The 58,490-nt window shown below is 42.5% G+C and overlaps 1 protein-coding gene across 1 annotated transcript; it reads left to right on the top strand.

Moving 5' to 3' along the window:
- Positions 1–10,879: 10,879 nt before the first annotated feature.
- On the top strand, positions 10,880–58,229 carry tmem37 (transmembrane protein 37). Its single transcript, XM_078552388.1, has 2 exons — positions 10,880–11,366; positions 55,330–58,229. Exons 1-2 carry the CDS (start codon positions 11,343–11,345, stop codon positions 55,897–55,899), a joined length of 594 nt encoding a protein of 197 aa, XP_078408514.1. The 5' UTR covers positions 10,880–11,342; the 3' UTR covers positions 55,900–58,229.
- Positions 58,230–58,490: the final 261 nt, after the last annotated feature.

Raw genomic sequence — 58,490 nt, 5'->3', positions numbered from 1 at the left:
TAGGTTATGGGGTGAAAGAGAGTCTAGTAATTTTGATGATGAGTCAAGTCCCACTCTGAGCTTTGATATAACAAAGAATCTTTGCCTCATGCCTAAATTCACTGAGGATGGAGTTGAGAGATATTTTATCTCATTTAAAAAGATGGTTGCAAGGCCAAAGTGGCCAAAGGACACATGAAATCTCATTTTGCAGAGAATTTTGGTCAGGAAAGCTATGGATGTGTATTCTAGCCTTTCAGCAGAACAATCCTCAGATTATGAGACAGTTAAAACTATGGTATTTAATGCTTACAAGCTTGTCCCCAAAGTATATCAGTTAAAATTTCAGACTTTAAAGAAAAGACCAAATGAAACATTTCTAGAGTTTGCTAAAAAGAAAGAAGTGTTGTGGGACCAGCGCTGAAACTTGAACAGAATTTTGAGAATGTGTGAGAGCTAATGATAATAACACCTGGAAGACCATAAGGTTTCGAATGTAAGGAAAGCGGCAGTTCTGGCAAATGGGGATGATATATCACATATGCAGCTAGGGGGCAGTAGATCTTCATTAGTTCCATTTCTAAACCCACAGGGAAGCTGGAGGAATAGAAGATTTTGGCTTTAGGGGGAAGGCAAATCTTTTCCACTCAATGAAAATGATAGTATAGAGGATAAAAGTGATGTAAAGAAACCCGTTCCACCCCCTCCATCCACACCCCCACAACCACCATATCCCCCTCCCCTACCCCAGCTCCCCTAATCCCTCACCACTTACCTTACACCTTTACCTTCTCCCTGGCTTCTCAAAGTGGCTGGAAACATTAAGTTTATCTGGTTTACGGCAGCTAATGCCATAAAAAGGGAGTGTGGTTTCACTTCCCCCGACACTGCTGTCCTGCACAGAAAGGACGTCAGAACTGCTGCACTGCACGTTTCTCAGCAGGCCTGGGCTGGAAGTTTAGGTGAGAAATGTGCAGCTCCAGACTAAGGTAAGTAAAAAGGAGTGGCAAGCCGATTGCCACCCTACAGAAGCTCTGACCCATTGTTTTTATTGATAGCTGCTCTGCAGTGATTGGACATGTTCAGCATCAAACCTACTAATAAATTGATATCAGTTTCACTAGATGGAAAAAGTGTTACCCTTTTTTGATTCTTCAGATATTATCTTCTCTTGTCTATAGATCTACTGAATACCGACAGTTTTCATTTAAACTTGTCTCTTGTGTACAACTTTGTCAATTGCCTTTTGGAAGATTAAGCGTAACATTATAACTTTCATAGCAAAGCTGTTTGAAAAACTGTTCTAAGACATTCTGGACAATCACTTTTTTTTCTCTTTCTCTCTCGTGATGAATTATGCATGTTCTTGGTTGAATCTTCTTGAACGTGCAGAATGCCAATTGTGCAGGCCACGCATGGACAATTATGTTTTGGAGATCCATTTTATATTTATTCCTCACTATATTTTGCACATTACAGTCCATAAATCATTGTTACATCTTGCAGAGGATTGTTAATTCTTTGGGGAGGCTGGATGGATAGGTGTTGTGATAGATCATGCATATACAGTGCTAAATGCTATTGTGATCCTTGGAGATGTGCACTTCTCCTTCATTTTCACACTTCAGTAATGTTTGCAGCAATATAATGTCTAACTCATTGTGAGCAATGCCACAGAAGCTCTGCTAGTAGTTGTAAAATATGATGGTTAACTCCCTGAAACTAAAATAAAAGCAAAATACTGTGGCTACTAGGAATCTGAAATAAAAACAGAAGTGATGGAAAAACTCTGCAGGTTTGGCAGTATCTGTGGACAGAGAAACAAGACTTAATGTTTCGAGTCTAATATGACTCTTCACCAGAATTGGAGACAGGTAGAAAAGTGATGGGTTTTATGCTGTTAAAAAAGAGGGGAGGGGCAGAGGGAGCAAAATAGAAAATCAGGGATAGGTTGGAGGTCAGGAGAGATTAAATGGCAAAGATATCATGGAACACAAGGCAAAGGGTGTGGTAATGATAGTATTAAAGACTAAACCAGGTGTTAATAGGGGAATAAAGGCAGTGCTGACTTTTATTCCACTATTAACACCCGCTTTAATCTTTAATACTATCATTACCACTCCCTTTGTCTCATGTTCCATGACATCTTTGTTATTTAATCCCTCCTGACCTCCAACCTATCCTTGATCTTCGATCTTATTTCACTTTCCCCTCCCACCTTTTACAGCAGCATAACACCCATCATATTTCTATCTCTCTCCAGTTCCAATGAAGAGTCATATTAGACTCGAAACATCAACTCTGTTTCTCTCTGCACAGATGCTGCCAGACCAGCATTTTTTATTTTTATCCTTGAAACTAAAACTGATTGAACTAAAGGAGATCACATAGCAAAGATCATAAACAATGTGCACAGTTAAAGTTATCAGACGGAGCGACTGCATAACAATGCAACATGTTTCATTGATACTTGTGCCTTTCATATAACAAAATGTCCCAGAGTGCTTCACTGAGGCATAATTTATAAAATACATACTGAGTCAAAGAATCAGTTGCTCGGAGTGGTGACCAAACATTTTGTGAAAGAGATGAGGTATAAAAGGATCTTAAAGGCAGAGAACCAGATGGAGAGCTGGAATTCAGAAATTAAAACAGAAAATGCTGGAAATACTCAGCAGGTCTGGCAGCATTTGTGGGGAGGAAAAACAGATAACAATGCAGGTCGATAATCTTACAATAACTCAGGAATATCATAAAACCAGAGAAGAGTACAGCACCACGGGGGCTGCTCAGCCCTTGTGTCTGTGCCAAGGCTTTGGTGAGAGTAATCCCAAACAATTCCATTACTTTCTTCACTCCCCTGTATCTTTCTGTTGCTCCTAAGAACACTCACATTATAGTAAGAGATGATTATATTAAACAATTCCACACACAATCACTAGATGGAGTCAGTGTACTTCTTCAATAAGTGAAATTTCACAAAGCTACATTCACTCAGTACGTAATTGCACGTGATTTATCGTTCACAAACTGTATAAACAACCCATAAACGGAACTTGTGGACCTCTAACTCACTTAGGTAGGATTTTGAACTTTGGTGCAAAATTGGCACAAAGTTGGCAATACATCGTGACATTTTCCCAAGTCGTTAACCAGATGGCCTGAAAAATGGGCAGGATTTTTCTGCCCTGCAACCATTTAACATTCCATGGAGCATTAATTATCTGCAGATGACACATCCGCCCCCTCACTCGGCTGGAGGCCCTGCCTCAGCGAGCTGCTGGCCAGAGGCTCTGTCGTCCCAGCAATGCCAGTGGCAGCAGAGGCTGGGGCTGGGACTACAAGGGGAGGTGATAGCATAGTGGTATTGTCTCTGGGCTAGTAATCCAGAGGAGTAATGCACTGGGGAACTGGGTTTGAATCCTGACATGGCAGGTGGTGGAATTTGAATTCAATAAAAAACTGGAACTTGAAACCATTGCTGATTAGGGAATGGTTAGGGAAGAAAATCTGCTGTCCTTATCTGGCCTGCATGTGATTCCAGATCCACAGCTATATGGTTAACTCTCAACTACCCTCTGAAATGGCTGATTGCTGTTACTCAGTTGTATCAAATCGCTGCAAAGCCTCAAAAAAGGAATGAAACCTGAAACTGTGCAGATGACCTGGGCACCAGAAATGACAACAGCAATCAGCCCTGTTGACCCTGCAAAGCCCCTCTTACTAACATCTGGGGGTGGGTGGGTGTCAGTGCCAAAATTGGGAGAGCTGCCTCATGGACTAGTCAAGCAACAGCCTGACAAGGTCATCCTTGTGGATTCATATCTTACAGATAATGTTCCCAGAGACCAACACCATCCCTGGATATGTCCTGTCCCACAGGCAGGACAAACCCAGCAAAGGTGGTGGCACAGTGGTATACAGTCAGGAGGGAGTTTACCTGGGAATTCTCAAAATCGACTCAGGACCCCATGAAGTCTCATGGCATCAGGTCAAACATGGGCAAAGAAACCTCCTGCTGATTACCATGTACTGCCCTCCCTCAGCTGATGAATCAGTGCTTCTTCATGTTGAATACCACTTGGAGGAGCACTGAGGGTGGCAAGTGTGCAGAATGTACTCTAACTTTAATGTCCATCACCAAGAGTGGCTTGGTAGCACCACTGCTGGCTGAGTACTGGATGACATAGCTGCTAGACTGGGTCTGCGGCAGGTGGTGAGGGAAAAAGATACTTGACCTCGTGCTCACCAACCTGCATATTGCAGATGCATCTGTCCATGACAATATCAGTAGGAGTGACAACTGCACAGTCATTGTGGAGATGAAGTCCCGCCTTCATATTGAGGATACCCTTCATTATGTTGTGTGGCGCTACCACCATGCTAAATGGGCTAGATTTTGAACAGATCTAGCAACTCAACACCAGGCATCCATAGGGTACTGTGGGCCATCAGCAGCAGCAGAATTGTCCTCGAACACAATCTGTAACCTCATGGCCTGGCATATCCCCCACTCTACCATTACCATCAAGCCAGGGGGTCAATCCTGGTTGAATGAAGAGTGCAGGAGAGCATGCCAGGATCAACACCAGGCATACCTAAAAATGAGGTGTCAACCTGGTGAAGCTATAACACAGGACTACTTGCTTGCCAAACAACATAAGCAGCTAGTCATAGACAGAGTGAAATGATCCAACAATCAACGGATCAGACCTAAGTTCTGCAGTCCCACCACATCCAGTTGTGAATGGTGGTGAACAATTAAACAACTCACTGCAGAAGGATGCTCTGCAAGTAGCTCTATCCTCAATGATGGAAGATGCCAGCACATCAGTGCAAAAGATAAGGCTGAAGTATTTGCTACAATCTTCAGCAAGAAGTGTCAAGTGGATGACCCATCTTGGCCTCCTCTGGAGGTCCCAAGCATCACAGATGTCAGTCTTTAGCCAATTTGATACAGTCCACATGATATCAAGAAACAGCTGAAAGTACTGGCTAGTGCAAAGGCTATGGGCCCTGACAATATTCTGGCAATAGTACTGAAAACTTGTGCTCCAGAACTTGCTGCACCCCTAGCCGAGTTGTTCCAGTATAGCTATGCACAAAAGACAGAACAAACCCAACCCAACCAATTACCGCCCCACCAGTCGACTCTCGATCATCAGTAAAGTAATGGAAGGGGTCATCAACAGTGCTATCAAGTGGCATTAGCTTAGCAATAACCTGCTCACTGATGCCCAGTTTGGGTTCTGGCAGGACCACTCAGCTCCTGACCTCATTACAGCCTTGGTTCAAACATGGACAAAAGAACTGAACTCCCGAGGTGAGGTGAGAGTGACTGCCCTTGAAATCAAGGCAGCATTTGACTGACTGTGGCATCAAGGGGCCCTAGCAAAACTGGAGTCAATGGGAATCAGGGGGGAAAACTCCCCGCTGGTTGGAGTCATATCTAGCACAAAAGAAGATGGTTGTTGGAGGTCAGCCATCTCAGCTCAAGGACATCACTGCAGGAGTTCCTCAGGGTAGTGTCCTTGGCCCAACCATCTTCAGCTGCTTCATCAATTACTTTCCTTCCATCATAAGGTCAGAAGTGGGGATGTTTGCTGATGATTGCATGATGTTCAGCACCATTCATGAATCCTCAGGTACTGAAGCAGTCCATGTCCAAATGCAGCAAGACCTGGACAACATCCAGGCTTGGGCAGACAAGTGGCAAGTAACATTCACACCACACAAGTGTCAGGCAATAACCATCTCCAACAAGAGAGAATCCAACCATCGCCCCTTGATGTTCAATGGCATTACCTCACTGAATCCCCCACTACCAACATCCTGGGGGTTACCACTGACCAGAAACTGAACTGGACTAGCCATATAAATACTGTGGCCACAAGAACAGGTCAGAGGCTAGGAATCTTGCGACAAATAACTCACCCCCTGACTCCCCAAAGCCTGTCCATCATCTACAAGGCACAAGTCAGGAATGTGATGGAATACTTCCCACTTGCCTGGATGAGAGGAGCTCCCACAACATGCAAGAAGCTTGACACCATCCAGGAAAAAGCAGCCTGCTTGATTGGCACCACATCCAAAAACATTCACTCCCTCTACCATCAATGCACGGTAGCAGCAGTGTGTACCAACTACAAGATGCACTGTAGGAATTCATCAAGGCTTCTTCGACAGCACCTTCCAAACCCACGACCACTACCATCTAGAAGGACAAGGGTGGCAGATAGATGGGAACACCACCACCTGGAAGTTCCCCTCCAAGTCACTCACCATCCTGACTTGGAAATATATCGCTGTTCCTTCACTGTCGCTGAATCAAAATCCTGGAACTCCCTTCCCTAACAGCACTGTGTTACATGGACTGCAGCAGTTCAAGAAGACAGCTCATCACCACCTTCTCATGGGCAACTAGGGATAGGCAATAAATGCTGGCCCAGCCAACGAAGCCCATATCCCGTGAATGAATTTTTAAAAAAGCAGTCCCCAGATTCTAAGTCCCGGAGTCCAGAGCCAGGTAAGTGCGGGAGCGTCTCACAGTGGGGAGGGGAGGTGAGACTGGAGGAAGATAGGGAGAGGGTGGTCGAGGTCTTGATGGAAAATACCAGGGCCGGGGAGAGAGTATCCTTGGGGACAGACCTTGGGTGGGGCACCCGATGTGGAAAGGGTGCCCTTGAGGGAGGCATCCACACCCCATACCCAAGGCCTGAGCAGGGTGACCTGGCAGCTTCCCCCCACATCCAGTGCCTGAACTCCTCCCGCCAGCCTCAAAATTGAGGCCGGGTGGGAAGCAGTCTTTATTGGCCACTTAAAGGCCTCAATTGAGGTGAGCGGATGGGTGGTGGGAGGGTCACCTGGGGAATTTTACTGGCCCCCCCCCCCCCCACCCACCTCCCCCGGCCTGCAAGCCCACCGGTAGGGGACTGTAAAATTCTCCCCTATTTTCCAGTTCAGGCCTCATGTGAGTTTTCATGGTGAGCTTCAGGCACCAAAAGAACACCCTAGAAGGAATTTCAGCACCTTAGAAGCTTTTTAGATGCAGATCCATATGTGTGACACTCTAATTGTGTCCAAGTCCACGTGGAGACAGCCAACTAAGAGGCTGCCTTGAGGAGCCCTGCCCAGCTAAGGATGGCAAATAGACTCTGCAGATGGAGGGCTAAATGGAGCAATTGAGGCTCCAGTTGGCCAGCATTCCCAGTGGAAAAGGTAGGTACTGCTAATGTTGGATGAAAACAATGAGGACACCTTAAGATAAGACAGGTTTTTATTTGTTTTTAGAGCTCTGTGGTGACAGGAAGTGCATTAATTCTACATCTAGCTCCATAAAGAATCTTCTGGTTTGTTGCTGGTCCATTCATGCCCCCAGTCCCCAGAATCTTCACCGTTCCCCCCCAGGTTTCTCTATACAAGAACTAGACGATTTTCCACTGTTAGTAATTGTCAAGCTATAGGGCCAAATCCTAACAGCTGCGGGGGAGCATTGTTAGAGGCAGGAGAATTTATGAAAGCTGTGTGTTGGGTCACCACCTGAAGCATTTTTGCCTCCGAGCCATCTAGCGAAAAGCTTGTCCAGAATGGCAGTATGAGCAATTAAGTGCCCAGTTAGAAGCAGAGTGGTCACGCTGCCAAAATCTCCCATCTCCAACCTTCAGGCTTCAGCCTCAGTCGGGGGCCTGTCCAGTAGATCTTGTCAGCATGACCATTCCACCCCCAATTGAACGCTTAATGCCAATAATTGTTACCTGGATAGCCATTGCCATTCTGAACCCACCTGTGGCAAGATTGTCGAGAGACTGGAACCCATCAGGTAAATGACCCGACATACAACTTTCACAAGTTTTCCCTCCGTCCCATCTCCAAAGTCAGCTCTGCATGGCTGATAAGATTCTGCCTATGATGCAGCTTGTCCACAGGGGGCCGGTTAGCTCAGTTGACTAGATGATTAACGTGAGATTCAGAATAATGCCAACAGCACGGGTTTGATTCCTGCGCTGCCTGAGGTGGATTTGGAACCTGCCTTGTTACCCTGCCCTGAGAGTGGAAGGCAATGGCAAACTACCACTAATGAAAAGGCTCAGGATGAAGCATCAATAGACAATGAAACTAAGGACCCTCTTTTGGGCAGAGCACTCATGACATGACACATGCTACAAGCTGCCAGTTACTGACAATGGAAAATCACCTCATATCTGCATGGAGAATGTGGTGGGGAATGGTGAAGATTCTGGGGGCGTGTATGAACTGGGGACATGCCTGAAGATTTTTTTTTATGGAGCTAGATGTAGCAATAACACACCTCCTCTCACCAAAAAGTTCCAAAAAGAAAAGAAAAACTTACCTTTTCCTAAGCACACTCCAGGAGTTCCTTAAGAACTGTTAGTTAGGCTGCTAAATACCTGGTACATCTGGGTTTATAATGCACAGCATGTGGAGTGCCTATTTGTTAATTAAAATTACAATTGAAATCGTACAGCCTAGGGTCCCAATTTACATATTTAAACAGCCTCCCACTTGTCTTGCGCAGAAAGGCTGGGCCCCAATTGGAAGTTGTTGGGAAAATGGGTGTCCAAGATGTCCTCCAGATATTCCTTTACCAGTCATTCCTTTGTCAAGTGAAAAATGAGCAATTAGCAATCAAATCCCCCACTGGCACCACTTATGTTAATCTTGGTGCTGTCCAATGTGCATTTTTTCTTCAGCATCACCATCCAGAATAAAGTCCTCATCATGAATACATGATAATATCAGCAGGAGAGGTGTCTACTTTTAGTGGTGGCGCCATCCTTTAACACTTTAAGGAAGTGCTCAAGTAGCATGTTCAATGGTACCAAGTTACAGCCAATTATAGGTGCTAATAAATGTTACATCATTTACAGCACAAATAATTAACAGGACCTCTGGTTAAAGGTGACAGATTCTATTATTATTACATGATATTATGGAATTTGTAGGTGCGTTGGAAAAATCAAATTCCTTAATTTTATCATCTATTCTATAAAAATAGTAAATCATTGGCCTCGATTATTATTAAATATTTTTTATATAACTTTAAAAATAAGTTTTGCTTCGAGTTTTTTGAAAATACAGGATTCACAGCAAGATCATGGGCATATTAGAGGTAGATATTTGGAAGTTGGTACTTATCGATAATCACTCCTGTGGAGCATCTTGGTGCGTTTTACGATGTTATATGCATTCTATAAATGCAAGCTGTTATTACTATTGTTGACAGTAATAGGCAGTGAGGAGAATATTGTGGGATTTAGCAACAGTTATGGAAAGTGTTAGGCGTTGGTAGTGTTGGAGTTTGTTTTGGGGTGTAGCAGCACTGCAGAGGGGAAGCCTGGGGTGTAGTAACACCAAGGGGAGGAATCTAGGATTTGGCTTACTGATTAATTGTGGTGTATAACATGGAAAGATTGGGAAGTTTTTGGACTTTACTTCATATTCTCCCCAAGTTAAATTCCAAAGGCTACTTGGATAGATGATCTTCACATTGTGCGGAGCAGAGTGTGCTTTTATCTGCTCATTATCTAGGGAACTGTAATGATTAAACATTCTCTCAGGCCAAGCTTTAGGCTAAAATGTACAAAATAAATGTATTATTAGCAAGTAAGTAACAACTATTGTTACAACTCAGGCTGCCAGGCAGTGAAGGGTATAACTGGAACCTAGTCTTTATGTGCATGAAAGCTTTTATTTACAGAGCTATACATTATATATCATGCACCATAAGATCCAACAACCCTAGCTACTTCCTTTGGAGTATGGGCTGAAAGTCCATGGGATGGCAGGGAATGCACTGCTAAGTGCAGAGGGTGGAAATAGTGTAGACAGAGATCAGGGTCCAGAATTGAACTTGTTCTGAGCTTTTGGATGTGCATGCATTAGTGAACCAGATGGGTTTTTATGACAATCTGGCAGATTTATGGTCACCATTACAGATACTATTTTTTTCACCCCAAATGGAAATCGAGTAGAGATCACTGATTTGTGATAAACTTCAATTTTTTATGTTATTAATTTCATTGTAAAAATCTTTGGAAAAGTTATAACTTGGTGATTGAGGTGTAACAGGGATTTTAACTGTGTAATAAGTTACAATTACTCCAGAAAAACTCTCAGATCCTTAAAACCTCATATAGTTGTGGAATGTTAAATGTCTGTATTCCACACTAAAAGAGCCCATAGATTTTTAAATTAATAAAATTTAAGTTGTTTTTGATATTTCAGCTTCACTTTCTAAAAAGTTATAAAATGTAAACGTTTAAAACCGCTGTTAATTCCTGATTTGCTCTTTCTGAGAATTCTTCAATATGATTGGGCTGGTTAGTCTGCTTGATTGCATCACTGTTGCTCGAGGTCAAGAGATTCCCTGATGCTGGCACTAGACTAAAATTAGCAACTGAAAAGGTGAAGCCTCCACCAGAAAGCTCACTGGATCTCTGTAGATAGCTTTCTTTGAGATCAGTTGTCAGCAGTGTCACTTTGCCCTCTGACCACAGAATCTGGCTGTCATCTCCCATGGTAACTAGGTGTAGGAATTGTGACAATCATTTAATAACTGTAGGCACTGCACAATCAACAGTTTAATATCTTACAGGCCAGTGGGTCTCCCCAAATGTCGTACACAACCCCTCAGTTCCAAATTACAAAGTGCATTAGTTCAAAAGGGCTCATCAGTGTGCGTCATCCCCGTCTTGAACATGTGATATCCTCCCTGCAATAGAGAGTCTTATTCCAGTTCACTGAAGTCAGTTGCAACCACACCAATTTGACAGTGTAATACAACACTGTCAGAAAATTAAGCTGGAGTTGCTGAGGATTTCTAGGCATAAGTGGTGTAGCTGGCCCATGAAGTTCGTCAACACATTTTTGCTCGCTGATGTTTACACTACACATATAGATTAGGGATTCTTTTTACATGGGTTGCAACCTTACAGCCGTCATCTAATGTGTTTCAACCTGGTAACTGGTGATTAAGTCACCGTCTCAAACTTCAACCGTGCGACAAGCACGCAGCTTTTACAAAACACCAGTAAACAGATGTTTCTGCACCACCAAAATCAAGCATAGCCCTGTATGAATTGACAGTTTTCCATGTCAGCTCCGCCCTGAAGCCACTGCCATTCTGTTTACCATTGAACCGTGCAGCGCCTGACGTTCCAGCCAAGTCAGCAAAATAGTAGCTTTTCCGGACCGCCCGTCTTCTATGTAGCGCATTCGTTAATCATAAACCCCCCCTGCAATGTTGGACTCTTGACTCCAGAAATGATCGCGAAATCTTCAATGTTTGCAAAGAAACAGCTTCGCCTTTCTTAACCATCGCCGCCGGCCGTGCTCCAAACACCATGAAGCCTACTTTCCTCTTAAAGGTACATTCAGTCTCAAAATGTTTTGTTTTACAATCCTGCAATAAGGAAAAAAAAAGGGAACTTTGCAGTTATTTACCCGAAGAGCGACAAATATGATTTTAAAAAATATATATATCGTATCTGTCAATTTAAACTCAGTATTTTGTGAGATTAACAATCCAATGGTTCGAATTTAGATATAGGTCTGCGAGGGAGGGAGAGGAAAGTCTGGAGAATGGATTAGAGTGATTGCTATTAAACCATTTCAACAATCTTTTAAAAGTTTTGATTGTCCTTTAATAGTCTCAAGAAAATCTGATCGACTTTCTAGCTTCTCCTCTTCCGCCCTCCAGTAAATGACAATAAGAAAAATGAATTGCGAACAGCCCTTTAAAGGGGACCTGGTAATATGAGGCACAAAGACTCAACAGGCTGGTCAACGTCTGAAAATAAATTAAAGGACTCCAGCCCCGATTGTTATTTGCTGACCTGATGGCAACTCCTAATTTTATGTTATTGCTTTGATTTGAAACATTACTTCTCAGCTTAGTATGGAACAAATTGTTTAAACAAATTGTGGTGTTCCAGAAAAAGTGCTGCAGGTGAATAAATGCTATACATTTGCAAACAAGGCAGTTTCCTCCTAGATTTATCCCTTAGCAATCTCTGTCACATGGTTATATGTCACAATGTAACCCTCATAATATGACCGTCGGCTGCAGCTTGAGCACTTCACATTGCCCCCCATTTTGGTTTTAACTTTGGATGAGCACAACAATCACCCACCCCATCTGAGGTATAGGTCTGAAAGCATTTGGAATAGTTTACATATTAACAGTTTGTGAAAACAACAATGCAACTTTAAAGCCCCTCTCCCTCCTCAATTTATAGACTGGTAAATGCAAATTGGCAATTGTTTATGGTCCTTTATCAGAATTTGCTGGAGGAACGCTAACTGGAATAAAAATAGAAAATGCTGGAAAAACTCGGCAGGTCTGGCAGCATCTGTGAAGAGAAAAATTGGACTAACTTGACATTTCAATGAATCTCAATGACTGGCTTTAAAAAGTGACTGTAGAACAGAAATCTTCAATGTGTACTAGAGTCACTGACAACTTATTTAAGTTCCATTTCACAGCAATTACAGTTGTGATACTTGTAAAATAAAACCTGAAACCTCAAATGAAAAGAAAAGAAAAATTATGCTTCAATGATAGCATAAAAATGCTCTGTTTAAAACACCGATCATGTTTTTAGTACTCCATGTTATGCATACTTTCAAATTGTATGTTTAAGTGAGGAAGAAATGTTATGAGTTTTTTGTTTCAGTTTCAGATTTATCATGCATTCATTGGATTGCAGAAACATGGAAAATAGCCCTCAGATATAGTTTTGAGAATTAAAAAAGATCCTTGTTCTAATTTGTAAGATGCATGTTCTCAGAGCTTGGTGTAATCTTAAAGTAGGAGCAATGAAGTGTCTGATCACTTCTCAAGGAGGTATACAGTAGTTATTGTTGTTGAAATGCCAGCTATTATTTAAAATTCATTACTTGCACAGAACATCTTACATGAAAAACTGAAATAAATAAGCAATTCCTTCTGAGTAGAATTCCTGTTTACCGTTACCAATAATACCTAATCTTGTCTGTTGATTTAGGATTTGTTTCTTCTGTTTCTTCCTATGTGGCCTGATGGCAGGTTTGATTTGCTAATGCTGTATGAACCTACTTGGGACACTTTACCAGCCAAAATTTTCTGGCTCCGCCTGCCAACAGGATCCTCCAGTCCTGCCAAAGCCAATGAACTTTTGGCTGGTTTGCCGCATCAGTCATGGAGGAACCCGCTGTGGCAGGGCCAGAAAATTCCAGCCACCATGTTAAAGCAACTATTTAAAAGCAAGTTCTTGCCCTTTGTATTTCTGACTCTTAACCTTACAACTTATAATTTTATGTTTTTGGCAATACAGCTTATGTTTTCCGTCTAAAGGTGCGTAAATTGGGAAAGTACATAGAATCACTGAAAAAGCTTCTGCTTATATGTGCTCAATAACATTTAAACAGCACAAATCAGTGGATAGAATCTTACGACCCTCAGGGGTGGGATGGCAGCCATTGAAGGGTGTGTAAAATTGGATGCCATAGCAACGATGCTATTCCCAACGCCTACCCACCCCTCTGCCATTTTACCAGCGTTAGGGGAGGCATGGGTGGCTCTTTCACCGACGAGTCAATTGAGGCCCTTAAGTCGCCAATTAATGGCCACTTAAGGGCCTCCTGTTGGCGCTGGGATTTTGCCTGTGACAGGGGATGCAGGCACCAAGGGCTGAATTTAATGGTCTCAGTGGTAGGCCCATCCAATTGCTGGAGAGCTGGTGGCAGCTCCGCGCAACCATTCCAGGACACCACCCCCCCTCCCCCCCAACCTGATTGGCCAGCTTGATTGGCACCACATCCACAAACATTCACGCCCTCTACCACCAACGTTTAGTAGCAGCGGTGTGTACCATCTACAAGGTGCACTGCAGGAATTCACCATGGCTCCTTAGACAGCGCCTTCCAAACCCACGGCCTCTACCATCTAGAAGGTCAAGGGCAGCAGATAGATGGGAACACCACCACCTGGAAGCCCCCCTCCAAGTCACTCACCATCCTGACTTGGAAATATATCGCCGTTCCTTCACTGTCACTGGGTCAAAATCCTGGAACTCCCTTCCTAACAGTACTGTGGGTGAACCTACACCACATGAACTGCAGCGATTCAAGAAGGCAGCTCACCACCACCTTCTCAATGGCAACTAGGGATGGGCAATAAATGCTGGCCCAACCAGTGAAGCCCACTTCCCGTGAATGAATTTTTAAAAAAATTAATACCAATCAGGCACTAACTTCATTGGCAATGAGGTCCTCAAGATGTTCAGGATGGATATTCTGCCACTGAAAGCTGCCAGCCTACCAGAAGTGGTTTTGCTGGGACCAGAGAGCTGCCAGCCAATCAAATGGCTAGCAGCTGTCTGAGGAGGGACTCCCCGATGGGGACAGAAATCTCTCCTCAAGCTAATGGCTGTTAAATGGCTGCAGGGTGGGTTAGCCAAGTGGGGGCTGGCCCACCCCTGGTTTTTACAGAGGGGAGCTCGGGTGGGGAGGTGGGGCTGCGGGTGACCCTGCCCCCAGCCTAAAATTTGGCCTAGTGTTGCTGAATTGTATTGCCAGTTGACATTACGTTTTCTCCATGTACTTTTAAAGACCACAAGATTTCCCTCGGCATTCTTCATAGTGAATGGAGGAGGATGAGTTGGCTGATTTATAACATAAGGGTTGTTATGCCATGTAATGTATGCTATGTTATCAGCACCACTGATTTACAATACATAAAATATTCTTTTTTATTCCATGGTTTTTCACAGCAGCATGTGGTTGGAAATAGGTTTTGGTTCCTTGGTGAACTACTGTGGTTTCTCAATTGTGAAAAGAGGATAAAATAAGGGTCAGATTTCAATTATGCTTACATTATCTCTTCCCCTAGATAATCAGAGAAAATACCAACTATTTCTAAAGATCTTAAAGCCTACTCGATATTCACAATAATCAAATTCTATATAGATAAGCAGTGATTGTTTATTTTTAACAAGGTGTAGGTATACATTTTTCAGTATTATTTTAAAAATACATAGAATTACATACTCCAATATCTCCTCAAAAAATTCAAAAGCTTAGTCAAGCAAGATTTTCTCTCTTGAAATCTATGCTGATTATTCATCATTATATTTTTTCATTTCTAGATGTTCTTCTACTGTCTCCTTTAGTACAGATTCCATTATTTTTCCTATCGCTGATGGTCTGTGATTCTGTGGACTTTTCTGTCCTCCTTCTTAAAATAGGAATTGCGTTAGCTTTCCATCAGTCCTCTGGCAATACACCTTTTTCTAATGAATTATTAAATATGAGCAGTAATGCATCTGCTATCTTTTCCCTCGATTTTAAAAAAATACATAGATGCAGTCCATCTGTACCAGGGGTTTTGTCCTCTTTGAGTTTGTTTGAGTTTATTTTATTTGTTCAGTACATCCCTTTTTAATTTTAAATGCACTTATCTTATTACTCATCTCATCATTCAATATCAAGTCTACCTGTTCTATTTCCCTGCTAAATACTGAAGCAAAATAATTATTTAATATTTCTGCCATCTACCTGTTGTTACCTCTGGTATTATCTTTCCTGTCACTTCATGGTCATATTCCTATCACAATCTTCCCTTTTGATTGATGTGCCTGTAAAATATTTTACTTTTTTTAATATGCCAATCACACTCTCCCTTTCCTGAACCTATTCCCCTGGGCTGTGGCTACATTCTGGGTAAAACTGTCCAGAAACTTCTTCCTCTCCCCTATGTGTCAGAGTCTCTCCAACTTGAACTCCAGCTCACTGCCTCGGAGCTGGAGTGATTTGAGATGGAGACATCTCCTGCAGATATGTTTGCTTGAGACAGTCTCACTGCCCACAAACTCCCACATTCTGCAGTCCAGACACACAACCTGCTCTACATATCTTAGACTTGCCTTATGTATTTAATTAATTAAGGTCTTTATTCAACAAATTTGTCATTATATGAAGTAGTTAACTAGTTAAGCTATAATTTTAATAGGGTTCATATACTTTCCTAGTCTTAGAGGTGTCAGCTGTGGCTCAGTTCATAGCACCCTCGCCTTTGAATCAGAAGGTTGTGGGTTCATGTCCCACTCCCGGAAACCAAGAACTGTGAATGTACTCGAAAGAGTTACAATCTGTGACTGTTGATAACTCGAAAGAGTTACTTTCCTAGTCCTAGTTGAAACTATTTCCCTAGTTTAGAGAAGATGAAAGAAACTCACCAACCAATCACCCATCTACTTACCTAATTAATACCTCTGGACTACAGCTCCAAGATACATTGCTCCCTCTCTCAGACCACTCCTTGTTCCATAAAAGACCAGGACAGCACCTCTTCCCTCACTGCGCCAAATTCCCCAAGTTAAATAAATACTCTGTCACAGCAGTACTCCATCAAGCTGGGCTTCATGCTACTTACTGTGTGCATAAGCAGTACCTCCTGTATTTATATTATCTGAAATTCCAAAGACCTGAGTTAGGCCCTGCTGACTAGGGAACCAGTTCAAACTAGCCACCTAATTATTTAACTAACTGTGCGACTGTCACCAGCGGGCTACTTGTTTACCACTGACTAAGACTGAAAGAAACTACATGTTAGAGTTAATGTTAAATTAAATGCTAAATGCAAACTTGACCAGATTTTAGAAAGAGATCTACCCTTAAAATTCTCTTCTTCACCAAATTCCCCAAGTTAAGTGAGTACTCTGCCACAGCAGTACCCTTTCAAGTTAGACTTCATGCTACTTATACAAGATATGTTTTAAAACCTCTGGAAGGCTATGTTTGTTAAATTTTGTTTTATACTGCAGAGAACAGAGACCAACGACCAACAGTCTAACCTTAATCCTTAATCCTTAGCGAATCATGCAGACTTGATGAGGGAAGGAGGCAAATATATTTTGGAACATGTAATATTCATGTTTGTTACTGCTGTGCTAATCATTCATAATTTCCCTGTTTGTTAAGCTCATTAACACAGCTATGGCCTGAAGTCAAATATTTGCTTTTCCATTTGACCCTGATGAAAAATGCTGAAGTTATCTTTGTGCACATACCAAACATCAACTTCTCTGTTATAATAAAAGCAAAAAAAACTGCGGATGCTGGAAATCCAAAACAAAAACAAAAATAAAAATACCTGGAAAAACTCAGCAGGTCTGGCAGCATCTGACAGCATCTGCAGAGAGGAATACAATTAACGTTTCGAGTCCGTATGACTCTTCAACAGAACTGCTGTCAGACCTGCTGAGTTGTTCCAGGTATTTTTATTTTTGTTTTTGTTTTGTTATCAATTTCTCTGTTCTCTTCACGAATGCTGTTTAACTTGCTGGGTGCATCCAGCATATTTTGTTTATGTTTTAGATTTCCACCATGTGCAAAATTTTGCTTTTTATTCTCAAATAATTACCTCCAGTGATAAAATTTATTCTTTTCACTCACAAAATAAACTTGTTCATTTCTTAGGATTAAAATTAACAATAGGAGGAAGTTATGGCCCAGTTTACGAAACAACACTTCCTGAAGTTTATTCTATGGACTGTTGCAGTACAAACTTTCTTAGCAATTAATGTGTCAAGTTGAACATGGTTCAAGCATGTGATCCTGCTTCAAAAAATTTGAGCTCTTTTCAACTGCCACATTATTTAGTGCTTTTTTGTGAGTTTTTTTTTATAATAGAGAACCATGGTGCCTGACAAATCTTATGTTTATAAAACTGAAGACTGTTGAAAATAATTTGGCAACAGTTTGTAGTGAGAAGTCTCTTTATAGGCATAACATTGAAAGACCTATGACCCATATGAAATAGCAGCTAGTACAATTCAAAGAGGCATGGGTGTGTTTTGAGCCAGATTTAAATTGAATCATTGAATTTTACAAAACAGAGGGAGCCCATTGTACAAGCTCTGTGAAAGAGCTATCCACATAATCCTTTCCTTGCCCTTTTTTCATTCCTTTCTAATCTTACCCTTTTCAAATATTTATCCACATCCCTTTGAAAAGGCAATTTAGGTTCTGTATGATGATTGTGTTTTTCAAAGCCATGACTGTTCAGGACATCTAGGTGGACTCTTGGACTCAAAGTTACAGACCTTCAGAAACAGTTGGAGACAGGCTTCATTGTATGGGAGAGGAGAGTTTCTATAGTATACATTGCATGACAGGCACCCTATAGCTAAACAGGAATAAAGAGACATCGGGTGGAATTTTACGCCAACAGGATTATACGGTCCCGCGGAAGTCAATGGGCAGAATTTTGCCCTTGGTGGGTGGGCGGGCCCCACCGACTTGGCAGCGGGCAGGCAGCCGATCGCCGCCTCCAAAGTGGGCCCTGCCGCCATGTTAAGTGGGCGGGCTGCCCGATAGCGCTTCCTGTGCGGGGGTGGGGGGGGATTCCCCAACTGTCAAAGAGCGCACATCTCCCTGATACTAAGTGCTGTCTCAGGGAGATCACTGACAGTGCTTCAAAGTTCAAAAATAGAGTAGTAAAAAAATTATTAACATCTTCCCCTCATGTGACAATGTCACACGAGATGGGCCATGTTAATAAATATGACTTAAACTTTAATAAACTTTTTAAAACAGACATGAAACCTCATCCCGCCAGTGGATGAGGTTTCATGTTTTTTCAGAAGCCCGTTGGGGCTCCTGGCCTGCCCGCCAACCTTAAGGTTGGATGGGCAGGGCCTTTAATTGTCTTAATTATCCTGTCAATGGCTTCAATTGGCCATTGACAGGTCGGCGAGCAGACAGCTGATTTCACTGTCCGCCCACCTTCCTGAATATTTAAATGGGGCGGAATGATGTCGGGGGTTCCCCCCAATGTCATCCCGCGTCATTTTCACGTCGGCAAGCGGGCCCCGCGCCCAGCTCACCGACAGAAAAATTCTGGCCAATGGATTTTTGAACGGCTCGTCACATTTGAGGCCAGGCCTTCTGGCTGCAAGGGGGCCGTAATATTCCGTCTATAGGAAGCAACTATTTGGGGGAATTGAGGATTGGGAGAGTATTGCAAGTTGTCTGAAAGGTACATGGTATCGTTGTCATGTACAAGAATGGTGACTCAGGAGAGGGAATTCACAATCAACGCCATGAAGAGACTGGTTACTCAAAGGTAAGGAAAGTGGGTGCTGTAGGAAAATAAATATGGTAGTTATAGCTTATTCTATCATTAGAGGGTGTCAAGGGGCTACGACCTCTGTTTTTTTATTGAATATATATATATATATCATCATGGCTAATTTTTTAATCTTAAAAATTGGGCAAAGGCTTTAAAATGACTGAAGCCATGACTCGCTATGACTCAAACAACAGGAACTTCTTGGCTTTCAGAACAGCTGCTGCCTCGTTATCTCTGAAGAGACACTAATGATCCCTGTGACTGCAGACATCAAATCCAAGGGAATTGTATAAAGGCCATTTACATTTCTAAGGCCAGGCCTGACCAACGGAGACAACCAGGTTGATAGGACAAAGGACCTTGAAACCTCTTTTGAAATTATTAATGGTTGAAAGATTAAACATCTCAAAAATCCAGACAAAGCGATTTATATCCTTTGCCCAAACCAATGTGGAGAAGTGGGAGTCATATCACCTGACCCTCCCCCCCAAACCCCCCAAGCACTGCCACAACAACCCTAGCTGGAGGAACCAGTTACACTGCGTTGTGACGCTGCAAAGCAAGCTGCCATCTTCTATCAACCAAGCAGCAACTCAGAACCAGATTTGAATACTTGGCCCCATTTACACAGTTTCGACCGGAACCTCTGAATATCTGTACCATTGCCTGCAAGACGAATTCATCTCTGCTTGCACATCTCATCGTGGAAGTTATCTCTATTGGAAAAGCGAATTTTCCAGCATCAGTTTCAGCCTGCTGATCTCTGTGAAGGAATACATCATTGAACTTTTGAATCTCGAACTCTGGACTCATGTGAAACAATAATTCTTGTTTTGCCTGTAGTCTTTGTCCTATTCCTCTTTCTTTTCTCTACCCCTCCTTTATTGTATCAATGAAAAGGAGACCATGTTCTACCCTCCTCTTGTGTTTGAGTGTGTGGAAATAAATTAACCCTTTTAGTTCATCCTATCCTGAGTTTGCTGTGAGGGTATTAATAGAGAATCGGATCACACCAAAACTAGGGGGGCGGAGGCGGGGTTGGGAGGGTGGGGGGGGTTGGGAAATACACCACCACTTATAAAGGGGAAATCAAAAATCAAAAATACCTTTCCATTTATGGATGGGTGATGATAGGGGAAATCAGAGCTGTTTAAATTAAAACTCTCCTCTCTGTAACAAATGGATAAAAAGCCTTTTCTGCAGCTGCGATGAGCAAGAGTGATCAGTTGCTCCCTGGTTATAGGTGTAAGGGACATAATGGAGTGATCGATGATTCTGGACAGGGAGAGTGACCAGTTGAAGTCTTGATTTATATTGGAATAACTGAGTTAGGGAAGAGGAGGGTGGAGGCCTTTCAAAGGAATTTTGAGAAGTTTGATATTACTTTAAAAAATGGAATTTACTATTTGCAGGCTTACTCTTACCGGTGCACATTAGACCTGTTAGGGAGAAGCAGATTATATGCAACGACACATAACTTGATAAATAATGTAGAAAGGTAAGGCATAAGTTTCAGATTTGAATGGCATTGGATGAGTTTTGGAAGAGGGGAAACTCAACAAATCCAATTGGTTTTATCTAAGAAGCTTGTCACTACCCAGGACAAAGCAGCCCGCTTGATTGGCACCCCATCACAAACATTCACTCCTTCCATCACCAACCCACAGTGGCAGCAGAGTGTGCCATCTACAAGATACACTGCAGGCACTCATCAAGACTCCTTAGACAGCACTTTCTAAACCTGCGAATGATACCTTCTAGAAGGACAAGGGCAGCAGATACATAGGAACACCACCACCTGGAAGTTCCCCTCCAACTCACTCAGCATCCTGACTTGGAAATATATCACCGTTCCTTCACTGTCGCTGGGTCAAAATCCTGGAAGTCTCTCACAAACCTATACCACATGGACTGCAGTGGTTCAAGAAGGCAGCTCACCACCACCTTCTCAAGGGCAATTAGGGATGGTCAATAAATGCTGGCCCGGCCAGCAACACACCATGAATAAAACAAAATCTAAACTAAACTGCATGTGAGGATGTAACTAGTAGGGTAAATAAAGGAGAACCAATAGATATAGTATGATAAGTGCTGCCTCAGGGAGATTGGCTCCACACTAAAAAATCTTAAAACTAGAAAAAAATTCCCTGACATGTCCCCTCATGTGACACTGTCACATGAGTTGGGACATGTCCATCACATTCAAAGACACTTTTATTACATTTTTAAAAACATACATGAAATCTCATCCCGTCCGTGGATGAGGTTTCATGCTTTCTCTAATGCCTGCCAGGGCTCCCGGCCTGCCCACCAACCTTAAGGTTGGACGGGCAGGTCCACTAATTACTTTAATGAGTTTGTCAATGGCCTCAATTGGCCATTGACAGGTCGGCAGGCACACAGCTGATTCTGCTGAGCCCCCGCCTACCTGAAAATTGAAATGGGGCGGGGTGACATCTGGAGTTCCGCCCGACATCATCCTGCGTCATTTTACGTGTCAGCGAGCGGGTCCCGCCTCCCCGCTCGCCGATCGGGAAATCCTGGCCCACATTTAAGAAAGGATATACTTGCATTGGAGTTGGTACAGCGAAGGTTTACTGAATTGGCCCCTGGGATGAGGGGAATGTGAGGCTAAGTAAATTGGGCATAAATTCTCTTTGAAACCTACAAAACTCTGAGGGGGCTTGATAGGGTAGATGCTGAGAGATTGCATCCTCCGGTTGGGGAATCTAAAACATGTGGGCGCAGTCTCAGGATAAGGAGCCAATCACTTAGGACTGAGATGAGGAGAAATTGCTTCACTCAAAAGATTATGAATCTTTAGAATTCTCTATCACAGAGGGTAAGGTGAATTATACCAAAGAAACGTATGAGCATTATTAAGGAGGATAAAAAGGAGTATGAAAGAAAACTGGCAGTCAATATAAAGAGAAATGGTTAACTTTCTTTATAAAGACAAAAGAATTAAAAGAATATTCAAAGGATAGATGGGCTTACTTTGAAAAGAAGTAGGGCACATTGTGCGTAACACTGATGGAATGTGGAGGTGTGGAGTAAGTATTTTGCATAGGTTTTTAGAGGTGAAGGTGAAAATTGAACTCTAGGGATGCCTGAGGAAAGTGTAGAATTTCCAGTACAGGAAATGATTATTCAAAATTGCACCAAATTAAAAATGTTAATGAAATTAAGAATAGATAAATTACCATTGCCAGATTATATTCATCCTGGAATTCTGAGGGAGGTTGAGGAGGAGATATTTTTTATTTGCTGATGGGATGTAAGCACCACTGGCAAGACTAACATTTGTTGCATATCCTTAACTGTCCTTGAGAAGGTAGTGGTGAGCCACCTTTTTGAACCACAACCGTCCGTGTGATGTAGGTACATCCATCGTGGTGTTAGGAAAGGAGTTCCAGGACTTTGACCCAGCAACAGCGAAGGAATGGCGATGTAGCTCCAAGTCAGGATGGTGTGTGGCTAGGAGGGGAAGTAGCAGGCGGTGGTGTTCCCAGTGTCTGCTGCCCTTGTCCTTCTAAGTGATAAGAGGTTGCGGGTTTGGAAGGCGCTGTCGAAGGAGGCTTGAGGAGTTGCTGTAGTGAAGACTGGGAGAAAGTCAATGGTTTCAAGTACTTGTGGTCAGTGGTGACAGAAAATGGAAGTATGGAAATGGAAAATAAGCAACGGATTAGCTCTGGTTGGAGTATTGGAAGAAGTGCATTGGAGTGTTTTGTGATAGAAAAGTATCGCTGAAACTGAAAGGAAGAATCTACAAGACAAATTGAGACTGGCGCTGTTAAATAGTGCAGAAAGTTGGGCAACATCAAACAGAGAGGAACAGTGACTGGCTAGCAATAAGCTGCAGATGCGGAGATAGATGTGTGGATTGACAAGAAAGGACACGATCAGGAACCAGTACATTAGGGAGTCAGTGAAGATTGTGGGAGTATCAAAGTAAGTAGCCATGAAGAGATTGAAGTGGTATGGTCATATGTTGCGATAGAGAAAGAGGGCATGTGGTGTGGTGAGTGATGGAGATGGGACTGCCAGAAAGAAGGAGAAGAGGAAGGCTGAAAACCAGATGGAACGATGTAGTAGTGAGAGACTTAAACACAGCAGGGCTGGAAGAAGAATGGTTTGACTGACAGGAGGAGGTGAGGAAGAGTGATCAACCAGCATTGTGGTAACCTCAAGTAAAATGGGAGAAGCAGAAAGAAGATTCAATCATTTTGGACCTATGACAGAATAACTGTTGTCCTGCAGTGTGTGTCTGAAGAGTAGAGCTCAATTGACAGCTCCATGTTGGGCTAATAAATACTCAGGAGTCTTAGCTCTTCTGATTCTGCTGATTAGAGACAAACATCTGAAGGCTCTATAAGATTTGATTAAGTGTCATGCGTAAATTTTTAATGGGCGCTGGTCCACGTTGAGTGATAAATTAGGAAATTTAGTGGGGTGTTACATTCTTTTTATGTATGACTAAATGTAAATTAAAATGTCTGTGATCAAAGGGATAAGCTCTATTAATTTCCTGCTACTGTTTAATTTTTTACATTTTAATAAATTGTATTTATAGTTTATTACATTAAGTTTACTGTACAGAAAGTGGCCATTTAGCCCATTTAATCTATGCTGATGTAGCCGTCCCTGGCAAGGCCAGCATTTGTTGCCCATCCTTAATTGCCCTGGAACTGAGTGGCTTGCCATACCATTTCAAAGGGCAGTTAAGAGCCAACCACATTGCCTTGGGTCTGGAGTCACATGTAGGCCAGACCATGCAAAGATGGTGGATTTCCCTCCCCAAAGGACATTAGTGAACCAGATCGGTTTTTACGACAATCAGAAATGGTTTCATGGTTATCATTACTGAGACTAGTTTTTCAATTCCAGATTATTAATTGAATTTAAATACCACCAGCTGCTATGGTAGGATTTGAACCCATGTCTCCAGAACATTAGCCTGGGCCTCCGGTGTACAAGTCCAGTGACATTACCAACTACACCTCAGTCTCCACCATATACTCTTTACTATCACCCCTTGTGCCCTTATTTATCAGTAGAGAATTCCTGTGAGATAGAAAGGAAAAATGGTAAAAGCTGGAAACATGGGCCGGAATTTTTTTGGCATACCATGAGTCCCAACGTTGGGACTGAAGGCAGGTCTCAAATCCACGCGAGTGAACAGCAGGACTGTGCCAACAATTTTATCAGTGGCAGGGACCACCATCCCATTAAGCTTCTTAGAGCTACCAACCCAATCAGAGGACTGGCAACTCTACAGCCATGGCAGTGGCACCGATGGAGGTGGTCGTTGTTGAGGCTACAAGGAGAAGGAGAAGCGACTTTATAATGAGGAGTCCTCAAAGGACTGGTAAGAAAGTAATAGATGTACCTGGCCAGGCAGGCAGGCCCTGGTAACCAGATGGAAATCTCTGCTGCAGCAGCAGCAAGAGAGCAACTAGGACAGTCATTGCCACCAGAGGCCCCCGCTTCAGGCTATGGAGCCTCCAGAAAGGCTCCCCACCCCATCAGGAAGCCAAAAGGAGGCTGCCTCAATGTAGCTGATAGTCTCCAAATGTGAGGGGAGACTGTTCTGATGCTGGTCAATGGCCAATCAATTACCTTAATTGGCCACCCACCTCCAGTCGACAGGCAACTGAACTGCTATTGCGCCTGCTGCTGGGAATATACGAACAAGGAGCAGGAATAGGCCATTCAGCCCCTCGAGCCTGCTCTGCCATTTAATAAGATCATGGCTGATCTGATAATACCCTGAAATCTGCATCCCGCCTACCCCCGATAACCTACCACCCCCTTGCTTACAAAGAATTTATCCATCTCTGCCTTAAAAATATTCCACCACCTTTTCATGAAGGGAGTTCCAAAGACTCATGGCCATCTGAGTTAAAAAAAAAATTGCCTCATCTCTGTTTTAGTTGGGCGACCCCTTATTTTTAAACAGTGACCCCTAGTTATAGATTTTTCCACAAGAGGAAATCCTTTCCACGTTCACCCTGTCAAGACCCCTCAGGATCTTATATGTTTCAATCAAGTCTCCTCTTACTCTTCTAAATTCCGGCGGATACAAGCCTAGTCTATTCAACCTTTCCTCATAAGACAACCCACCCATTCCAGGTATTAGTCTGGTAAACCCTCTCTGAACTTCTTCCAATGCATTTACATCCTTCCTTAAATAAGGTGACCAGTACTCCAGATGTGGTCTCACTCGTGCCCTGTACAACTGAAGCATAACCACCCTACCTTTGTATTAAATTCACCTCATAATAAATGATAATATTCTATTAGCTTTCCTAATTACTTGCTGTACTTGCTAACTAGCCTTTTGTGATTCATGTAGTAGGGTACCCAGATCTCTCTGCACCGCAGAGAGCTGTAATCTCTCACCATTTAGATAATGTGCCTCTCTTTTATTCTTCCTGCCAAAATGGACAATTTCACATTTTCCCACATTATACTCCATTTTCCAGATCTTTACACACTCACTTAACATATCTATATCTTTTTGTAGCCGCCTTATGTTCTCTTCACAACTTACTTTCCTACCTATCTTTGTGTCATCGGCAAATTTGGCAACCATCCCTTTTTTCATCCAAGTAATTTATATGAATTGCAAACATTTGAGGTCCCAGCACTGATCCTGTGGCACACCACTCATTACATCTTGCCAACTTGAAAAAGACCCACTTATGCCTAATCTCTGCTTCCTGTTAGCCAGCCAATCTTCTATCCATGCCAATGTTACCCCCATACCATGAGCTTTTGTTTTCCGCAATAACCTTCGATGTGGCACTTTACCAAATGCATTCTGGAAATCTAAGTACAGTACATCCACCAGTTCCTCTTTATCCACAGCACATGTTACTTCCTCAAAGAACTCCAATAAGTTGGTTAAACACCGTTTCCCCTTCACAAAACCATGTTGACTCAGCCTGATGACCTTGAGCTTATCCAAGTGCCCTGCTATAACTTCTTTAATAATAGCTTCTAACATTTTCCCTGTGACAGATGTAATGTGGAACATGTGGACCATGTTGCCATTCCCTCCCAATACCTTTTGCCTCCATTTTACCATCAATCCCATCTCCCAGCCTGTCGCCATAGTGCTTGTATTCGGTCCTGAAATAAAAACAGTAAACATTGTACATACATTGCAGTTTATCAGCATCTGTAAAGAGAAAAGACAAGCTGTGACATTTTAGATGGTATCCTTTAACTTATGTAAGGTATGAACCTGAATCAGTGAGCACAGGTGTGTTATAGGTAAACTGGATTTGGTTTGAGTTAGGATACAGGCAACAGAGTTTTCGATGAGTTCAGGTTTATGGAGAATGGAAGATGAAAGGCTGGCTAGAGCTTTGGGAAACACTCAAGCCTAGAGGTAACAAACACATGAGTGAGGATTTCAGCAGCTGAGGAACTAAGGCATGAGCAGAAATGGGTGATGTTACAGAGGTGGAATAGGTAGTCTTGTGATGGAGCAGATATGTGGTTAGAAGCTCATTTCTGAGTCCTAAGGCATGTCAAGGTTGCCTAAGGCAGTAACCAGGAAGAGGGGTGGAATTGGTGGCTAGGGATCAGAGTTTGTGACAATGGCTTCATTCTTCCCAATATTTAATTGGAGAAAATTTCTGTTCATCCAGAACTGGATGCTGGACTAACAGTCTGACAACTTAGAGATAGTGGAGAGATATAGAGACGTAATGATGAGATAGAGCTGGGCATTGTCAGTATGTGTATGGAAACTGATGATGTGTTTTCAGATTATGTTGCTGAGGGACAACAATGAGATAAAAATTCTCAAAGAGGGCTACATTGACTAAGATAGGAAAGTTAAAGTTTGACTAAATAAATTGATAATCGATTTAGATGAATATTTAGCAGAAAATGTGCTTGACCAACCTAACAGTTATGTCAGTCATTTGCATTGCAGCTCACAACATTGATTAGCCATCCAAAGATTAGCTTTTATCACAAAACAAGTTAAAGACAATTCAAACAGACCAATTTTAAGTTAGGTTGCCTTTACCACTCCAAAACCATATAATCATACCAAATCAACAATACTATTTTTGTCAGAGCAACATCTGCATTAATACAGGAGCTTCAATTGAGTGAATAAATATCTATCAACAAGGTATTAAGAGAAATCCATTTAATGTTCTATTTCAGTCTTTTTCTTGTTTAATATTTTCTCTTACGTTTTTGAGAGGTAGAGCATTTATAGATTAGTTTACCAAGCACAACCTGATCCTCTTGCCATGCAAGAGATATTAAAATGTTGATGCCAATCATGATAGGTATCTTAACTAGAGCCGAACTGCTTATGATAGCACTGGTACATGTATATTCCAGTAACAGTGTTACTGACAGAATTAGGCAGGAAAATGTTTACTTTGAAAGTTTTGATGTTTCTTGCCTCTGAAACATTTGGAAGATCTTCTGATCTGTAATAGGAGTTGAAGGAAGATCCTGAGGTCTGCTTCCCAGCTCGTAAGCTGCTGCACCATACATAATCAGTACATTTTTTGTAGGTTTTGTTAGGCAATCACGTTTATCTCAATCTGTTTCTTAAATTGAGACGTGTTACATTGAAACATTGGTAATCAGCCTGGCTTTCCACTTACGGAACAATCACAAGAGGAATTTTTGTTGAACTTTGCACAGCTTCACGGGAATGGGAAACCATATGAAATCTACAGATCAAGAGCGGTATCTTCGGTGCCAACAGCTGGAATGGATCTATAATTTTTAGCACAAAGTTCAATGGTGAGCAGAAATTATCTCTCCAAAGGGTACATTTCCAGACTAGTGCTAGAACACAAGGCAAGTGCAGACTAACAGTGGCAAAGATGTTCATACCTAAACAGATTGGATATTTTGCTAAAAATAAGTTTTTAAAAAAATAATGTACCTCAAAACATGCTTGGAGATTTTTTAAAAAGCATATTATCAAATTATGTTGAGCATGCAGCTCATAAATGAGGCCTCGGGTATTACAATAAGGAGATTATTGGATGCAATGGTTCAGAGTTCCTATAGGAAATGTTGCCTGGGTATTCAATTCCAATTTTCTGTTTGTAATTTGTTGAGGAATTCTGTTTAGGGATTGCTGGTTTGTGAAAAAAACTCTTGTCTTAAGCTCACTTGTAACCAGCACTTGTAATAGTCGCCTATTATTTAATTAATTTTGTTTTCTTCCCATTAGTCACTAACATTTGATGAAATCTCACATCTCACCCAATCAGAATTGCAAAATTGTCAACATGATTTGCAAGCCTTAACTTTGTACAAATATTGTACAAGTCTTGTACAAATTGACAGTTATTCTTGCTGAATAACTGAATGGTACTGCAGCGATTTACTGGTTTTCCATTATGCTTGCTTTTCTGCAGCAAATTGTGCCACCTACTGGAAACAACATTTTAGGGGAAAAACACGACCTACGAAAGTCACTACAATCGTTGACTATCTTAAATTTGAACTGAAAGCCCAACTATGTTTTAAATGGAAACTCAATGTTCTATTTCCTTTCCATAAGGTATTCATGGCTCAATGTTAGAAATGGCTACCTTGCAAATAATTAGCTTGTGATTGAGCTGGTTCAAACACCCACACATACAGCGCTATGTCAAATAAGCATTTTCCCCTTCTTTTCCTCTGCTCCCTAATCCCTCCCACCACCATTCCTCATTAGAAAGCTCACTCAAAGATTTTACTGTATTTAAAACCTGAGCACTAGTCTCACATGGCTTTGTCCAAAAGAAGTAGTTCATAGCCCCCTACAAGTAGTACCAAAAGATAGGGAGCATGGTCAGTCTTTGCACTAAATGAATCTTTAGTTAGCTGTTAGAATCTGCATGGGTTACAATCATTTTTTGTAGAGTATCATCAGCTGAAGATTGGTTCATAACTGAAGCCTTAAAAATGGAATATCTTGAATTAATTAATTTGTACCAATAATGCACCTATTTTAAATTTAATTCATTGCTTATTCTAAGAGGATCTTCAGTTTTCTCTCTTTTCACAGTCAGTGATACTCAATGATCTGATTCCTGATAGGTGATCAGTTGTGGAAAATCAGATTTTGCTCATTGTATTTTGCAATTTCTTCCTCATTAACCAATAAAAGCAATATCATTTTCAAGCTATAAGATATTAGGTTAATTGCAAAGCCAAGTGCAAGAATCCTGAGGGTAATATTGCCTGCTAATGAGCACTTTATATGATTATGTTTAAATAACACTGTCAAGAGAAAGCTATCATTAACTCATCCTTTAAACAATTTAATTTGTTCAATTTTCATGGCTAAATTACAAATTATTAGTGTAGCAACAGCCATAGGAAAGACAAGGAAGTATTATTACTGATTATAAAAAATCACAAATACTGGAAAATTGAATGGAAGTATAGCATCTGCTGAAAATACACAGTCAGCAGATGGAAGAGAAAGTGAAGCAAACATTTTGGGTATTATTCATTCATTAGAACCTGAAGTGCTATTCTCCCTTCTGATGCTAAAAAAATCTTATGCATTGTCAACATTTTCTATTTTTTAAATTATGATTTATGTCATTGAAGGATCTGTGGAATTATTCTGTTATTTTCCACCTACACTACAATTCCAATGATCTACTTCAAAAGATTTCAACCCTAAAAAAAAATTATAGCAAGAGACTTTTTTTCTTATTTCTTTCATGGGATGTGGGCATTGGCATTTGTTGCCCATCCCTTGTTGCCCTTGAACTGAATGGCTTTTGGAGGGCAGTTAAGAGTCAACCACATTGCTGTGGATCTGGAATCACAGTGTAGGCCAGACTGGGTAAGGATGGCAGATTTGTTTCCCTAAAGGACATTAGTGAACTAGATGTTTTTTTTTATAACAATCAATGATAGTTGTCATTGTCACCATTACTGAGACTAGCTTTATATTCCAGATTTGTTAATTGAAGTCAAATTCCACCAGCTCTGGTGGTGGGATTTCAACCCGTGTCCCCATTAGCCTGGGCATCTAGATTATTAGTCCAGTGACATTACCATAACGTGGCCCATCATGTCTTTGCAGGCCAAAAAAAGAGTTTTCCACTTTCCAGCTCTTGGTCCACTGCCTTGTAGGTTACAGCACTTTGAGTGCATATCCAAGTAGTCTTTTAAAACATGCAATGACAGTTTCTGCCTCTACCACCCTTTTAGGCAGTGACTTCCACCCCCCCACTACCACTGTCTGGGTGAGAATATTTTTCCTTAACACCCCTCTAATCATTCTGCCAATTACTTTAAATCTATGCCCCCTGGTTATTGAACTCACTGCTAAGGAAAATGGATCTTTCCTGTCCTCTGTCTAGGGAACTCGTAATTTTGTCCACCTTAACTAAATCTTCCTTCAAATCTCCTCTGTTCTAAAGAAAACAACTCCAGCATAATTAATCTTTCCTCATAACTAAAATTCTATATTTCTGGCAGCATCCTAATAAATCTCTTGTGTACCCCCTCAAGTGCGATCACATCCTTCCTGTAGTGCAGGGACCAGAAGTAGTTCTCAGTACTCTAGCTTTGCTCTAACTAGTGCTCAAAGGAGTTGCTTTTGACTTTTGGATGGCTGATCGATGGAGTGTGTCAACCCAGCCACATGTCCTCGTGGTGAAGATTCACAATGATTTTGAGGGCCTGACCTCATTTATATCGACCCAGTGAACTCCAGAGCATGAAACCGGCACCCCGAGTCACCTCACTGGATTAAAGTTATCTCGTATCAGTTCACCTCAGCTGGCAGCAAGGTATATGTAGGGGCCATGCTCATGTAGGGGCATCCCAAGATACCAGTAAATTAAATTAATTTTGTGAAGCCCAGAAGAGAACACCTGACAGCCCTGACAAAAATAATTTCTAATTTACTTCTGCTGGGCCTCTGATGGCTTTCTAAAATGGAAGTGATGTTCCCTGTACGTCATAGTGATGAAAACTCTACAAGGTACTTAATCTTAACCTTTCTTCATTATTCAGGCATCCATCATATACTGTAGAAGCCATCCCAAAGTAACAGCAATTAAATGGAAAGAGGCTTCAGCCAGGAGGCCAACCAAACTCTGCTGCCAAAACAGATTAGTTTGAAACACTGTCCTGGATGTTGTCCAGATTTAAATAATCATGTCTGCTGAAATGTGAAGGATAATCCACATAGCTACCTTTGAAATACTGTCAATGGAAACCGAAATAAGAGAGCCCAAGAGCAATCAATGCAAAGAGTAAATTAGTCTTTCATCAGTATCTTTGAAACATGTATAAGCTAAATGCTACAATAGATAAAATACTGAATAGAGTATTTTGTTCTGATCTGTTTTGTGTTGAAGCTGCCTAAATCCCCTTTCACTATAACCTAAATAACTGCTGGGACTTCTAAAACTCCTGAGATCAGTGAACATAAACACAAAGTGCCCATACACATGACACTGTGAAACCTATAATTAATGAAGAGGTGGATTTTTAAAAAAAGATGGAATAGTTTTCTAAGCCTAATACAACGCAGATCACCTTGGGAGAAACATTGGGTAAAGTCCAAAAGTTATTTCATCCTTCCGCTGATCTACAGTTAAAGTCTGTGGCTGACATATTCTTCAGGCTGAAACTATTGTTGCCAATAATGCTGTCAACCAGGTAAGAATTGCATGTTGAAAAATTTGTGAATGTTGGGGTCCATAGGCTATTCGGGATTAATTTAAGGTATTAGTTAGGAATCCAGGTAGGTCAATTTGTATGGCAGCTGTGATTCCATTGGTAGCACTTTTGCCTCTAAGCCAGAAGGTTGTGAGTTCAAGTTCTACTCAAGACACCAGCAGGAAACCTAGACTGACACACCACTGAGGAAATGCTGAACTGTTGGAAGTGCTATCTTTTGGATGAGGTATTAAACTAAGGTCCTGTCTGCCCCCTCGGCTCTATATAAAGATCCGATTACATTATTTCAAAGAAGAGCAGGAGAGTTATGCATAGTATCTTGGGCCTCAATCAACATCACCAAAAAAACTGATTACCTGATCTATATCATATTGTTGTTCATCCGAGCTTGCTGTGAGGAAATTGGCTGTCGTGTTTCATATATTCCAACAGAGGCAACACTCCAAAAAGTACTTCACTGGCTGTAAAGCACGTCGGAATGTCTGGTGGTCATGAAAGGTGCTTTATAAATTCAAGCCATCCTTTCTTTGCATATATGTAGCTTATGTAGAGGGAAACAAAGAATTTAAAAGCTACAGGACCTGATGGTAATGCTTTATAAAAGGTTGTAACGAAAGCCACATGTACTAAAATAGAACTGAGCTTTAAAATCCACTTAAATAATCACTGTAGATATGTTGGCATCACAGGATTTTAATGGCACAGAAGGAGGCCATTTGGCCCATCATGTGAATTTTGCATGTGCTAGGCAGATTAGATCCAGTTATGCAACATTTTGCAATTTCCAGAACTTGATATCGTAAACCAGGACAGTGATTGTTTCCAAGTAATTGAGAACAGGAAGAACAGTCGCAATGATCTGGAGGTTAATACTGTTCAACAGCAAAGCATATATAAAGCACAGACAGAGGCAGACTATTCCTGTCCCACCAGCAGTGGAAATTGTGGCGGGCAGTGGCACCTAATTTGGTAGGAGGCAAAAAATCTGTTTCCCGATGGTGGGATAAATTGTTAGAAATTTGTTCTCCCAATTTCCAAAGCATGTTAAAGGTGGGTCAAGCTTCCCAACGAACAATGTCGGGAACGCAGTTTGCAAGCATTAGCATCTCATGCTCATAAAAAGGTCAACTCGCCAGGATTAAGTTTGTCCTCCAAATTAAGTTCCCGGTCAGTGAGAGTTGAGAACGTTCACTTTTATGACTAAAGTGGCATGCACCTGCCGAGCTTCACCTCTTCCACAATTTTGAGGGCAGTAGATGTTGCTTTCTCCTTCTTGGGGACCTCGCATAACTTCACTCGTATCGAGGGAAACCCGTAAAGGGCATACTCACTTAATGTATCACTTTAATTAGTTCACACATCCACTGAGGTGTCGATGATGCAGGCTGCAGGCAACCCTGCCTTGGTAATGGCTCTCATCCAGATGAGGAGAAGGACGGCCCATCGCAGGTTGGCACAGGGCCAGGAGGAGCAAAGTTCTAAGCAACAAGAGGCAACGGGGCTTCTATAAGGTCAGGAGGCTGGCGAAAATGGACCACTGCAACGATGAGCATTGACCCAACCATGGGTGTATTGCTGGTGGTGCTCTTATCTAGAGATGAGCTAAAGGCAATGCCAGAGGTGCTCTCATATGTACTGGGATGTGGTTGTTCACATCAGCCAGCTTCTCCAGTTTGAGCTGCAGCTGCAAGGACTCTGGAGGAGTAGTGCGGAGCTCCTGTCCTGCATTGCGTGTCCTGGTGCCATTTAAATATGGCACCATGACCTTCGACCCCATGAGTCGGCCCACCCTGCCACAAAATTCACTGAGCTCCTTCTGGATACATAACTAATGAGCTTACACGCGTTCACCAATACAGCGGGAATCATGCTGACTATCCCGCCCACCACCAGACTTAATCTCCAGAATGGAAAATTCCACCCAGACTTTTGCACATGAAATATCACTCCCAACCCTACCACTAAACCCACTACCTCTCTCACCTCCCTCATAGTCTCATGTGGGGAATTTTGATCCCCAATATAAGTAGGTTTGGGCCGGTTGGGATCTTAAAATATTAAAATCTGAATCCCAAGCCCAACCTGCCACTTCCGGTTTTAATGAAAGCGAGATAAGGAGCAGGAAATCAACCCTCTCAAAGAAGGTGGGTTAGCAATTTAAATATTATAATGAGGTCGCATGCCTCATATTTTGCCACCATTTTAAATTTAATCATAGCTGACCAAAATTTCGTGGCCCTGGGAAGCCTGGTGCTGCTGGATCCAGGAGATAAATGCCTTTCCACTTTGCTGCGGTATCTAGTATGTTTGTTTTACCAACCCTTCCACCATGAACGGACACACAGTGACCCTTCTGATCTTCTACATGAGGCCTTTCATCTGGCCCTTCCCCGCCTTCCCCCCACCCCACCCACCACCGCACCGACCCTTTCAATTCCCTGACCCTAGTTTCCATTCTGCCTCATGTCTCTGATCTCCCCCAACTCTGGCCTCCCAATATTTCCTGACTCCATATCCCAATCTGGAAACATCCCAGCTCCGGATTCCAAGCTTTCTCCCTACCACCCCAGCCTCCCTGATCTACCTTTGCTCTGGACTCTGGTTTTCATCTGCCCCCATGGCCTTGCCAATCCTCCCAGCTCCGGACTCTGATCATCCTGCCTAATGGCCTCCCTGATCTTCCCCAGCTCCTCTCCACTCCCCAGTTGCAGCCAGCTACTAAAGTCCTACCTACCCGACAGCCAGCCAGCCTATTAATCTGGCTGGCTGCAGGCAGGAAAAAAACAATGGTAATTAAATGGCAGGACCTGAGGATAACCTGTTATCCCAGGTTTCCCAATTTCAAGCTAGCATCCCACTCCCTGCTCTCTCCTTGCCTCTGGGTTATTATCCAGCCTATAGTTTCTGCCTTTACCACTAACACTGGAAGTGATATCATGACTCTCTATGTGAAGATGTTTCTGCTGGGCAGAATTTTTCCCTTAGCGGGCGGGCTCGGCGGGGCAGGTGGTGGTGGCCTGGAAGCCGACCACCACCCGTAATCGGCACCGCACTGTGATTTCACACTGGTGGGCCAATAAGGCCCACCCAGCATGAAATGTGAGTGGCAGTGCTGAGCGCTGCCTGTGTGGTGGGGGTGGGGGGGAGTGCAGGCAGGCCGAGCGTGAACTTCGCACAAAAGTGTGAGTGAGCGCTGCATAATCTCCCTGAGGCACGGAGCTGCCTCAGGGAGATGGAAAGATATTTAAAAAATAATAAAAATGTAATAAAACACGACCCTCTCACGTGAGCTGGGACATGTTATTAATGAAAATTTAAAGGTTTTATTTTAGTTTTATTACTTTTGGAAACCTCATCCCGCCTGTGGATGAGGTTTCCAACAAAATGCGAAGGCCGCTTGGCCCTTTCTCCTGCCCGCTAACCGCTAACCGCCAACCATTAGGCTGGACGGGCAGTGAAAAATTTACGTTGATCGAATATTTAATGGCCTCAACAGACCTTTTAATTGTTGGCGGGTGCGCTGCTGACTCCGGCGCACACCCGCTGACCATTGCACCCCTTTAAAACCTCAATATCTTTCCTTTGGTGTGGAGCCCATTCCTGCACATATCACTCTGAGGTCTCATTTAAGGCTTTAAATAGACTCTTCATTACCTTGTAGCTTTTATATTTACTACCTTAAATTAAATATAGGGCTGGATTTTAGACTCTTCTGCCAGCAGGTTTGAAGGCGTAGGCGGCATGTAAAATCCAGCGAGCAGCCACACTGCCACCTACCTGCCCATCCCTCACCCCAACACAGTTTTATCAGCTGTGGGAGGTGGCCTTGGTGGCCCGTCCACCAGTGGACTGATTGAGACCTTGAAAAGGAAAATTAATACCCAATTAAGTGCCTCATCTTACTGCAGCCAGGATTTAACTATTGGTGGGCGAGATCCAAGCCAAACAACAAGCTCGGCAAGCTTCCCTGCACACTGGTGGTAGGCAGGGGTGCCTCTTTAATGGGCCCCTGTGTCCACTGGAGAGCGCCGCGCCCCCCCAGCAAGGTCTTATTCCCCACAAGGTACCCCCTGCACCAAGGCCTTTCAAATCCTGATCGCACCCCTCCCCCCCCCCCATGCCCTTTGCCAGGGTCTGGCGAGAACCCCAAAGACTTACAAAGTTGCAATCCAGCAGAGCTCACCTCATTAAGTGCCAGATGCAGTACCGACAGTGGCCACTGCTCACTGTGGCACTGCTGGTACTAGGGAGCTGCCAGCCTCTGATTGGCTGGCGGCTCTCTGAAGCAGACTTCCTGTCTTTGAACGGCGGAACTCCTACCTCCAGTCCATAACCGGCGTGGGGCAGCCATTCTTCTGCTACGTCGGCTCCCCTGGCTTTTTAGCCAGCAGGGCAGGGACCACGGCACCCCATGAAATCTAGCTCATAGAATTTGCATCCTTATTAACGTGTGATGCCTTTAATGTTTTGTGAACCTAAAACCCCAAGTCCTCCTGCTTTTCCACAGCAATGAGCCTGCTTCATGTTTAAAGTATAATTCTTGTTTTTTTTTAACCAAAATGCATCATTTCACATTCACTGGCATTGACTTCAGTTTGTCACTTCTTTGCCCATTCCTCTGAATTATCAACACCCCGTTTCAATTTCCTTTGGTCTCCTAAAGAATTAACTATAGAAGTAAATTATCTGCTTCCTCTTTGATTAAGAATCAGGCAAAAGGCATATTTAGCACTTATGTGTAGCCAGTGCAGCTCCAGTTGTTATGCCCTTGTCCAATCCCACTTGCAGTGGCATTACTCCTCCCTCATTTTGTTCTATCTTAATATAACTAAAAATCTTTTATTACTATTCTTCACTTCTCTTGTCTTTTAAACTCAAGATGTTTTCTCTACTTTATTGAGGCCCTTTTTTTACACTGCAGACATGCATTTTGGCATTGAATTCTCTTAATCCTGTGTCATAGACTTAAACGACTTCCTTTTTTTTTGAAGAAGGCCAGAAACCTTTTCTTGTTGTGGGAAGGAAGTGGTGGGGGGTGGGGGGAGGGTTCTGCAGTGGCAGGCAAAAGGTCTGCCCTCGTGTCTCCAACTATAATTTAAAAATCCAATCCAAGTAAGGATTGCTGGCAAAGGCCAGAATCTGATCCATATTCTGCCCTCTCCTTCCAAGGCATGAATTCAACTTACATATTCTCCAGCCCCAAAAATTTCAAATCCAGTATTTATACGGCCTGGAACTTCGACATTCAGTTTAATTTAAAAACCGTAATTTTACGTGACTTCATTATTCATTTTAAACAATAACAAATGATATGTAAATATGTCCCAATATTATCAATTTTAACAAAATGAAAGTAAAGTACACACTGAAACACTTTGACTAAAATAGATCACGCACAATGGAAGTGAGTTTGCTACAGTACCTGTAAATCAAGAACGCAAAAGAATAATGGAAGATTCTCCAGCCACAGAATGTGGAGCTTTCTACAAATGTGCATGGAAATTGTGCTATAGCTCTTATCTTTTATAACCTATATACTATATGTATGATATAAAGTTAGGTTTAGCACAGTCGATGGAATTTATCTATTCTATCCTAATCCTTAGAAGAGAATACCAACTGCACCATTTGAAGCATTTCGATTTCCCACCTCAGGCTTTAGTTTCCTTGCATGAGATTGCTAATTTGTGCCTTTTTGTGATCAGTTTAGTGTCATGGTCTTGCACACAGGAAGAGATGCATTGGGATTTAAAAGACCCAGTTCTCATAGAACCTTACAGTCAGCAGAGAGGCTCCTTCACCTTATCTGTCCTGGGGGAATTCAGTGACAATCCTCCATCCCGAGTTATCAGTGTTAACCTCTGAATCACTGCTGTGAAAAATTCCTAATGGCTGCTCCTGTTACCACACTTTTTTCTGTATCAACAATCACATGAAATCTTGCTGAATTCCCACTATCAGCATTCTGGGGGTTACCATTGACCAGAAACTGAACTGGACTAACCATATATATACTCTGGCTACAAGAATAGGCAGAAGCTAAGAATCCTGCGGCAAGTAACTCACCCCCTGACTCACCAAAGCCTGTCCATTATCTACAAGGCACAAGTCAGGAGTGTGATGAAATATTTCCCACTGCCTGGATGAGTGCAGTTCCAACAACACTCAAGAAGCTCAACGTCATCCAGGACAAAGCAACCCGCTTGATAGGCACCCCATCCACAAACATTCACTCCCTCCACCACTGACACACAATAGCAGCAGTGTGTACCATCTACAAAATGCACTGCAGAAACTCACCAAGGTTCCTTAGACAGCACCTTCCAAACCCACAACCGCTACCATCTAGCAGGACAAGGGCAGAAGATACATGGGAACACCACCACCACCTGTAGGATCCCCTCCAAGCCACTCACCATCCTGACTTGGAAATATATCACCGTGCCTTCACTGTCGTTGGGCCAAAACCCTGGGACTCCCTCCCTAAGGGCACTGTGGGTGTACCTACACCACAGGGACTCCAGCTTCTCAAGGGCGATTAGGGATGGGCTATAAATGCTGGCCTAGCTAAGAATGCCCACATCCTGTAAATGAATTTTTAAAATGTTGTTATTATCTTTGTGACTTGTTTAACTTCTTTCCACATTGTTTACCATTTTCTGAATGCATGTTTATTAAAACTTCCACATTGCCAACAGAAACAATACGAGAAGATTAGACACTTAATTAAGAACATGTTTTCAAATTCCAGTCTCCACTCTTATTGTTATTCACACTTCATGTCAGGGAGGTGAGTTTGATTTCTTACCTGGGATATTTATGAGGGATGAATGCCAATGTAGCTGTGTGAGTTTTCATTCCTGAACTGTTGGAGCATGTTTTTCTGGCACACCAGTCATATAAAGGAATTGATGGTATTTGTTGGTGACTGCAGGGTGAGCTGTTTAAAAGTCTCAATGAAGGAAAGTAACATAAACCGTGGGCAGGCTTGTGGGGGGTGGCGGTTACAGTTTCTAAATTTGAGGATTAAAGTGTAAAACAACCTGATGTCCTTCTATTCTATTTCATTGTATAAAAATATAACAATAATTGACCAGGATTTTCCAGGATGCATCCCTGGGAGACAGGCTGGGAGGTGGGGTGGGGCTAGGTAAAATTGCGGCTAGCCTTGTCGATAAGACCACATGACGTAGGAGCAGAAGTAGGCTATTCGGCCTATTGAGTCTGTTCTGCCATTCAATGAGATCATGGCTGATCTGATTATCCTCAATTTCACTTTCCTGCCTTTCCCCCATAACCCTTGATTTTCTTGCAGATTAAAAATCTGTCTATCTCAGCCTTGAATATACTTATCGACCCAGCCTCTACAGCCCTCTGTGGTAAAGAATTCCACAGACTCACTACCCTCTGAGAGAAGAAATTCCTCCTCATCTCTGTCTTAAATGGGTGACCCCTAACTCTGAGATTATGCCCTCTGGACCTAGACTCTCCCACAAGGGGAAACAACCTCTCAGCATCTACCCTGTAAAGAATCTTATATGTTTCAATAAGTTCGCCTCTCAATCTCCTAAACTCCAATGAGTACCAGCCCAACCTACTCAACCTCTCCACATAAGAAAATCCCTCCACACCTGGGATCAACCTAATGAACCATCTCTGGACTGCTACCAATGCCAGTATATCTTTACTTAGATAAGGGGACCAAAATTGTTCACAGTATTCTAGGTGTGATCTAGCTGGTGCCTTGTATAGTTTTAGCAAGACTTTCTTATTTTTATGCTCCATTCCCTTTGAAATAAAGGCAAACATTCCATTTCCCTTCCCTATTACCTGCTGAACTTGTATGCTAGCTTTTTGTGATTCATGCACGAGGACCCCAAATCCCTCTGTGCTGCAGCTTTCTGCAGTCTTCCTCCATTTAAATAATATTCAGCTCCTCTATCCTTCCTGCCAAAATGCCTTACATCACATTTTCCCACATTATATTCTATCTGCCAAGGTTTTGCCCACTCACTTAACCAGTCTATATCCCTCTGTAGACTCTTTGTGTCGTCCTCACCACTTGCCTTCTCACCTATTTTTGTGTCATTCGCAACATGGCGATAGTACATTCACTTCGCTCATCCAAGTCATTAATCTATATTGTAAATAATTGAGGCCCCTGCACTGATCCCTGTGGCACTCCAGTAGTTACAGGTTGCCATTCTGAAAATGCCCCCCTTATCCCAACTCTGTCTTCTATTAGTTAGCCAATCCTCTATCCATGCTAATATACTGCCCCCAGCACCATGGGCTCTTATCTTATTAAGTAGCCTTATGTGCGGTACCTTATCGAATGCCTTTTGGAAATCCAAAGATGTTACATCTGGGCCTGAATTTTCAGCTCAGTGGGCAGGCGCGATCGGTGGGCCCAGGAGCGGCCAGGAAACAAACCGCTGACCGCGATCGACCCCCGACCGCGATTCCATGCTGGCTGGCCATTTAACGGGCAGCCAGCATGAAATGCGTGCTGAAATGCTCAGCGCTTCCCAAGTGGGGGTGGGAGGAAGGTGGGCGATGACATTTCTGCAGGCGTGGACAAGCCCTGAGAGATAGCTCCCTGAAGGCAGCTCTCTGCCTCAGGGAGCTGCCGACCCGAAATCCATGAAATAAAGTTTTGAAAATCAGGAAAAAAATGTCAAAGCATCACAATCAGGCACCTGATCATTTAGATGATAAAAAGGTTTGACGGACCACAAAAAATTGGAGACAGTTGCACCATTAATGGGCTTAATTGCCCACTTAATTGTCAGCAGCCACGTTTCTGACTTCTGCGCGCGCCCACTGAGCGAAATATCATGCGACCGCGGGCTGACGTCAGAACGCGCATCTTCTTGCGCGATTTTACGCACAATCGAGTCGGGCACACACCTGCACACAGGACGTTAAATTCTGTGCCTACTGGTTCCCCTTTATCTATCCTGCTTGTTACCTCCTCAAAGAATTCTAATAAATTTGTCAGCCATGATTTCCTCTTCATGAAGCCATGCTGACTCTGCTTGATTATATTATGCATTTCTAAATGCTCTGCTATTACATCCTTTATAATAGACTCTAACATTTTCCCAATGACAGATGTTAAGCTAACTGGCCTATAGTTACCTGTTTTTTGTCTCCCTCCCTTTTGAATAAGGGTGTTACAATGGCAGTTTTCCAATCTTCTGGGGCTTTTCCAGAATCTAAGGATTCCTGGAAGATTACTACCAGTGCATCCACTATCTGTGTAGCTACTTCCTTTAATATCCTAGGGTGCAACACATCAAATCCAGGGTGACTTATCGGCCTTTAGCCTCATTAGTTTCCCTAGTACTTTTTCTCTAGTGATAATTATTGTATTTATTTCCTCCCCCCTTTTGCTCCTTGATTATTTGGTATTTTTGGAATGCTGTTAGTGTCTTCTACCTTGAAGATTGATGCAAAGTATTTATTTAACTCCTCTGCCATTTCCTGGTTCCCCATTATTGTTCCCCAGCCTCATTCTCTAAGTGGTCTATGTTCACTTTGGCCCCTCTCTTCCTTTTTATATATTTAAAGAAGCTCTTACTGTCCATTTTAATGGGCAGGATTTTTCAGTCAGCAAGCGGGGGCGGGCCTGTCATGCCAACACGTAAAATGACGCGCAGTGACGTCGGGCATACATCCCAACGTCATCACGATGTTTCCTTTGGCGGGCGCACGCTGAAATCAGCTGCGCGTCCACCGATATTTAAACGGCCTATTAAGGCCATTAAGGAAGTGATTAATGTAATCGTTAATGTTGCCCGTCCAACTTTAAGGTTTGCGGGCAGGCGAAAAGGCCAAGCGGCCTTCACGTTTTTTAGGAAACCTCATCCACGAGTGGGATGAGGTTTCCTAAAGCTTTTATTAATAAAATTTTAAACATTTTTCACTATACTAACACAGTCACATGAGGGGACATGTTTAAATAAATTTTTAATCCATGTGTTTAATAATTTCAATAGTGTTTCAATTTCCCTGAGGCAGCTCCATGCCTCAGGGAGATTGAAGCACATGTGTCACTGAGCGCTATGGCTCATGCCTTACACTGGGCAGGCCTTAATTGGCCAGCCCATGTAAAATGGTGGTGCAAAGGCAATTGTGGGCGACGATCAGATCTGTGACTGCCCCTGCCTGCTCCCGCTAAGCCTGCCCGCCTCCTGAAAAATTCAGGCCTATATTACTTGCTAGTTTACCCTCAAAGTTTATTTTCTCCTTCTATTTTTTTTGGTCATCTTTTGTTGGTTTTTAAAACTTTCCCATTCTTCTGGCTTACCACTAATCTTTGCCACATTGTATGTTTTTTCTTTCAATTTGATACTATCCTTAACTTCCTTGGTTAACCATGGTTGGTTTATCCCCTTCCTAGAATCCTTCTTCCTCACTGGGATATATCTTTGTTGTGAGTCATGAATTATTTTCTTAAATGTCTGCCATTGTTCATCAACCATCTTTTCTGCTAAACTCCTTCCCCAGTCCACTCCAGCCAACTCTGCCCTCATTCATTTGTAATTACCCTTATTTAAGTTTAGCACAGTTGTTTCAGATGCAAGTTTCTCACTGTTAAACTGATTGCTAAATTCTACCATGTTATGGTCACTGTTTCCTATGGGATCTTTTACTCTGAGATCGTTTATTAAACCTGCCTTATTACACATTACCAGATCGAAAATAGCCTGATCCCTGATTGTATCCATAACACGTTGTTCTAGGAAACTGTCCCAAATACACTCTGTGAACTTTTGCTCGTGGCTACCTCTGACAATTTGATTTTCCCAATCTACATGAAGATTAAAGATACCCATGATTAATGTACTGCACACCAGCGTGGCTCAGCTGGTAGCACTATGGGCTCTAAGTTAGAAGGCCAATTAAGGGCTTCTTCCCACCACTGCTGGCATTTTATCAGTAGCAGATGGACCCTACACCACGTGGGAGACTGGTGAATCCTAGTGGTATCCCTGCGGGCTTAGGATGTGGGCCCTCCTAATGGGCAACTTTCACTTGCCCTCACTAGCACTCACTTAGTTTACTGAAGCCTGCCTGACCAGCCCTGGCAACCCCAGACCCCACTTACTGGTTGCAAGAACGACCTTCTCCCATGGCATCCATTCTGCTGGGTGAAGTCCCTTTGGTGGCACCCGCTCCTAGTGGCATAGCTGAGACTACTGTACTGCTGGCCCTTGATTGGCTGGCAGCGCTTTGGGGTAGGTGCTCATCCCTTAAATGGATAGGAGCTCTAATGTCAATTAAAGAGTTGCCACTTGGCTGAAAAATGCAGCCAGGAGTCTCAGAAATGTCAGAAATGGTTGAGGGGTGTTGCCCCCAGCTTTCAGGCCTGTGACCTGTCTCGGCAGCGCCGACAATATCATAGTTTGGGCATCTTGAGTTCACTACAAGAGCTCTTATTCCAATGACATGCATTGACATACTTAAAATGTAAGGCATTGCCATGTTTTTAAAACATTCTTTGCAACAGCACAAGCAAACAATATCTGTTTTTCAGCTCATCAGTCCTCTTTCAAAGCAGGGGAATATTGCTCAACCTGACAACCACACACGCTTCTTTCAACATTGACATGTTTTGATTATCTTCAGTTGCCCAAAGTGTACGTGAATAATAGAAACCTCAATTTCAACCACAAACAATACAATCCCCAGTTGTTGGTTAACTTCAATGAAACCCAGAGCAGGAAGTGAGTAAGTAAGACATAGGCCAGAAATTTTCCCCGTTGTGGGGGTTGTGTGGGGGCAGGTGGGGGCAGGCACGAACCCGATCGGCGCCCCCAATCGGGGCCGCACCACCATTTTACATGGGCGGGCCAGTTAAGGCCTGCCCATCATGACACACACCCAGAAGCACTGTGCGCTCCCTGTGCGGGCAGGGGTGGGGGGTGGGGTGGGGGAGTCCCATGCATGCGCGCGAAAGAGCGCAGAGATCTCGCTGAGGCATGGAGGTGCCTCAGGGAGATTTATTTCAGTCTTAAACTTTAAAATAAATGTTTTTTAAACTTTTAAAACATGTCCCCGCATGTGACACTATCACATGAGCTGGGACATGTCAAAGAATAAAGTATAAATTTTTATTAGATCTTAAAACAGTTCATGAAACCTCATCCCGCCTGTGGATGAGGTTTCATGAAAAATGTGAAGGTTGCCTGGGCTCTTCGCCTACTCACCAACCTTATGGTTGGATGGGCAGCTCATTAAATTGAATTAATTAGTTTCTAACAGGCCTTAATAGGCCTTTGACGGTTCGGCCAGCACACAGCTGAGTCAGCTGCGCGCCCGCCAAACTAACAATCTAAGTGACGCGCGGTGACATCGGGACGCATGGCTGACATCACCGCACGTCATTTTACATGTCGTCGAGCAGGCCCCGCCCCCCACTTGCCGATGGGAAAATGCTGCCCATAAGGTTTTTTGAATAAAATTCACAGTTTCAATAAATGTACATTCTTTGAACTTTATCTTGGAAAGCTCATAAAAATCACATCTTATGAACCACAGCTTTCTTATAATGCTGGTGAGAGAGTTGTTTCATGATAAGAAGGTGATCTTGATTCCTTTATCCAGGATACCTCACTGTTCTACCACAAATGAAAGAATCACTATAGAAACACTTCTGTAATACGGCGAATAATTCTATGTAGAAACATAGAAATGCATAAAGAATTTCAATGTAATCATCTGCTGAGCTTAACATGGCGGGTGTATGGGGGTTGGGAGTGTACGGGGATGAGGGTGGTTGTGGGGGGGTTGAAGGAAGCTGCTGTGAGCACTTCTCTCTTCATTGGTGAATTCCTTTACTTTGCTACTGCAATCCATGACTGTCTTCTGCATGTGGCGGGGAACTTCAGGGTCTGGACCCTGTTTTCATTTCTGTTTTTCAAGTGACAGAGGGAGAAAAATCTCGGAAGGGTGATTGGATATTGGATGGTAGCAGTAGGGCATTACCTAAATTTCTCCTCAATCTTCACTGGGATCCTGTCCAGTCATCTGTGCTCATTTGCTTATTCTGGTTTTTCTATAATGTGCTTCTCCGATGGCAACAGTATGGGAGGGGAAAGGCTGCTAAATTTCTACCGAGGACACGTGGGAAGGCAGTGGTGGAGAACTTCATGGAACCATAACCCTACAGAGCCCTGCTGTAGATGATATTTTCTCATCATTGACTGGGGAAGTGTCACGAAAATATAATAATTCTCATCATATTATTGTGAATCTTATGTAAAAGTGGGTTAATAGTGGGGTTTGGATAGTTTCTGTGTGTGTGTGTGTGAGTGTGTGAGTGATTTAATTGAATTGGAGAGAGCTGGTCTGGAGGCTTTGATTCATCAAAAGAAGCTAGGTTTGAAATGCTAAGTACTTAAACATGGCTGAAGTTTTAGAATGTGAGGTGTGGAGAATTTACATTTTTAGATAAATCAAAGGGATGGTAGGATGTTACACCTAGCCAGAGAAGCTAGGCCAAGCAGTGTGTTTATTTTTCCCAAAGGTTACTAATAGCATTAGCACCCTGAAAAGATTTATATTTTGAGAAAGGTAAAGTTCCAAAGACATGTGGGAACAATGGAATTTGCATTAAAAGGGAGAAACATGTAAAAAGAAGAGACTATCGGTAGAATTTTTGGGTCGGCGAGCGAGGGCATTCACTGCGCATCATTTAGATAGTCAGTTCGGCGGGCGCGCAGCTGACTCGGCTGCACACCTACCAAACTGTCAAAGGCCTATTAAGGCCATTAAGAAAGTAATTAAAGTTCTTAAGATTGCTGTCCGTTCTACCTTAAGGTTGGTGGGCAGGCGAAGAGCCCAGGCGGCCTTCACATTTTTCATGAAACCTCATCCACGGGCGACATGAGGTTTCATGAAGGGTTTATTAAATTAAATGAAAATGTTTGAAAAAAATTAATGGACATGCCCCAGCTCATGTGACAGTGTCACATGAGGGGAGATGTCCTTAAAATGCTTTTTCCCTTTATTAAATTTTTCTGAACTTGAACAGATCTCCCTAAGGCACCTCCGTGCCTCAGGGAGATTTCTGCGCTCTTCCTCGCACATGTGCGAAAGAGCTTCCGGGTGTACCTTAATTGGCCCGCCCACATAAAATGGCGGCCGGGACCCGATCGGGGGCACCAATCGGGTTCGCGCCCACTCCCACCCGCCCCCGTACAACCCCCCCTGTCGGGGGAAAAATTCTTCCCTATGTGTCAGAAAGAAAGAAAGAAAGTAAGATCTACCAGAAGTATGAAAAGCCTCAAGTATTTGTGCATTAAGCAACTGTCTACAGAAACTGAAGCTGAGAAAAACCACTTGGAATTCTACTGTCCAAAGTATTGTGTTGAGTTGCCTGGATCTGTTTAAATCTGTTTTTTTTACTGTTGCCTAAACGGGGGTGTAACTGGAAGCCAGATTAATTAGGGGCTTTAGGAGTTATTATAGTAATAATTTGTAGACCTATGTATGTGCTTGAAATATTTTCTTTTGTTAATAAATGTTTAATTTTGTTTTCTAAAAGATCTCTGAAGTCATGGTGGATTTATTACTACTGAATTCAGGGCACACATCTTGAAATAAAATACAAATTCTTTGTGACCACGTAATCAAGTTTCCCTCGTGGATTTGATCTGCCTGGCACACATCATCTGCCATGTCATAACAGGAAGTCTTGCCCCGCTGGCTGGCATCAGCACTGGCACTGTTCAGAGGCTGTTAGGGAAACAGGCATATTGTCACCCTGAGATAGAACAGCATCTATCCCATGATACCAATGTCACTGTCATGAGTCAATGACTGTGTAATCATACTTTTTTGTGGGAGAACAGGAATGATATGATGCCTGAGCATAATGCTCCTAACATACAACTGCTCTGGCACCTCTGATCATTAGTGTCGCACAGCTTGTCTAGTTACTTCTCTGCATTCAGGAGGAAAAGTCAACTTCCTCCTCCTTTGGATCTCCTCGAAAGGGGGTACCTTTCTCCATCACATCTGCTTTCTATCTTTTTTGTTCTAAAGGCAAATCAGCTCACAGCAATCAAAGTGAACCTCTCTTTAAATGGCATCACTGACACCCTATGCCCACCAGTTCCTACAAATTCAAAAGCTGCCAATTAACAGTGCAAAGAGACCAGGTAGCTTGTCACACATATTGAAATGAGACCAAGTGTAATTTTGCACTCTTGCTTCTGTCATCAGTCACACACTTCAATACATCGCCAATTCTATAGCAGTTTTCACGACAAATTTCTCACTGATGTTCCACAGACCATCCATAATCTATTAGAAATAAAGGGTCACAAGTTCCCAGGACCAGATGGCCTGCATCCTAGGGTCTTAAAAGAAATGTCTGTAAAGATAGTAGCTGAATTTGTTATTATCTTCCAAAATACCTTGGATTCTGGAAGGACCCCAGTGGACTGGAAAATAGTTAATTTAAATTAAATTTAATTTATTCCGGAAAGGAGGAGACAGAGAGCAGAAAACTTTAGGCCAGTTAGCCTAACATCTGTTCTAAGTAATTTGTTAGAATCCATTATTAAGGAGGCTACAGCAGGATACTTTGAAAATCAGAGTCAACATTGCTTTGTGAAAGGGAAAGGGGAATCATGTTTAACTAATTTATTAGAGTTTTTTGAGGAAGTAACAAGCAAGGTGGTTAAAGAGGAACCTGTAGACGTGGTGTATTTGGATTTCCAAAAGGCATCATATCAAAGATTACCATACAAGATAAGAGAACGTGATAAGGGGTAACACATTAGCATGGATAAAGGATTAGTTACCTAACAGTAAGCAGAGAGTCATGATAAATGTGTATTTTTCAGGTCGGCAAGCTGTAATTAATGGAGTGCCACAGGGATCAGTGCCGGGTCCTCAACTATTTACAATCTGCATCAATGATTTGGATGAAGGGGTTAAATATGTGGTAGCTAAGTTTTGGGTAACACCAAGATAGGAAAGTAAGTTGTCAAGGGGACATAGAGAGCCTACAAAGAGATATACAGGTTAAAAGAGTGCACAAAAATTAGAAGATGAAGTGTAATGTGGGAAAATGTGAACTCCACTTTGGCAGGGAGAATAGAAAAGCGGTATACAATATAAATTGAGAGAGATTGCAGAACCTGGTGGCACAGAAGGATCTGGGTGTCTTGGTACATGAATCACAAAATGTTAGTATGCAGGTACAGCAAGTGATTAGGAAGGCAAATGAAATGTTGGCGTTTGTTGCAAGGGGGATGGAATGTAAAGGTAGGACAATTTTACTGCAGCTGTGGAGAGCATTGGTGAGGCCACATCTGGAATACTGTGTACAGCTTTGGTCTCCTTATTTGAAAAGAGGATATAATTGCATTAGAAGCAGTACAGAGAGGATTCATTCCTGGGATGATAGACTTATCCTATGAAGAAAGGTTGAACAGGTTGGACCTATAACCATTGTAGTTTAGAAGAATGAGAGGTAATCTTATTGAAACATATAAGGTAGAATCTTACCTATGGCAGGCAGGCTGGGCTGGAGCGGGCGCGGAGCCGATCGCCACCTGCGATCAGCTGCGTGCCACCATTTCACGCGGGCGGGCCAATTAAGGCCAGCCCAGCGTGACATGCAGCCGGTAGCGCTCAGTGCTACCTGCGCAGGCAGGGGGAGGAGGGAGAGTCGGGGCCTTTGCTCTTTCGTGCATGCGCGTGAAAGAGCGCAGCAATCTCCCTGACGCACAGAGCTGCCTCAAGGAGATTAAGTACATATTAAAAGTTTTTGAAAGATAAAGTAAAAAATTATTTAAACATGAGCTGAGACATGTTTGTGAAATGTACAAAATTTATTTATTAATTTTATAAAACCTTCAGGAAACCTCAATCCACCCATGGATGAGGTTTCCTGGAAAATGCGAAGGCCGCTTGGGCTCTTCGCCTGCCCGCCAACCTTAAGGTTGGACGGGCAGTGTTGTTAATAAGGTCAATTGCTTTCCTAATGGCCTTAATAGGCCGTTGACAGTTTGGCGGGTGCGCAGCCGCCTCTGGTGCGTGCCCGCCGAATGCAATATCGAAATGATGTGCGATGATGTTGGGACACACACCCGACGTCATCTCGCGTCATTTTACATGTCGGTGTGTCAGGCCTGCCCCCGCACGCTGACAGCAATATTCTGCCTATAGGATCCTGAGGGGACTTAATAAGGTAGATACCGGGAGGATGTTTCCACTTGTGGGGGGGTCTAGAACTTGGGGACACAGTTTAAGAATAAGAGGTCTCCCTTTTAAGATGGAGATGAGGAGAATTTTTTTCTCTGAGGATCATTAGTCCGCAGAATTTGCTTCCCCAGAGACGGTAGAGGCTGAGTCATTGAATTTATTCAAGACAGAGTTAGATTTTTGATCAACAAGGGAGCCGAGGGTTATGGGGGGAAAATGGAATTAAGACCACAGTCAGATCAGCTATGATCTTATTGAATGACAGAGCAAGTTTGAAGGGCTGAATGGACTGCTCCTGTTCCTAAGTCCTAAGTTTCAATGTTCCCAATTTCCCAATAATATCCTATCTGTCTAAAACACTAATAATAGGAGTAGATAACCAAGGCAGAATTTTTGCCCCAGTATGGAGCTGGAAAGGATGCAGGCGGGCAAATAAGTTTGCCCTGCCAATCGGTATACCAACTTACTGGCATAGTCCTGGAACTGAACCATTTTGGGGAAATGGAGGCACCCTCTCCCTTAACTGCAACAGCAGGCTGCAGTTCCTTCCTTGCTGGAGTGCCTCCTATTGGCCATCCAGCTTCGAGACCCTTCCCACTGTCCTTAATTGGATGGTGAGTTCTGGCCACTAATTAGTCAATCAAGGCAAAATTGATGTTGGGTAACTGTTCCTAACACAGTGCATAGTTATGACCCACATTTGACACTGTCTTCGGAGTCCTAATCCAAAATGCAAAATCGTTCTTCCTCTCCACTACCTCTTTCAACCTCTCTCAATTTCTTCATAGCATTTATATAATTGTCTATAGAATAGCTTGTCTGACGTCCACAGGAGAATTCCCTTTGGACTTCTGCCCACTCCTCTGAATCTACCCTATCCTCAACCTATTTTTCATGATCATCATATGTACCCAGTGGGATTCGTATTGCTAAGACATGCTCACCAGTGCAAGATCGGAAATTTCTAGTGATGCAGTAGTAGGGACATTGCTGCAGCATCGAAACAGGGAGTGGGAGACCTTAAAGGGATAAAAAGATTCTGAAATTAGAATATAGGCTCCAGCCAAATGTATTGGCCAAGGCCTTCAGCAGGTAAGTGCTGAGCCCAACTTGTGGTGAGGGAGAATGGGGGAGGAGGCAGCTCCAAGCCCCTCTGGGTGAATTCTGTCTTTCCCAGCTTCTGAACGGTAGCTCCAGGAAGTGACAATAAATGTGGAGGGAAATCCTTTGACTCCTGAGCTCCACTTCCATAATCGTTTTCATGTGGCGGGGAAGTGAAATCCTAGGGTGAAGAGGTTCTAGTACGGCCTCATTGCTAAAATATTCCCTCATTCTTCAACACAATCTTGCTCAATTTTGAACAGAGGAGAACCCTGGCTCCAGCCTTGGATGAACAGTAGCTTCCTCCAGCTAAACATTGGAAATGCAGTAACAGGAGTAGGTCATTCATCCGCTGGAAGACTGAAGTCATTGTCTTTGGCCCCAGCCACTTGAGGGTATTCCAACTTCATCCTGATTCTGAGTAAAATAGCCTTTTCAGACACAAAGCTGCTAACTTCCTTCTTCACAGAAGGCTGGATTTTCAATGAGGGTTTGGGTATCTGACACCTGGGTGAATTCTGCATCCCAAACCTGCTCCTGAGCTGCGTTGCGCTCAGTGAGCCTCAAATACAAATGGTATAATTAGCCAGGAGGTGAGCCTGGAACCTAATTAAAAGTGCTGAGCACCTCCACAAGGCGTGAGCTTCCTGCCTGGCACCAGTATAGGAATTATAGTTTGGATAAACAGAGGTCTGTAGCTTATAGAGCAATCCTGTGTTGTAAGATCACATGAGCTGTGTAAACCAATGTGTTAGCAGCACGGGGAACTTCTAGCAAGAGAGAATTCTTCTTTTGTTATGGAGTTTGATGCACATGTGTAGTTTCTGCTGCTGTCTTGCATATTAAAGTTAAATGTGTCCACTAAGAAAAGTTGTCTGGAAGATCCTCCTTGAAGGGGATACAGGAGCAGAAAGACCTGGGTGAATATGTGCATAGATCATTGAAGGTAGCAGGACAGGTGGAGAGAGCAGTTAATAAAGCATATAGTATCCTGGGCTTTATTAATAGGGGCACAGAGTACAAGAGCAGAGAGGTTCTGCTGAATTTATATAAGACTCTGGTTAGACCTCAGCTGGAATATTGTGTACAGTTCTGGGCACCATAATATAGAGAGGATGTGAACACATTGGAGAGAGTGCAGAAGAGGTTTACAAGAATGGTCCCAGGGATGAGAAACTTCAGCTATGAGGATAGATTGGAGAAGTTGGAACTGTTTTCCTTGGAGAGGAGAAGGCTGAGAGGAGACTTGATAGAAGTTTTCAAAACAATGAGGACAGAGTCGATAGACTACTACGTCGTACCACATGGAAGTGGAAGGCCGGATCACTTGTAGGCATGTGGATCATTAAGAAGAAGGGAGATACCCCAACAAAATGATGTTCCACCTGTAACCGTTGCTGAACCAGTGGCTCCTGTTGAAGTTGCTCAACCAGGGACAGACATGCCCAATGTCTATTTCAAAGTGGAAGACACTGAACTGCATGTGCCTAATGAGGTACCTGATTTTAACGTGGTTCCAGGGAATGTGGTTCCTATGAAAGAATCTGAAGTCGTGGAGCTACGACATTCCACACGGATCAGGAAACCACCTGAAAGACTGAACTTGTAATTTCATGACTTGTATAAATATTATAATGTCATGAGATAAATATTCTTGTAAATACAAAATATACAGAAAAGTTAAAAGGGGAGGAATGTAGTAATCATAGTTTGGATAAACGTAGGAGTGTAGCTTTAAGAATAATCCAGTGTTGTAAGATCACATGATCTGTATAACCCAATGCATTAGCAGCATGGGAAACCTCCAGTAAGGGAGAGTTCTTCTTTAGTTATGGAGTTTGATGCACATGTGTAGTTGCTGCTGCTGTCTTGTAAATAAAGTTAAATGTGTTCGCTAAGAAAAGTTGTCTGGAAACTCAACTCTATAACACACCAGCAGTAAAAGCCATGTTGGATGCTACCACTGTCTTCCTCCAGGTGGAATGCGGCTGCAAGTGGCCATGGCTGAGAAAGGTAGGGGCAGCACTTGTGCCAGTGCCCATTGGACCCACCAATGAAATTTGTAAAGTTTTGTAAAGCAAGTTATCCGAGCTGCACAGAAAACCCGACAGCTGTGCATTAACATGCACAGAAGTGTTAGGGGTTGGCAGGAAAAACTTTCAAAATCTTAATCTTCAAAAAGCTTAAGGAGATTAAGGGGCCATTAATTTTAGTGAGCGCCTTTCCCATTCCCACCCCCAGCGGCTGGTTGTAAAATTGAGACTGTCCCGAAGGCATTGTGATCTGAACATGACTTCCGGGCCCGCGATTTTTAAAGGCTGTTCACATCGGCATCCTTTGCGAAGTCTGGCCTAGATATGTAAATCGTATACAGATCAAAATCAGCACTTTGTAATATCTAAATGATAAGACGCTGGAACAATGGAGGAACAGGAAGATTTAAGGGTATGTGCACAGAAATTGCTACTGGACAGGCACAAAAAATCATTAAAATGGCTAATGGAATGTTGGCCTTTATATGAAAGGAACTATATTACAAAGAGGGTGGGAGTTATGTTACTGTTATATAAAGCCCTGGTTAGACCCCAGCTGAAGTACTGCATTCAATTTTGGGCATATACCTCAGGAATGATATATTGGTCTTGGAGTGGTTTAGAGAGTTAAACTGAAGGCAGTTTGCATAAATCTGGCCTGTAGTTTCTTGAGTAAAGAAGATTGAAGGTGATCTAATTGAGGTATTTAAAATGATAAAAGGATTTGATAGATAAAGAATAATTAATTCCTCTGAGGGCCATCTGAGGAAACGCAGTTTATGCAGTGAGTGGTTACAACCTGGAATGCACTGCCTGTGAGTGTGGCAGAGGCAGAGACAATCATGGCTAAATTTCAAACAAAAGTTGGATAAGCACTTGAAGGGAAAGCAATTGCCGGGTCTCAGGGAAAGAGCCAGGAAGTAGGACTGGCTAAATTGTTCTTGCAGAGAGCCAGCATGGACTCATTGGGCCAAATGGCCTCCTGCTATGACCATGCTATGTTTCTACAATGAGGAAATCCCAAGTATGGAGACATAGGCCCACATTTTATTCTCCAGATCGTGTTCACGGAATCGGGAGATATCCGGGTTCAGCGAACCTGGCTTTTAAAAAGGCCACCCGTGGGTCAGATTTTCAGTTGTGGGAGGGCTGAAATAGGCGCCCGGGTGGGTGACCCTGGAAAGAGTGTGGAGGATGCCGAGTGTGGAGGTGGGTTGGGTGCTTGGTGCAGGCTCAGTGTACAGAGGCTGGCTACTTCTGTGCTCTGGCACTGTGTTTAAATTGGGAAAAAAAGTAAAAACATTCCTCCATGCCTCACCCCTCACCCACCCTCACTCCCCACACACTTCCTATGCCCATCCATGTCAACCCATACCCACTTCACCCACGCCCCATGGCCACCCATGTCCCATGACCCCTCATATCCCCCTGACAGTCCTGGCCCCTCTATCCACCCCAATTGGCCCTCATATGCCCTATGTCAGCCCATGCCCCCCTAACCACCCCCATGGCCCTATATCCACATGTCAACTTAGTACTAATTCATGCCACCCCATATCTCCACCCATCACCTTTTGCCCTTACTCCCTCCATGTCAACTCACCTAGTATCCTTTGAAACTCCCTGGATAGCATGACAGTTCATTGACAGCTTGACAGTTCATTGACAGCTTGACAGCTCCAATGAGTTTGTGCATAAGAAGTGCATAATTATGTTTAACCCTAACAATTCCAAAGGGTGCCTTACCTACCCCAAAGGGAGTGTTACTCCTTCCAAAGGTATCTCAAAGCCCTCTCCAAAGAGGTACCCTAGCTACCCAAAGAATCCACCAAGTTCAGACCTCTGACCTAGTCTGCTCTGTACACTTAGGGTTCACGCAGCTAGGGTTTCAATATACCACTTCACTGGTGATTTTAATGGCCAGCTGCCTCCACAAATCACGTGTGTGTGATCTTTGGCCTGACTCCAGTTCTGGCCCAGGGGGTGGGACATAGAAATTTTGTCTATTCCCAGGATTTTTCGAGCCATAGTCTTAACATTTAAGCCAGGCCATGCAGGACTGAAAACAAGGAGCATTTATTCACACAAAGGCCAGTAGAAATCTGGAATTTACATCAGCCAAAGATTTTGTTAGGTAAGGGTATGAGCAGGTTATGGAGCAAGTGTAAGTTTGAAGTACAGATCAGCTATGAACAAATTGAAAGGCAGCAGATCAGGCCCAAGGGGCTAAATGTCCTACTTTATCCAACCACAATTTCAATTTGTTCTTATTTATAGAGGCACAAGTGAATCCCCAGATAATCCCAATCACCTGTATAAATTAAATACAATTAATATACGATTAACGATTGCACAGAGGGGATTATAACGATCTCACCCAGTGGAAGCCTGGCATCCTTGTTTGTGACAGCCTTTGCCTCTGGACTTCCCTGACTGGTAGCCTTATGCTGGAGACCATTCCTTTGGATCTCGTTGATCAAAATATCACTACTGTCAGTCTTTTTGTTGTTCCCACCGGGTTTAAATGAGAATCCGTCAATGGAACTGTTGCTTAGCCATTAAAATTGAAGAGCCACTGGGCCTCTCTCCTAGATAGGCTGCCTGCTAGCTAGCCAATATTCCCAGGAGCAACCATCATCCCCACTCATCTGAAACAGCAAGAATTCTATCCCCCCTGCACTAACATCAGTCATCTTACTAAGCACAAAATTAACAGAAATACTTCACTTTAAAATGGGCGTAACAAATTGTATACAGCCTAATAAAATACCCACAGTATAATGGGGGACTCCAGAGCCTTTCCAGTTTTTAAAAATTCAAATGGTTATTTAAGGTGTGTGTTTGTGTACACGCACACGATTGCGTCTCTGTCTTGCACTGTCATCTGACATTCTATTGTCAAGGTTTATGATTTTCTCTGAACCACTTAATTGAGCTTATAGCCACGAGGGCCTATTCCACAGAGAGTGCATTACAGACATGGAGTTTGTGATTTTGCAGACCATTAATATTTTCCAGGATGCACTACCTGAGTGTGAAGCTCCCTGTGTGGTGGTGGAATGGGCCCTATTATCTAAGTCTAACAACTGAAAGAAAAAAAATAAAATTCATTGAATATGAATTCTCATGACATGTCTCTCACGTAATAATGTGCAAATTTCATTTTAGGCACAAGAAGAACTTCAATGCAGGAAGGCTGGAAAATCAGTACTGGACACATTCATCAGGACTCTGATAATTCTCTGCACAGCAATAGCAGTTGTTCTGTCATCCATTTCTGTGTGCTCTGGGCACTGGCTGTTTGCAGACAGGAAGCTATTTGGACTCTGGTATTTCTGCACTTTAGAGCATGACCGCAAGCTTCAATGTACAACAGATTTCAGTGTTGCTGAGGTCGACGGGTTGGACACTGTTCTTGTTTTCACTAGGATCATCGCCACTTTTGCTGCGGTGCTGGCAATGTTTGGTCTGGAGATGCTAATCACCTCTCAGATTTGTCAAGATGCCTATTCCAGGCGCAAATGGGCATATGGCTCAGCATTGCTTCTCCTGGCTTTCTTCATGACATCTGTTGGTGTGCTCGTGTTTGCCATTCAGTTGTGGAACTTTATTACTCTCACAGGCATCAGTTTAGCGTACTGGTGCGAGTTTGTTACAGCTTTTCTTTTTTTCCTCAATGGTATTAGTGGTCTTCACATGTACAGCATGACAACCTCAGATAATTCAGTAGACATATGAGTAATTCTGTTTGACTGACGTTTTTCCTTATACTAGCTTTTCACTTATGTAAAATAATTTGGCCTCAGAGTCTTTATATGTGAAGTGTGGGCATTCTAAATCTCTCAAATCTTTGATGGGTATTGCAATTATTGACTATTTTTAGAATCTCAGTGAAAAAGCTCTCACTATTTTGTATTCCAATGTGCAGTTTTGTGTCCCTATTTTTCAGTAGGTTAAAAAAAATCAACAATTCTGATACAGAAATCAGACAACTAGTCATAGTACCTGAGTTTGTGGTGGTGGTGGTGGGGGGTATGGGGAATAACCCCACCTTGGATTTATAATCTCACTGACATAAATTTCTAGAAACATTGCAATGTGGTTAAGAAGGAATCATTTGGCTGAATATACTCAAACCTAGATGATCTACAATAATGCTGGGCAGAGGGGAAGGTGAGAACATTATTGTTTTAATATTCACAAAATTAAAAACTGAAAATTCTCACCATTTCTTTTAAAAGAAAATAAAAGTTAGACCTTTTAAGGGATCTTGGCTTCTGAGTAAGAGCTCCACAGTTCTATTTTGAAGATTGCTATCCTTTATGAATTAAATGGCACCTGGTTTACCACACTGTGTATTTTACGTTCTTGGATTTTCATTTGAATCTAACACAGACTTCTGGATGAAAGTCTCCTGTGCTTTTACTGCAAACGCTCTGCGTAAAATGAATGTGGAAAGTCTTAAACCAATTCTGATGGGAATAGGCTCCGATCATAAAACTGTCTACTCGTTGGCATTAAATTGGCTGATTCACTGAAGTTTTGCGTATTGACTGACTGGTGAGAGAATTTAGAGAATGAATACTGAAGCAATGCAGGTGCTCTTTTGAGATCGTTTTGAGGCACATTGTTGGAATAGAACAGAAGGAACTTTGCTCTGCATCTCACTAAACAATACCTGACATGTGATGCTTGATACTGATACTGAACAGTATAATTTTGTCAGAGTCTGTTGTCAGTGGGGGACTTCTCCTGGAGGGAGGGCATAGTAGAAATTCAGGTGTGCATTGCCCCATGGTTGGAAAATTAAGGAGGGCAGCCAGTGCCTGAATTTTTCATGAGTTCTGCCACATGAAGAGCAGTGGAAGCATGTAAAATTGTTCCTATGGTGCCCACTATGAGGGGAAAACTGTTGGTTGCAATAATTCCAGAAAGAAATAATGAAAGAAACATTGGGTTTAATAAATTGGAATTGATCAGTGTAGTTTATAACCCATAGATCGCAAATTTAGCAGGAACTCTGATAACTGTAAATGAACTGTTACTGTTATACAGTTAAAGAATCTTATTTTATTTCTCCCCATGATCTCCTGGAAATTCTTGGTTTGATGACACGTATTGAAGAATCACTGCATGAAGTATGGAAAAAAACATTAAGCTTTCATAAACATCACAGTTGGCAAAAGGTAGTCTTAAAAAAATTGTAACACTTACTAGTTTATGCAATAACCAAGGTCTAAACAAATTCACATGGGAAGGCCATCATAACAAGTTTCAGGTTTACACCAGAAAAAGAAGTGTTTACAAAAGCAAGTGATCACATTCAAGACTTTTATTCTATAATACTGCACTTAAATGCTTCTGAATCAAATGCTCTTTCAGGCATTTATGATATTAGTGTGATTTTTAAGCAGGGTAGTGTAGGGTAGGCATAATATCCTCATGGAGTATAATTATTTGAAATGATATGCATTTATAAAGTCTTCATAGATAACTTGCTTGTTTTATAATGCTGTTACTTTTGCAAGGCAATGAAAGGGCCATTCAAGAAAAAGTGTACTTTATCCAGACAACAGGTTTAGTAGGATGTCAGTATTATCCATTTTAAAATGCCTAATTCGTAAACCATCCAATTTTAACAGATCTGACACATAAAATGCACTAAAGAAGACCTTAAACCTTTTTAGTAATGCTCTGCACCAAGATATTTATTATCAATAATTTGTTGCGACATTAAGTTTTCTGCAGTTTCACAATGGAATTGTAGCTGAACCTAGCCTGATCAAATTGACTGCATTCCATAATAGCTTGGATTTATGAGCACCTATACTAAATTAGAGATATACTGAATTATTTCTATTGTATTTGCATCATTTTGTGAATGGTCTTTAAGCTGTTACTCTGATTTAGATTGGTGGGAAGTGAATTTCTATTGTTTTGAAACCAGCCTATATTGTTTTCATTTTTTCTTTTCTGAATTGTAAGTTTAATGTAATAAAATGCAATTAAATTTAGACATGCTCTGCACTTTCCAGATACTGCCTGATTAAATTTGTACAAATAACTGATGTTAGTAACTATGTTTCCAATTTTGTTCTTAAAGTGCTATTCAATGCCACATATTCAAACTTAAATATACACTATTTTACTGAAGAGGTCGCCAAATTCTCCATGTTGTTTGTTGTTTTTGCAATTGCAAATTAAAATGTCTTTCATATAACATGCCAGTGTGGTGGTGTAATCACTTCTCAACGAAATGGATGTCAGGTTACGGATACAACCCAATTTCTTGTTGCAAATCATCTAATGGCATCTAGCTTTAGTTAGAC

This window comes from Cetorhinus maximus, chromosome 11 (genome assembly GCF_964194155.1).
Source record: "Cetorhinus maximus chromosome 11, sCetMax3.hap1.1, whole genome shotgun sequence".
Lineage (NCBI taxonomy): Eukaryota > Metazoa > Chordata > Chondrichthyes > Lamniformes > Cetorhinidae > Cetorhinus > Cetorhinus maximus.
Note: the sequence above shows the minus strand (reverse complement) of the source record. Positions and strands in the feature narration are given on the sequence as shown.

What these genes read in the sequence shown, in the direction of transcription:
- tmem37 (XM_078552388.1), top strand. Translation starts at nt 11,343, where the DNA reads ATGAAGCCTACTTTCCTCTTAAAG. An exon ending in AGCCTACTTTCCTCTTAAAG is followed by an intron (nt 11,367 to 55,329) that starts GTACATTCAGTC and finishes ATTTCATTTTAG; the next exon opens with GCACAAGAAGAACTTCAATG.